The sequence below is a fragment of the Homo sapiens genome, chromosome 16, assembly GCF_000001405.40.
Source record: "Homo sapiens chromosome 16, GRCh38.p14 Primary Assembly".
Classification (NCBI taxonomy): domain Eukaryota; kingdom Metazoa; phylum Chordata; class Mammalia; order Primates; family Hominidae; genus Homo; species Homo sapiens.
This window is the reverse complement of record NC_000016.10, coordinates 25,378,588-25,450,676: the sequence shown is the minus strand read 5'-3', so window position 1 is coordinate 25,450,676 and position 72,089 is coordinate 25,378,588. Positions and strand designations below refer to the sequence as shown.

Here is a 72,089-nt window from a genome sequence, read left to right as displayed (position 1 = left end):
AACTAACACAGGAACAGAAAACCATACACCACAAGTTCTCACTCACAAGCGGGAGTTGAACGATGAAAACACATGGACACAGGGAGGGGAACATCACATACTGGGGCCTGTCAGGGGGTGGAGGGCTAGGGGAGGGATAAAATTAGAAGAAATACCTAATGTAGATGACAGGTTGATGGGTGCAGCAAACCACCATGGCACGCGTATACCTATGTAACAAACCTGCACATTCGGCACATGTATCCCAGAACTTAAAGTATAATAAAAAAAAAAAAAAAATGAAGTCAGTATCTCAATGAGATATTTACATTCCCATCTTCATTGCTACATTATTCACAATAGCCAAGATATAGAAAAAACCTCCATGCCCATTATCGAATAAGAAAATGCAGTAAGTATATATATGTAATATATGTAGTGGAATATTATTCACAGAAAGACAAATACTGCGTGATCTCAGTTATAGGTGGAATCTAAAAAAGTCAAACTCATAAAAGCAGAGATTAGAATGGTGGTTGCCAGGGGCTAAGGAGTTGGGGAAATGGGGAAGTGCTTGTCAAAGAGTACAAAGTTTCAATTATGCAGAAAAGTCCTGAGAATCGAATGTACAGTATGGTTACCATAGTTAATAATACTGTATTGCACACTTAAATTATGCTGACAAAGTAGATCTTAAGTGTTCTCAACACAGGGGGAAAAAAGACAACTATGTGAGGTGATGAATATGTTAACTAGATTGAGTGTGTTCATCATTTCACAATGAATATGTACATCAAAACGTCATGTTGCACACCTTAAATATATATAATTTCTATTTGTCAATTATGCTTCAAAATGCATGAGAAAAAAATTTTTGAGTTGGCTCAACTCCTAAGCCTGAACATTCTCTTAATACTACTCTCTTCAACTGCTTTGGCTTGTTTTCTTTTCCTGAATCCAGCCATATCTGATTTAATGAGAATGAGATAATTAACTGTATGTGTAAAATTTGGCTGTATAGTTATGGTGCTATTGTAGTGTGTTTGTTAAAATAAAAGTTTTTGGCTGGGCACAGTGGCTCATGCCTATAATCCCAGCACTTTGGGAGGCTGAGGCAGGCAAATCACTTGAGTTCTGGAGTTTGAGACCAGCCTGGTCAACATGGTGAGATCCTGTCTCTACTAAAAATACAAAAATTAGCCGGGCATGGTGGTGCACGCCTATAATGTCAGCTGCTCAGTAGACTGAGGAATGAGAATCACTTGAGCCTAGGAGGTGGAGGTTGCAGTGAGTTGAGATTGTGCCACTGCACTCCAGTCTGGGTGACAACGTGAGAACCTGTCTCAAAAAAGAAAAAATAAAATAAAAGGTTTTAAGTCTAAAAACACCGGGGCCTGTTGTGGGGTGGAGGGAGCGGGGAGGGATAGCATTAGGAGATATACCTAATGTTAAAGGATGAGTTGATGGGTGCAGCACACCAACATGGCACATGTATACATATGTAACTAAGCTGCACGTTGTGCACATGTACCCTAAAACTTAAAGTATAATACAAAAAAAAAACTAAAATAAAATACATTTACCCTATCTTGTAGTATCTCACTTTTATGCTGAATCTTTTATTTCTAACTTTCTCACAGCCAGATTCTTCTTCACTAAATTCTTATTATGCTATTTTGAATTTCATGTTTCATAAAATGCAAGCACTTTTACATTTTGGATGAACAAAATAGAAACTTTCTAAAACTGACTTGTTTCTTTCAGTAGGTTTATAATACTCTCTTTTACTTCTTGTTTATTTTACATCACATATTCATATGTATATTCATATTTCTTACATATCTTCCCTTTTTCTGAGCTTTGTATGGTGAATAGAATGGTTTTGTCACCAAACATGGTGAATCTATTGTTTTTGGATTCCATATCTTTCCATTTGGATGCTTTCAAAATATGCCTGTCAAATCATGTGCTAGAAGGCTGATAGCAATAGTTGAACCCTTTCTCAGTTACTAGGGTTTTTTCTTATATTTACAGGTCCTTTGAATTTTTTCCTTCACCCTTGATGTTGAGTAATTTCACTAGAATGTGTGTTAATTATTTGGTATCAATGTTTCCTAGTTCATGTTGTTTCCTTCCAGTTTGCAAATAAAGAGTCCCTTTTATTCAGGAAAGTTCTTTTCTATGATTTTTTTTTCATTCCATTTGTTCTGTTAGATTTTCCAGGGCTGCCAATTATACATGTATTGCCACTCCTTTGCCCTCCAATCCTTTCTAACTCTTTGTTCTTTCTATTTATTTTTTTTACTTTCCAAACCCTATATTCTATATTCTTAATTATATTTTCAGCAATGCTAACTCTTGTCAATACTTCCATCATGACTTTCATATATTTTATGTTGTTTTATTTTTTCCTCCACATTTCTTAAGTTCTACTAAGTCATTTTTCTACTCTTAATGTCTTCTTTGAGCCATTTTATCTTACTTGATTTTCTCTTTCATTTCTTTGATTTTGTAGAGAAGTGTTTGTATCATTTTTCCCAGAAATGCTACATGAACTTTCTAGGCTATAGTCTACATTTGCCTTTTAGTTTATTTTCTAAATTTTATTTATCTTGGAATAGGAGTCATTTCTTCAGAGAAGCTGTAAGCTAAAAGATACTGTGTATGACAAGCTGGGCAAGTGAGCAGGGAGAGCTGACCACTCAGAATTGGGGATTCTGTCTCAGAACACTTTCCTCTCCACTGTGCTATTTAGTCTCCTCTCCCTGCTGTTAGCATTTTTATCCTTCTTTAGGTGGTGGCTTTGCATATGTCTGTTGAGGGAGGTCATCCTATCTATTTTGCAATGAAGTACTCTTTCTTCCATACTTTTATCTTAAGGTCCAGTGTTTATTTTTCTTCTGCCCCTGTCCATCTCTCCTCTCTCCTCTCTTCTGTACCAATATCTTGCTTCTTGGTAATATTATATGCCTGCACAGTTTCTAAATCACCCCCCACCAATGAGTGGCATTTGAATGAACTCATGGATGGTTCTGCAGCCCACTCATGTTCCCAGTCTTTACAGACACATCACGTGGTGCTTACATTTGGAAAACCCTGCATGCTGACTGAGATGTGTAGAGACACATCTTCTCTAGAAGGAATGTCTTTATTTGGTCATGTGTAACTATCTTTAGCAGATATTCTTCATGGGTTATACGTTAGAGGTGCAAATCTTTTATAGCTTTATTGAATACAGAGTTGTGTTTATTGCTTTTTTATTTTTGCTTTCAGTCAATTTCAAGAAAGAGAGTGGGTAAAAACAATTTTAGTTCATAAAAGATTTTGGAGAATCTACATTTGTATTTTAGAAAGATCATATTGGCTTCAGCAAGAAACATCATAGAAGACCAGTTTGGGGAAAGGATGTATGAGACTGGAGGTTGCTCAAGCCTGGAAACAGACAGGAAGACCATTAAGAAAACTAATATATTTATGCAAAAGAGAGATGATGAGGTCTAGGAAAGGTCAAGGGCTGAAAGATAAGAAAAGGGGAGAAAGAAGACCTAAGTCTTTGGAGTCATCCGTCCACTGATGACACTTGATGACAAGTTTCTAGCTCAATTTATGTGACAAAATTGGATGGAGACAAGCAGGAAAGAGAAGTGGGCTAAAACTGAATCTTGAGAATTCTGCACTTAGGAATGGAAAGCCAAAGATTCTCCTATAAAAGGCAATGAGAGGTAGATACTGAAAATGTAAGAGGAAAATAATGCAATAGTGCGAGGGCAAAGAGTGTTTCCAAACGGGAGATGGTCAGTGGTGCCCAGTGATTCCAGGAATTGGTGCAAGATAAGGTCTTAAAGATTGACATTGGATTTAATGGCATGAACATCATTGGTAACTGTTATGAGAGTAGTATCAATAACAGTGAAAAGGGAAACCTGATATCAGGGGATTGAGGTGTGAACAGAACATTTCAAAGTATAGTTAAAGAATACAGGAAACTCTTAAAGAAGTTTGACTATAAACACGGAGGTAAATATAGAAATAGAATGTAGAATCAGCTCAAGGAAAACCTCTCGTATAATGATATGCCATATATCATAGCTTTAGGATGCCCCAATAGCAATAATAAATCATATTTCTACAGAAATTTAGTTCAGATGGGCTTTTGCATACCTAAGCTCATTTCAAATTCACCTCACTAAATTATCTCAACTTTATTCATGAGGAAACTAAGGCTCAGAGAGATAACAAAAAAACAATTCTCTAAAGAATAAAATAAGAAAATTAGTACTTTTTTTTGAGACAGGGTCTCACTCTGTTGGCCAATGGTGAATGCAGTGGTGCAATCTCAGCTCACTGCAACCTCTGCCTCCTGGGCTCAAATGATCTTCCCACCTCAACCTTCCAAGTAGCTGGGACTACAGGTGCATGCCACCACACCTGGCTAATTTTTGTGTTTCTTGAAGAGGCGGCGGGGGGGTCTCATTATGTTGCCCAGGCTGGTCTCGAACTCCTGAGCTCAAGGGATATGCCTGCCTCCGCCTCCCAAAATGCTGATATTACAGATGTGAGCTACCATACCTGGCCAGTACATCATTTTGACCCCAGCTTGAGCACAACCCCGTCATTCAAATCCTGGGTCAAGGCCGGTGCCATGACTCATGCCTGTAATCCTAGAACTTTAGGAGGCCGAGATGGAAGGATTGCTAGAGTTCAGGAGTTCTAGACCAGCCTGGTCAAAATAGCAAGACCCATATCTCTGAAAACAAACAAACCAACAAAAATCCTAGGTCAAAGTCAGTTTCCACATCCTTAGCGCAAAATAGAGTCAATATTTCACCTGAGCCCAAAGTTACCATGCAAATTGTTAGATTGAAATGCATACTTTCATTTCCAATGGAATAAAACTGCAGAGTCCAGTTCGCTTTCTATTAACTCCTCCAGAGCATGTTCCCTGCCCAGGTATTTCCATGCAAGGATGACACTAGTTAATTGCCTGAATTAAATATTTTACAGCTTAAAAGGGTTTGCTAGACTACATGATTTATAAATATTCATTCTGCAGGCAAGAGGAAGCAAGGGAAATTTGGTTTCTGGTGACTGCCTTTGTAGCAAACTATTCAATAGTAACACTCAGAGATAGCCTCAGTATCTAGGTAAAGTGTTTTTGGAGCCTCAAATCCCTTATAGGAAAACAATTTCTCCAAATGCACAACCGTTTTTGCTGAGCCACTAAATACTTCTGTTTGCCCATGACAGGGACAGCCTTAAGGTGATATGATAGATGCCAAGCAAATAATCAATCGATACACTGGCTTAAGTCTCCGTCTATCAGTTTGGCATTGTGTGGACTAATTAGATGATAAAAGGTGATGAATGTGTATTAAACTCAGCCTCCCCCTGAAAGCTCCCAGGGGTCCTTTCCCATTTTCTAGCTGACCTTTTAGCGCTCAGCTTTATTGTATGTGAATGCAATTAAATCAATTTGTAAGATATTTGCATTAGTGTGGCTTGTTCAGAATTCAATTATTCAGTGTCTGTTTACTGCCCTTCGGAGGCTTGTGCACTGGCTCGTGTTCAAGTAGTGGATAAAGGCAGAAAGGGGTGATCTGGTCAGGATTGAAGCCCATGAATACCTTCCTTCCAAGGTATTTCTGAGAACCAACTTACCCAGATCCCTCTCCTCCCAGGTCTCAGGAGGGATAAGAATGAACTTTCAACATGGCTGAGCTTTCATCCTGGCTCTGCCACTTACTGGAATAATAGACTTGAATAAGTCATTTAACCTGTGTGAGCCTTCGTTTCCTTATGCCAAAGAGTTGCTTGGCTTTGAGTTCCCTCCAAAATAGATGCTGAGAGTAGGATTCGAGTGCAAGTGTTTATTGGGGAGGTGATAGTAGCAAGTGATAGTAAGACAGTGAGGCAGCAAGAAAGGGATGGGAGAAGCAAATATGAGATGCATTCGGGAGCAGATTACTGTCGTGGGCAACTGGTGTTCATTCCCTCTGGGGACCTCTGGGAGATGGAGTAGAACATTCACCAGAGCTGTCCCACCCAAGAAGCAAGGAGCTTAGGCATTTCTCCACCAACTGCCATTCATTACTGGTCCAGGGGTGTTCACTTTATGGCACTTCAGGTTGGCCACAACACTGGCTGAGTGTCCTTCTGATGCCAGAGAATACCTCCAAATAGAGTAGCTGGCCGCTTTCAGTAAAAAGCCCTGTGCATGCAGCAACATGGCACAGCACAATGGCATCCACTACAGGGGATGGGCTTCATTGTAATGTCAAAGAGCAATAGTACATGTAAAGTCCTTAGTACTATTACTGGCACAGCATAAGTCCATCTATCAGTAATAGTTGAGAAAATCATTTCTGGGAATATACAAATCTAGGAAAGTAGCTTTCCTCAGCATGGGAATCCAACTGTGATCCCAAGTATTTGGCAAAAGGAAGGCCACCGTACTCTATGCCTTATTGAGCAGTGCAGAAGGTGAAATCGTGGAAGGCTTTATGGAGGAGGTGACATTTGAACTGGATTTTTAAGGATGGGTAGGAGTTCACTGGGTGCACAATGGGAGTGCAGACATTCCTAGCAGAAGGGATGGCACATGTTCTGATATAAAGACATGACGTAGAATATGCTTTGTGACCTACTTATAGTTTAGAATGGTTGAAGCGTAGGATGAGGGGAAACTTTATGTCATGATGCCAGAATTCAATTCATAAGAGAATTTTTACATAATTCATGAGCATTATAGTATTAATATTATCTTATAAGCAACAGGGAACCATTGGATCTACTAATGCAAAGTTTTTAATAACACATTTTGATGACACACGAAGGAAATCATTTATAATAGAAATCAGTGGATTAATAACCATAAGTTCAAAAGATCTGCTATACAGGAATGAGAGAAAATATAATGTTTTATATGAAAAGTGCTTCAAGGTTTTCATTGAGCCAGCATGTTACATGACTTCAAAGAAACAAATAAGTTAATTCAAACTTAGTTAGGTTGCATTAATATAAACAGAGCAGTGTCCAGATAAGGGACGAATAGAATCACACTTGATCTGTACTATCTGAGCAGCTCAGAAAGCAGTTGTCCAATTTTAAATGACATATCTTTTCAAAGGGACACAGGTACACTGGAACAAGCCCAGGGAAGAAGAAGCAGAATGTCAGAGTCCAAAAATCATGTAAGATGTAGATGACTGAAGAGCAGAGAGCAGGTACGCTGCAGAGAGTAGACTCGTAGAACACACCTGAGCTGGCTTCTATTGTGAGGAAGAGATGAGATTGAGTCTATGTGGTTCCAGAGGCTCCCAGTGAAGCATGTTTCAAGTCAGTGGAACTAATCAAAGCCATTCAACAATAAAATAGTCAGCCCTGGAGGAAGTTCTCTATTCTTTGGAGTAACTGGTAATAAACGAGAATACCTCTCCAAGAGGCTTAGATGAGATGCTAGCTTTTAGAAAGGAACTAACCTCTAAAGTCCCTTTCAACTAAGATTCTATGATTCTATGACAATGATTCTCTCCAGGTATCCCGCTAGGAGACACACCACAAAAGGGGGCATTTTACAGGGCATACCACAAAGATGCCATTTCTAGTGGTCAAGGAACAAAAAGCAACATCTCTGTGTGGTCAGTTGCAAATGATTGGAACAAGGGGAATACGAAAAGAAAAAGTCAGTGGTTTCCTTTTGTCGTTGTCTAAGAAAAATAATAGGCATCAAATATCTCCTGTGTTCTGGGCGCCATATTTAATAGCATTAGCAATAGAAGAAGATGGAGAAAGAGATAGAGAAGGAGAAAGAGAAGGAGAAGGGAAAGGAGAAGGAGAAGGGGTAGGAGAAGGAGGAGAAAGAGAAATCACAGTAGTAGTAGCTACAATTTATTATTTATGTGCTACTGAATGTTCTCATGGAACTGTTATAAAAACTTTTTAACTTCATTGCTTTACCAGATGAATTCTTTCTGCTATAAACAATATTACATGATCATTACTGTAGACAGGGTTCAGATAAAACACCCTTTGGAGAAAGAAGCAACCTCTCACTTAGGATCTGGGCTAAAAAATTGGTCTTCCCTTTGGACAACATAAGATACTTTCTATGAAACGTCATAATGCACCCCTCTGGAAACAATGATTCAGGTCAGTGCTGTTGAGTCTTTGTGCTTACTAATGTGTAGGCTTTTAAGCATCGTTTCAGCCCCACCTGTTAGAACATCCTGTCCCCTTTTATCTCAGACCTTTGTAGTCCTCATTTTTGTCGATTGTGTTGCAAGATCACTGAACCTCCTTGACACTGAGATTTTCCCATTCCGGATACCCCCCTCCCTCCCACCAAGTGGATACATCTAGGGCCTGTCCCACCCCCACCCCCAACTGGGCCATCTCTCTGAAATGCTGACGTGTCTATAGATACCACATCTGTCTGCGGAGGATCAGAAACTCCCCAACACACCCCTTTTACAAAGGGATCTACGTTGTCACACACTGACTGCAGCAGTTCTGATATAAGCTTCTGTGTGGAGTCCCCATCCACACATATCCAACAATGACTCCGGCATGCTCACTGATGTCTGGGTATTGGCCATTCCACAATTGGAGAGGAGCTAAATAGCAAATATGTCTCCATCAAGGTTCTTTTGTTGTCTCAAAACAAAAGAGAGAAATGAAAATGCTACCGGGGAAAGGCTGGAAATTGAAGGTGAGAGAGTGCAGCCACGCCTCCCAATAAGAGACTGAAACTAGGAGTGGGAAAGTGGTCAGAAATCCTGCAGGATGCCTCTCTCTCTTCCTGTCTCCCTACTCCTTCCCCTCGGTCCCTTCCTTTTTTCTCTTTCCCAGCCTCCCTCCTTCTCTCCCTTTGTCACTCCCTTTTTGGGGCCAGATGGCCTTTTGTCTCTTCCATGTGTCCACTTTATTTCGTCTCCCAGATTGGCTTTTGCTAACTTGGAGAGCAAACAGTCAAATATGGCTGCCCCATATCTCCCAAATTTGCATATTCTTGTTTCAAAATAACCAGCAGGAAATAAATCATAACTCTAAATCCAGTTCCAAGTTCCTAGGAGAAAGAATATCACTGGTCCATTTAATATCACTGCGCTATTTAGGGTCAAGTGTTCAGCCCTGGTTCAATAAGTCATGGCACAGAAGCAAAATTGCATGGTTCCAACATGGCTTTCTGATCCCATCCCTGTGGGATGGAGGCAGAAGTTCTCAAAGAAGGGACATATTGGGTGGGGTGGGCTTTACCCCTCTAACTTTATACCCTGATCACAGATAATTTTAGAAAATTCCCTTCCACTTTGGTCGATCTGAGATCTCTTTAATAGATTGACATGCCTTATTCTAATCCCCTCTACCAGGCAATGCACGTAGGAAAACATACCCCATGAATTAAGTTATTGGTATCAAATACCTCCCTAACAGCAGATTTCCATGCAACTGGGATGTATAAAGAGGGAGAAAGATTAGGAGAATTCAGGGGGAAAAAGCTAAGGGATCACACTATTGTAATCTCAAAAATTAGGCTGATGGCTTAGTTCAACTAAAGATTATGAACTCTAGTGAGTTAGTTTCCATCAAGAGATAGCAAATCAGTGGAAGGCCCAAGACGTATACACACACACACACACACACACACACACACACAAGCTTTAAAGGAGGCAAGATAGAAAATATACATACTTTACAATGAGATATTAAATTTCAAACCTTTCAAGTGTGCTAGAATCCTCAAAAATACAGAAGGAACCTAACATAAAAACTTTAAGTATGCATCTTCCTTCAGGCAGGTGAATATTGAATTTATGTCCTCTAAGAATAACAGTTTTTTTTTTGTTTGTTTGTTTGTTTTTTCACAGAGAGAGAGGTTGAAATCTTTATTACATAGGTTTGGAAAATGCCCAGGCATACGGCTGCTTGTAAGTAGAGAGAAAAAATACTGAAGCAGTTAGAATAGTATTCCAAATCAGACAAGTCTAGGTGCCAACCCCACAATTGAATTGTACCAACTTTTTTAACCTCAATTTTCATCATTTATGAAATGGGAGTAATAATGCAATGCTTACCTCTAAAGTATTATTGTAGACATTAAGTGAGATTATGAGTATAAAGTATTTAGAACTGTCTGGCATAGTTAGCTTCCACCTTAAAAAACTAACAAAAGACTGGGCACTGTGGCTCACACCTGCAATCCCAGTATTTTGGGAGCTGAGGTGGGTGGATCACAAGGTCAGGAGTTCAAAACCGCCTGACCAATATGGTGAAACCCTGTCTCAACTAAAAATACAAAAATTAGCTGGGCATGGTGGCACCCACCTATAATCCCAGCTACTCAGGAGGCTGAAGCAGGAGAATCACTTGAACCCAGGAGGCAGAGGTTGCAGTGAGCTGAGACTGCACCACTGCACTCCAGCCTGGGTGACAGAGTAAGATTAAAAAAAACAAAAAGCTAACAAAAAAAGCAAATTACATTCAAAGTAAGTAGCATAAGAAAGAAACTCATAAAAATCAAAATGAAAATTAATGAAATAGAAAACTGAAAAATAGAAAAAAATTCAATGGAACCAAAACCTTGTTCTTTTGAAAAGATTGATAAAATTGATAAACCTCTAGTTAGACAAAAGAGAAAAGATGCAAATAAATATCAGGAACGAAAGAGGTAAAATTACTAACGAGACTACAGATATTTAAAAAATAATTATGGAAACAGTATGAATAAATTTATGCCAATTGATCTGACAATTTAGATGAAATAGACAAATTTCTTGATAAAACAAACTACTAAAGCTTACTTAAGAATAAATAGACAATTTTAATAGCCCTAAATCTATGAACGAAAGTGTAATTATAGTTAGAAACTTTGCCACCAAAACAACAAAAAAAAAAAACACAAAAACAAATGCTAGGCCTAAATGTCTTTAATAGTGAATACTATCAAAAATTTAAGAAAAATAATAGTAAGCCTACACAAACTCTTCTAGAATATTAAAGAGGAGAACATACTTCACAATTGACTCCATGAGGCCAACGTCATCTTAACAGCAAAACCAGGCAAACGCATAAGAAAAATCAATAGACCAATACCTCTCATGAACATAGATGCAAAAATTCTTAAGAAAATTTCAGTACATTTAATTCAAAAATATATAATTAAGATAGTACATCATGACCAAATGAGGTTTTCCCAGGAGTGCAAGATTGATTCAACATTCAAAAATCAATCTATGTTAAAAAAAAAGAAAGAAAAATGAAAGAAAAAAACTAAACTAAAAAGGAAAGAAAAATTATGATCTCAGTAGACAGTGAAAAGGCACTTACAAAATCCAACATCCATTCCTGATTTAAGAAAACAAAATTTAGCAAACTAGGAATAGAATGGAGCTTCCTTAGCCTGATTAAAAGCATTACAAAAATCTACAGCTAACATGATACATAATGGTTAAAGATGGAATGTTTTACCTCTAAGATCATGGCAAAGCAAAAATATTCACTGTCACCACTTCCATTCAGTATTAAAATGGAAGTTCTAGACAGTACTGTAAGGCAAAGAAAAACAACAAAGGGCATTGAGATTGGAAACAAAAAATTTAAACTGCCTTTCTTCACAAATGACATGATTGTCTATGTAGAAAATCTGACAGAATCGGCCGGGCACAGTGGCTCACGGCTGTAATCCCAGCACTTTGGGAGGCCGAGGCATGCGGACCACGAGGTTAGGAGATTGAGACTAACCTGGCTAACACGGTGAAACCCGGTCTCTATTTAAAAATTAGCCGGGCGTGGTGGCTGGCACCTGTAGCCCCAGCTACTCGGGAGGCATTGGCAGGAGAATGGTGTGAACCCGGGAGGTGGAGCTTGCAGTAAGCCAAGATCACGCCACTGCACTCCAGCCTGGACGACAAGTGAGAATCCGTCTCAAAAAAAAAGAAAAGAAAGAAAAAGAAAAAGAAAATCTGACAGAATCTACAGAAAAGCGAACTAGAACTAATAAGTGTGCTTGGCAAAGTTGCTGTGTGTAAGACCAACAACAAAAATCATGTGTATTTTGATATACCAGCAATGAACAATTGGACTTTTATAGCATTTATAATACCATAAAGAAATGAAATTCTTAAGTCTGAAAAATATGTGGAAGATCTGTACACAGAAAACTACAAAACTTTGTTAAGAGAAATTAAAGAAAAGAAATGGCGAGACATATAGTGTTTGTGGGTTGAAAAATTCAGTATCTTTAAGATGTAAATTCACCCCAAATTTATCTGTAGATTTAACGCAATCCCATTCAAAATCCCAGCAGGATTTTTATGTAGAAATTGACAAACTGATTCTGTAATTCATATGGAAATGGAAAGGACTTCAAATAACCAGAATAACATGGAAAAAAGTCACTAAAGGACTATCTAATTTCAAGACTTCTTATAAAGCCATAATAATTAAGATAGTATGGTATTGGCATAATAAACCAATGGAACAGAATGGTGAGTCCAGAGATAGATCTGCACATTTTAGCAACTGATTTTCAACGAGGTTACAAGAGCAACTGGGGGGAAAAAGGACAGTCTTTTCAATGAATGCTGCTGAACTGGATATTCATATGCAAAAGCTAATATTAATAAAATAAAATGAATTTTGTTTCATGCCTTGAACCCCAGAAATAAAGCCAAGTAGCTACAACCAAGTTATCTTCAACAAAGCAGACAAAAACATACGCTGGGGAAAGGATACCCTATTCAATGAATGGTGCTAGGAAAACTGGATAGCCACGTGCAGAAGACTGAAACTGGATCCTCATCTCTTACCATATACAAAAATTAACTCAAGATAGGTTCAAGACTTAAATGGAAGCCCTAAAACCATGAAAATCTTAGAAGAAAATGCAGGAAAAAACTCTTCTGAACATTGACCCAGGGCAAAGAATTTATGACAAAGACCCTAAAAGCAAATGCAAAAAATAAATAAATAAGTGGGATTTAATTAAACTAAAAAGCTTGTGCACAGCAAAAGAAACAATCAACAGCGTAAGTAGACAATCTGCAGAATGAGAGAAAATATTCTCAAACTATATATCTGACAAAGGACTAATATCCAGAATCTACAAGGAACTCGAGCAAATCAGCAAGAAAAAAAAGCAAATAATCCCATTAAAAAGTGAGTAAATGGTATGAACAGATATTCCTCAGAAGAAGATATGCAAATGACCAAGAAACATGAAGAAACGCTCAACATCACTGATCACCAGGGAAATGCAAATTAAAACATCAAATCATACATTTTATGTAGTTTATTTATTATAGGTCAATTATTCCTCAATAAACATATTAAAAATAATATGTTGATTATAGAAAAATATATAGAGATATATGCATGCATGTTAAAAGAAATGAGACTGGAAGCATCCATGTCAACCTGTTAACAATGGTTACCTCTGGGGATGGGATGCACTCAGAGATGAAGGGATTTGAATGAAGACTCACATTATATGTACATCGGTCTCACTTAAGTCTTTTACCAAAAGAATGTGTTCATGAATTTCTTGTGTAGTTTTATCATTAACAACTGAAAAAATATATAGCCAAAGGTAGCAGCAAATTGCACCTACCACTGCTAAGAAAAACCTTTCTGGCTTCGGGTCAAAAGATAAATGAAAGCATAAGCAGCTGTCACCTCCAATTACTTTTTGGTGAAAACAAACATACGAGAGCTCAGATGCAAATCTTTCCCTTTAGAAAGATGGTGAAGGTGAAGAGTGTTTGTTTGTTTTGAGACAGAGTCTCAGCTCTGTTGCCCAGGCTGGAGTGCAGTGGTGTGATCTCAGCTCACTGCAACCTCAGCCTCCTGGGTTCAAGTGGTTCTCCTGCCTCAGCCTCTCAAGTAGCTGGGATTACAGGCATGCACCACCGTGCCCGTCTAATTTTTGTATTTTTAGTGGAGACTGGGTTTCACCATGTTGCCAGGCTGGTCTCGAACTCCTGACCTCAGGTGATACATGCACCTCGGCCTCCCAAAGTGCTGGGATTACATTTGTGAGCCACCACGCCTGGCCAAAGAGTTAATTTTATAAAGTGTCTCTGAGTTCCATGTTCCATAAAGATACAACGTCATTCATGGAGTGCTCATAAGCATGCATCCTTATTCCTCATATCAGGGGACAGGGTACAGAAAAGCATCCCATGATAAAAGTGGACCATGTGGAAAGGAGGAGGGAAAGGGTGAAAAGAAAAAGAAGAGGTAAAGGAAGAGGAGGAAGAAAAAGAGGAGGCAGTGATGAGGAGGAAGAGGATGGTGATGATTATGACAACAGCAGTGAAGGTGATGAAGCAGAAATAGTAAGAGAAGTAGATTATGTTGATTGGGGATGATGATGGAGGTAGTGGTGATGTATCAATTTTACATATCTTTTGCTATCAATCGTGGGTTAGCCTCTGATATCACAGAGCACTGAAGCAATAAACAAGGGACTTTAAAAGTTCATGAGTTTTTGGCAGGAAGCTCAAAAGCCTGGACACTTGAACTCAGCTAAAGACAACACAAAAAGTCCCTTCCAAAGTGGGTATTAATTCTGCAGATAGAACCCATTGCAGCCTGAGCCTGCTACGACCCCAAAAGACCACAAGCTATCACTCCAGCCTCCTTGTACCACAAGGTGCTCTCATTTGCAACAATGTAGTATTCCCTAAAACTTGTCTTTGTTAATCACATACCTCATGTATTACTCAGAACTATTTATTCAAAGCTATAGGTACTAATATACTAATGTGTTTTATCCAGTCTTCTCAGGTCACGAATTATAATTATTACACCTAACACATATGGTACATCTAACTAATAATTATTATAACTAAAAACACCAATAATGGTTATAACTAACACATAGTAGCTGGGCAGGGTGGCTCACGCCTGTAATCCCAGAACCTTGGGAGGCCAAGGCAGGAGGGTCACTTGAGCTCAGGAGTTCAAAACTAGCCTGGGCAATATGGCAAAACCCCGTCTCTACTAAAAATACAAAAAATTAGCTGGGTGTAGTGGCACGTGCCTGTAGTCCCAGCTATTCAGGTGGGGCTGAGGCGGAGGATCACTTGAGCCTGGGAGGTCGGGGCTGCAGTGAGCTATGATCACACACCTGCACTCCAGCCTGGGTGACAGAATGAGACCCTGTCTCAAAGAAAAAAAAAATGATTATAACTAATATATAGTGAAGATTGACGGGGCACTATCTCATTTAATCCACATAACCTATAAGGTAGTTACTGTTACTACCCTCATTTTACAGATTATGAAAATAAAGCTTTGAGAAGTTACACAATGCTACACAGCTAGAAAGTGGCATCGTCGGGATTTGAATCAAGTGTGTCTCTACATGGACCCAAAGGAAAAGTTGGTTTAGGCAGGACAGACTCAAAGGTGAAAAGACAGATTCTGTAAGTCAGGCATGCGAGCTGGGGGTAGGGGGGCAAGTGCAGTGGAGTCAGCTAAGGCCCAAAATTGTGGCAGACATGGTCCTGAGCATTACAGAGCATGAGGGCAAAGGGAGTTTTTCCCTCCCACCTTGAAGGTTGGAGTCTTTAAGTCTGTTGAAATAAAGTGGCAAAAGACATCCACAGGAGAAAAATCATACAGATTTATTAATGTGCACAGGAGCATCACAGGAAGTAAGTACCCAATAATCCAATGAGGTTAGAAGGTTGTATACCCTTCTTCATAGGGGAGAGGAAAGTAGGGGATGTAGGCAATTTTAGATGGGTAGTAAATTATTTTTAAAGAGTAAAATGGGCCCCAAGAACAGACAATAGTTTATAAATTTTCATTGGAAAGTTAATGGTAAAAACAGACAATAGCTTACGACAAAGCCTGCCTAGGTGTGATGACATTCCTCAGTCTTTCTTCCTGTGATATGAGTTTAACCTTCCCTGGTTAATAAAATTGCAGGAAAGACATCAAAAGCAATTGTCTTCTTCTATGGAAGACCTGGTCTCTAGGTAGATGAGAGAACTTTAGAGAACAACCTCATCCACCCTTTTGCTGAACCCCAAGTGTCTTTACAATCAGCGAACCAAGGTGCCATATTTGGGGGTGATATTCACTAGGCTCCTTCAGTAGACAGCTCGGGGGGCAAGAATGAGTGGACACTGAGCCAATGAGATAAGATTTTATTCAACATTTCATGGGCAAAGCTGACCTCAAAGTATGAACAAAAATAAGCCGACAAGACATAAGTGAAAATATTGATTGGATCAGAAGATAGGAGGAACAAGATAACAAGGGGCTAGGATGGTAATTAGTTGTGGTGAGAGAAGGAATTGTGGGCGAGGTAGGGTAGCATTTTGATAAAAGCCTGAGATCCTGGCAACTAGCCCCACAGCTCATATAAGCAAGCCCAGGGAGGCTGCCCTAATCTACCTAATCTATGGAGACAGCTGTGAATCGCTGTTTTGAAATGGAATGCAAAGCTGGGCACAGTAGCTCACTCCTGTATCCCAACACTTTTGGAGGCCAAGGCAGGCAGATCACTTGAGGTCAGGAGATTGAGACCTGCCTGGCCAGCATGGTGAAACCCCATCTCTACTAAAAATACAAAAGTTAGCTGGCCTTGGGGCAGGTGCCTGTAATCCCAGCGGAGGCTGAGGCAGGAGAATCACTGAAACCTGGGAGGTGGAGGTCGCAGTGAGCAGAGATCGTACCACTGCACTCCAGCCCCAGCGACAGAGACTCTGTCAAAAAAGAAAGAAAGAAAGAAAGAAAGAATGAAAGGAAGAAAGAAAGGAAGGAAGGAAGGAAGGAAGGAAGGAAGGAAGGAAGGAAGGAAGGAAGGAAGGCAGGCAGGCAGGCAGGCAGGAAGGAAGGAAGGACGGAAGGGAAGGAAGGAAGGGACAGACAGACATGGAATGCAATCCGTACAGATAAACAAGTCCACCCAGAAAGGTCACAAGGGCAAGGGATAAGTAACAATGAACATGGAATTTTGCCCATCCTTATGAACACCTGAATTCTATCCACTGATCCCTTTAGGGTCCATGAGCCCCAAGCGGAGATTCCATCTAAACCCCTGCTTTAGATGCGGGCACTGCAGAGCCACTCCAAGTCATTTGTTCCAAGACCATGTGTTAAAATAAGCCTATTTGTTGAGTGGCATGAGGTTAAAGTTAGTGTCTTATTTATGTTTGTGTCACTGGTACCCAACTAGCACATAGCATATGGTAGGAGCACAGTGAACATAGCAGGGATATACATGCAGTGTTCGAGATGCTGGCAGGGTGTGAACAGGGTACCAGAACGTGGGCTTTATGTAGGATTAGAGTTAGAAGCATTAGCAGCTGAAAAATGGCAGGAAAATGATGAAATCTGCATGATGGAAAAAGGGGGTCAGAGATCTAAAGTCTAGATGAATGCAGAAAACAGAGCACTCAGGAATAAGCTTCTGCTCACCACTCCTGGAGAAGTGTGACATACATGCAAACTTCTGCACATCTGGGACTGAAGAAGTAGATCTTTCACCTTAAAATTACCCACTGATATCCACTGGGAGAGAGAACTCTCTCTGATTTGATGCTCAGCAAGAGTGACTCTCATCTCCAGGATTGCTGGTGGGAGGTCAAGTCTTCCTCCCCAGGATGCTGCACTTGGATGGACTTGAAAGAGTTCTGTTTGTTCCAAGTAAGTTCTCTCCATGCACCTGAAGTCACTGTGCCATAGCCTTCATGCAAATTATGCATATAAGCAAAGAGATTTCCCACAAAGGGTGTTGTTTCCCTTTCAGAGGCAGAAAGCACATTCTTTCCACACTCTGGTGGCCCCGGGCCCAGAAGGCACACTTCTTCACAGCGCCTTCCAACCGTGTGGGGAGCACTGAAGTGGTAATTACCTTAGAAAGTGGTTTTTCCCAGTATTCGGCTGCAGAAAAATAACACGCCGCCTCTCTTTCCGTGCATCTCATGGAATTACGTAAATAGACCCAAAGCAAACCAGTCTAAATGATTATAAGATGGATTTCTAAGTGGTACCTGTTACCAGGCACAAATACTAAAAAACATCCTGCTCTTTCTCAGCCACCAAGATGAAATAATAGAGTTTTTAGTAAAGGATTCTCTCTAGTGGATAATTCCTTCTGGGTTATCCGGCTTTGGTGACTTGATAGAGACAACAGTCTCACCCGAGTATACAGGAGAGATGTCTTCCTGGAACTCTGGCCACATTTCATGAAACTAGATGAGGAAGAAACTAGATAGGGAGAATGTAAAAGTGACTCAACAAATGGAAGAAAGGTTCTCAAACTTTAGCACACATAAACTCACCTGGAAGGGTGTTCAAATACAGATTTCTGCACCCAGCTCTCAATGACTCCTAGGGCCCAGGAATTTTCAAGTTCCCAGCTGATTCTGATACTGGCGGTCCGTAGACCACTCTTACTGTGTGGCTTTTGAGGATTGCCCCTCCCTGACATTTACCGGGACTGTCAAACTAGGGTGCCTGCCTACTCTACTAGAAGGGTGGGCCATGAGCCAAGCTGTTCAATCAGCAAACCCTATCCCACAAAACCCAAATTCCTCCAATAGTGGGCTTGAGGTCAATCAGAGCCCACGTAGATGTTGGCAAAGAGACACTCTTTCCTTCTTTCCAAGGTCCTTGGTGCTAAGGACTATGTAATTCTGAAGCTACAAGTGCCTTTCTTTGTAGCCCATTGAAAGGAGACTAACACAGAACCATATAGAGAAAAGGAAAGAAGGAAGGAGAAAGGGAAGGAATGAGAAAGATCTGACAATTTTGTCCAAAGAAACCCCTGGAGCCAGTCACACCTAAACACTAGTAGACCCAGAACTTTGCTGGTGAGTCAAGAAATTCACCACCCTGCTCCCCACCTTTTTTAAATCTGAAACATTTTGAGTTGGTGTTTCTGCTTAGAACAGACAGATTCCTTACTGATACGCTTTCCTTTCAGCGTCTATAAAAACATCATTAACTTGAGATTTCCGACAAGGACATCAGCACTGGGTGAAAAGACGCACACATATCCTGACTCAAGGGCCTGTAATTCTATCCGTGACGTGGTTCTCCAAGTCCAGCTTTGTTCATCCCAGCTCAGATTCCACATTTGTCAGGCCCATGCTCCTTAGCCTTTGAGTTTCAGAATGGCTCTCCTAAAAGGAACACTCCTATTTGTCCAGGTTGCGATCTCATATTCACTCTGGGCCAGACCAACTACACAACTCCTTAATTCTTCAGTTGGCCGGGAGTGAGGTTCCAGGATGCCACAGCCCTGGGCAATGAAGACAACAAGTTCATCTTGAATAGATGGATCTGATTCACCTGACCTTAGGAGGAATACACTGAATTATTTTTCATGCTAGAGCATATTCCCAGGTAAAATACTTCTAATGTTACCTACACCTGCCAACCCTAGAACCAACTTCCAACATCAAAATAGGAGGGACACCATGTTTCTGATACCCCAGGTCAGTGTTTTCTGGAAAGTTCCATCTGCTGCCTGTTATTACTTATGCTGAATATATTGCTAACCCTGCTGTTGCTCTCCAAACTGTAGCCCCTTAGTCTCAGCCCCTCTCTCGGACTCCTTTAGTGTAATTTCTCTGTATCTTACTCCGAAAATACTGTAACATCATCATCAGTGTTCCTTCACCTTCTCAAACTCCTTCCATCCTGTTCTTGCCTCTCTGCCCCGGTCAACTTCTTTTTTTTTTTAATTTATTTTATTTAAAGAAAAGATCTCACTCTGTCACCCAAGCTAGAGTACAATGGAGCAATCACTGTTCACTGCAACCTCCAACTCCTGGGCTCCAGCAATCCTCCCACCTCCGCTTCCCAAGGAGCTGAGACTACAGGTGTACATCACAATGCCAAGCTCATTGTTCAGTTTTTTTTTTTTTTTTTAGAGACAGGGTCTTGCTATGTTGCCCAGTGTGTGCTCTCTGAAGACAAACTCCCAGGGTTCAGTACCAGCTGTACTTCTTATTTATTACTGAATCTCTTTGGGATTCAGTTTCTTCATCTGTAGAATAGAGATAATGCTAATCATCATGATATTTTATGCAGATTTTTGTGTGCTTGAAATGACAATCTAAATAAAACATTCAACACAGTTCTAGGCACATAAGAAGCATTCCGTACATGTTAGCCACTACTGTGGTATAGGAATATCAGAAAAATCTCACTTCCCTAATCAACTAGCCAAAAAGCAATGTCCAATTATCTATTTTATTTTATTTATTTATTTTTTAAGAGAAAGGATCTCACTCTGTCACCCAAGCTAGAGTACAGTGGCACAATCATGGCTCACTGTAGCCTCAAACTCCTGGGCTCAGGCAATTCTCCTGCTTCAGCCTCCCAGATTGCTGGGACTACAGGCACACACCACCATGCCTGGCTAATATTTTAAGTTTTTAAAATTTTTTATAGAGACAGGGTCTCACTATGTTGCCCAGACTGGTCTGGAACTCCTGGCTTTAAGTGATTTTCCTGTCTTGGCCTACCAAAGTGCTGGGATTAGAGGCATCTGCCACTGTGCCTAGCCTGTTCAATTATCAAACTTCACAAACTGTTGTCATCTTTAATTTAACATCAGAGTGTTGAAATTTTATCTTGTTCATTCTTTCAACTAAGATATGTAACTTCATTCCTGATACATTGCAGGTACTTCATAAATGTGTTAAATGAATGAATCAATAATAATAACAATCATTTAATGAGAACTTATTCTGTGCAAAGCACTTTACATATTTTATGTAATCATCAAAACAAAACTGCAAAGCTGGTGTCACTTTCCCTTTTGAAAGGTGAGGAAAATTAAGGATCAGAGAAGTTGAGTAACTTGCCCAAATGCAAACAGCTAGCAAATGGACAAACTTTTCCCACAGCCTCAGATTTTTCCAACTTCTTTTTGACTCATGAACCTCTCTCATAAATAAATATGCTATTGTAGGCCCGGGTGTGGTGACTCATGCCTGTAATCCCAGAACTTTGGGAGGCTGAGGAAGGTGGATCATTTGAGGTCAGGAGTTCGAGACCAGCCTGGCCAATGTGGTGAGACCCCCGCCTCTATTAAAAATACAAAAAGAAATTCACCAGGCATACTGTCACATGCCTGTAGTCCCAGCTACTCAGGAGGCTGAGGCAGGAGAATCACTTGAACCCAGGAGATGGAGGTTGCAGTGAGCTGAGATCATACCATGGCACTCCAGCCTGGGCAACAGAGTGAGACTCCATCTCAAAAAATAAATAAATAAATAAACTATTGTAGGCCTTTAGGAATTTTTGGATCATTTCAGCATTGACAAAGAAGCGACTTTTAATAGAAGGTTCTATTATAGCACTATATTATCAAATAGTATGCTGTAAAGATCATGTTACAATCTTTATAATATTAAGACAAATTTTGACTTGTCCCCATTTAACATGTGATGTAAAGCTGGCAGATTTAGTTTAAATTATTTATGAAAGAAAAATGTTTGAGTTTATTTCAGGAAGGAATTTTACTATGTTGCAAGACATTTAAAAAAGACAAAAGCTCCTTTTATGAACCGATGTTTGGAGTTCTAAATTTTGTGCTGATTTTTTGTAACACATAATTGTTCTAAATGATAAGATGCAAGAAAACGTTCCAGATGACATTTGCAAGCACTTTTCTACAAATAACACATTGCAGGTGTGGATAGCCATTATTCTTAATAAATGAAAAGCCAAATTGGATATAATTGTCACTATATTTTCTATTTTTAACATTAGCGTTGAAGGATATTTCAGCATACCTTATAAGACTTTTTATCAGATAAATGCAACTTTCAAATCTGGTGAAGGTCAGTCTGAAGTAAATGTGCAGGTTGATTATCATATTTTTGTTCCTCATTAACTTGCTGCATTTCAATAGCACTGTTCTGTATACTTCCTGTTGTCAAATCTGGGTCTTATAGGTGTACACTAAATAATCTATGACTGTGATGAAAACAGCCAAACTGTCTCAAAGTGACCCCAGAAGTTCATGCTGGATTGCCTTGGACAAAGAGATAACTAAGACCAGACACCTACCTACTCTAGGTGAGAACGAAGGGCCATGCCACAAGACCAACAGCGTCTTCCCCAACCTTGGCAGAAAGGACTTATGACTTGGAGTCCCCAGGGTCTCCAAGTGCTGAGGGCTGGTATTGCCAGACAAACTCCTGTCAACAGCTGGAGCAACTTGTGTTCTGTTTATTCCCCCACTCACATGTCTGCCTACAGAAAGAGCAAGCAATAAGGGAATGGGTCCCTCCACTAGAATGTAAAGTCACATGGCATGTCTAGGACTTTCTGGCTCCATACCCTCTGCACAAGTCTTTTAAACTGGAAACAAAGTGTGCTTATTTTGCCATAAAATTAAAAGTGCCTCAGTTAAGCTTAGTCCCCAAAGATCTTCTGCAAAAGTCTGAAGTGGTGGGAAGAAGAAGAAACAACAGAACAAGACTTGGAGTTGTTCATGCATCTAAGACTTAGGTTTGGGCCAATGCAATAAGACATGAAACATGTTTGCAGACCTAAATATTAGAAAGGAAGTGACAAAATTATGATTATTTGTAAATTATTTATTTGCATACCTATGAAGTCTAAAGAACATTATAATTGATTTTTAAATGAACCAAAAGGATAGATGCAGGGTAAATATATAAAAATAAATCATATCCCCACTCACCACTTAAAAAGTATATATAAGGAAAAGAGAAATTCTATTCCCAACATAATTGAACCACAGCAAAAAAAAAAAAGTTAATAAATTTTACCCCCCCAAAAAATGCTACTTATAAAACTATATTTCTTGTTATGTGTGTAAATAACCCTTATTAAATGTAGCTACAAATTATACCCCTGGATAAGAAAGCTAAAAATATTATAAAATGTAAATTTATAACAAAGTAAAGTGTAGAGACAATTTAATTATTATTCTTACAGCTCTCATAACAAAGGATACTCTCATTATCCTTGTTTTTCAGGGGATAAAACTGATGCTAAGAGATATTAAGTAAGTTGCCTAGAACAGTTAGTAGTAAAGGTTGGATTAAGTCAGACACCAGAGCATGTATATTTAAGAACTCTGCCATATTGCCTTCCAAATCCATGTCACATCCCCATGAAATGTCTTTCTTGGTACAGAATTTCATAAAAACTTTTAATCTTGGACAATATAAAAAAAAAGAAATGTAATGGGAGATCAACAACTACTTCCACCAGATGACTGAAATCTATTAGAGGCCCTCAATAATTAAAATAGCAGAGTACTAGCCAGGCACGGTGGCTCACGCCTGTAATCCCAGCACTTTGGGAGACCAAGGCAGGTGGATCACGAGGTCAAGAGATCAATATCATCCTGGCCAACATGGTGAAACTCTGTCTCTACTAAAAATACAAAAATTAGCCGGGCATGGCGGTGCACACGTGTAGTCCCAGCTACTCAGGAGGCTGAGGGAGGAGAATCGCTTGAACCCAGGAGGCAGAGGTTGCAGTGAGCCGAGATCTTGCCACTGCACTCCAGCCTGGCAACAGAGTGAGACTCCACCTCAAAAAAAAAAAGTAGCATAGTAGTAGAGCATGAATGGAAGAGAGGCCCAATGATTGCCAAGATCTAGCTGACAGTCAGGGTGGTGGTGGCCAAACTGCACCATGGGGGGTGGTGGGGCATCCAGATTGACAGAGCAAAACCCATAGGAGGAACTCATTATGCAGATGGCCTGGCAGGGGAACCAAATTATGGTAAGGCCAAAGACAGTGGGCAGAAAAAGGTAGGCAGGAGAATTCAGCTCCTTGCCTCTGATGATACTGAATGAAAAGCTCATTTTGTCTGAAATGTCTTGGTCACAGGAATGGCTGAAGCAGCAGGAGCTAAAGCCAGTGGGATCCAGTGAGTGGGCTGGGTTGAAAGGGAAGATGAATATTCTGAGATCCACAAAAGAGTGGGAAAACGGGAATATGCTTGCCTGGAATGCAATACAAGCCAAAGAGGAGCCTTCTATGGGGAAGCTTTCTTTTGTCTCTGGTTGTCTATGTCCCTAAAGGGAAACAGCTTCATTTCCAATCACTACAATAAACTGAGATCCACCACGGCTTATCACAGGGTGAAAAGGAGGGATCATATTTCAACTTTGGGCTTTCTCTTCAAATAAGGTTAATAAACAGTCTTGGAAAGAAGCATATGGTGGAAAGGAAAATGTTTATGTTAAATTTTAAACTTGTTTCTTTGTGCTGGATATCTTCCCATTCTCCTGTAAATTCTCTCTCCCCTTCTCCACCCAGTCAGGACTGCTAAAGGCTAAGCTGTGTAGATGTCATACCAGACCCCGAGACCAAGGCTGGGGCTAGGGTAGGGAGAGTGAGGCATTGAGGGTGGAACATTTAAGAAGGCTGTCATTCTCAGGGCTGTGCAAGTGCTCCATGCCCAGTCCTGACAGTGAAGGCCTCCTTAATTGTTGATCCCCAGATGTGTCACTCACCGTATCCTTATTGGTTCTATCAGTGGGGACTTCCTTCTGGTAGGAAGTCAGAGACAGGGTCAACTATGAAGTCAGGTTGATGTAGGGCAGGCAAGCCCCAAAACTGGAGCTTAGCCTGGGAAGATTCTTGGCTTTACTCAGGAAAGAATTCAAGAGCCAGCCAGTGGTAGAAGAAGACAGTTGTATGAAGGCAGCAGTGTTACAGCTCCGTTGACTGCTCCTGCAGAGCAGGGCTCCCCCATCCTAGACAGTGTGTGGAGAGCAGCAGCTCAGGGGCAGGTCTCCAGCCATATTAATACCCATTTTTAATTACATGCAAATTAAGAGATGGGTTATTTCAAAATTTCTAGAAACAGGGTGCCATGGAAAGGGGCAATAACTTTCAGGTGTTGCCACGGCAATGATAAACTGTCATGGCACTGGTGGGCGTATCTTATGGAGAGGTGGTGGTGGTGCCTCTTCCCTGTTTCAGCCAGTCTTAGTTCTGGTCCAGGGTTGAGTTCTGCCTCCTACCTTAAGGTTATTTGTTTCCCTGGTTGGCTGCAGCTCCTGACACATCAGTGCTGCACCCAATGCCCTTGCCATACAAAGCTCTTACTTTAACTTGTCCCTTAGAGCCTGGAGGTGGTAACTGTTGTCTGCTACTAACCTAGATAATTACACTGTCTTCTGTGGTTCTTCTACACCCAAACATCTGTAAATAAGCCCTTTGTAAATAAACTTTCTTTGAATAATCTTCTTCTGAGTATGCCATCTTCTTTCCATAGAGACCCTGATAAATATATGTCCCTCATCCAGGCTCTGCCATTTGTAGAGTACTATGAATTAATATTTTATGAGCCCTGTAATTATCTTGTGAATAACCCAACTATATTGCATCACACATTTTTACATTAAATGCATTAATTATGTATATGGGCACATTTCTTTTTAAATACCACATTTTTGGGGCATGGCTGTTTTGGCCTCAAAAAAATTAAAAGTTGTCCTGGCCTTTCCTAATGCCCATTGAGACCATGATGTCGACAAAGCAGCAGTGATGGATAATGATTTAGAAAACAGGCTTAGAATTAGATATACTTAGATGCAAATCCCAGCTCATCTTCTTCCTTGCTGTGTGACTTTGGACAAGTTGCTTGCTCCAGTGGGTGTAGAGACTGCAGCTGTTGACTTTTTTTTTTTTTTTTTTTTTTTTTGGTCCTTCTAAAATTGGACTTTCCTTCTGAAAATATTTCCCATGCCAGGCCGGGCACGGTGGCTCACATCTGTAATCCCAGCACTTTGGGAGGCCGAGGCAGACAGATCACGAGGTCAGGAGATCAAGACCATCCTCGCCAACACAGTGAAACCCCGTCTCTATTAAAAATACAAAAAATTAGCCAGGCGTGGTGGCGGGCACCTGTAGTCCCAGCTATTTGGGGGACTGAGGCAGGAGAATTCCTTGAACCCTACAGGCGGAGGTTGCAGTGAGCGGAGATCATGCCACTGCACTCCAGACTGGGCAACAGAGTGAGACTCCATCTCAAAAAAAAAAAAATTTCCCATGCCAGTTTCCAGGCTCAACTCCTATTTGTGATGTGACCCCAATTGAGACACCAAGTCTTGTCTCTTTAAACTGAAGCTCTCAGCTCCTGGGAAAAATCACACAGATCTTCAGCTTCCATATTCGTTAGCTCACACCTTTCCTTGCCAACTGACAGCAAATTGTATGCACCTGAAGGGAGCAGAGTTGGAGACCGACTCCAAAGGGGCAAGATGTCTAAAACAACAAAACGTGAGTTATTTTTGCAATGTTTCTTTTTCAGGCCCTCCCACTCCCTGTAATATCTGGCTGAGGTGTGAATGGCTGACTCCAGCAGGTATCAGGAACAGATGGAACCAGCTAATTATGTCTCTTACATGTGAGTAGAGATAAAGCTGTTAATTGCTAATTGTACACTTCTCCCATTTCCCACCCCAGGGCGCTGGGGCAGAGACCACGTCCTAAACCCAACTCAAATGTGGGCTGTGCTCTTGGCTGAAGAAAAGCATGGAAAGCAGTTGGGGACCTGCATCCCCAAGACTGTCAGCCCTTCTCCAGGGCTAGCAACAAGCAGAGTGTAGCAGTGAGAAGATGCTCTTGGCAGGCTCCAGATAGCTGTGCCCTCAGCCCAGGAGGACTCAGCCAATGAAGACTCAGCTAATGAAAGCTCAGCATGGAGGTGGCAAAGGGCTGCAGCCCCACCAGTAAGTGATATCTGGTAATTGTTTCCAGTGTGCTCCAGGGTCAACTTAGTTCCCCAGAACCCACGTGATCCTGAGATCTCTAGGCTTCTATGCAGCTCCTGACTGGACACTGAAAAGCACTATAATGTGGAATCTTCCTCCATCTTCCAAGCCTTAAGATCATGTCTTGTGATGGTCACAGGATTTTAAGCTAATCAGCATCTCTTTTAGGAAAATATCCCTACCCCATTCCCAGTAGATGTGAGTTGACTGTGGTAGTATGTGCCTGTAGTCCCAGCTACTCGGGATCCTGAGGCAGGAGAATTGCTTGAGCCCAGGAGGTGGAGGTTGCAGTGAGCCAAGATCACACCACTGCATTCCAGCCTGGGCAAGAGAGTGAGACTCCGTCTCAAAAAAAAAGCAGACTTACTTAGATACCAACAGGCATAATCAGAGAGATGGCCCGATCATATACTGCAATGTAACAGAATATTCCATTCCCATGGCCACAGTAATTGGTTTAGGGAAGGTCAGGTGACACTAATTTGGCCAATCTGAGGCACTCCCAAGACAAGTTAAAATTCTTTCCAGGCTGGAGTCTGATGGCGCCATCATAGCTCATTGCAGCCCAGATCTCCTGGGCTCAAGTGATCCAAGCAGCTAGGACTACAGAGGCATGCCACCACACTGGCTAATTTCTTACTTTTTTGTAAAGACAGGATGTCACTATGTTGCCCAGGCTGGTCTAGAACTCCTAGCCTCAAGCGATCCTCCTGCCTTGACCTCCCAAAGCTCTGGGATTACAGGCATGAGCCACCATGCTCGATCTGAAATTCTTGGGAAGGAAGCATTCTTCTTTTTTTTTTTTTTTTTTGCGACAGAGTGTTGCTCTGTTGCCCAGGCTGAAGTGCAGAGGCATGATTTAGGCTCACCGCAACCTCCACCTTTTGGGTTCAAGCAATTCTCATGCCTCAGCCTCCTGAGTAGCTGGGATAACAGGTACACACCACCATTCCCAGCTATTTTTTGTATTTTAAGTAGAAACAGGGTTTCGCCATGTTGGCCAGGCTTGTCTCCAGCTCCTGGCCTCAAGCAATCCTCCCGCCTTAGCTTCCCAAAGTGCTGGGATTACAGGCATGAGCCACCATGCCCAGACTAAAATTCCTGGGAAAGATACATTATTTGGAATTGCTACACTAGGGATATTGTAAGCTACCAGTGGTCCCTACCTTTCTTTTTTCACAGGTATAGCATATGCTGTTGGTGCCCTGTGCCATATCCCCTTGGCTCACCTGAGCTTACCTACAGCTTTGATAGACAGTTTCCAGCCTCAAGCATTTGCATCTTTCCTCTCTGCCTGAAGGCTTTTGCTAGTACCCAGGACCCTTCTCTGCCACCTACAAGTAGGGGAGAGCTGATGCCCTCAGGTGATCTTCAGCCAGTGGGAAATGGAAAACCATAAATAAATTCCCTAGCATCCTTGCCCTTGGCTGAGACAATCCTGAGTATTCTCAACGTAGTCTCTAACAAGATCCCAGTGTGACCTGCCCATGGGGCCACCTGCTCCTCAGTACACTTTTTACTGGTTTTTCTCCCATCTGTCTTATCCTCTCCATTTCTTCACTTGTGCTTCCTGAGATCACCTCCTGTGTTAGTTTGGTCCTTCTGTTGAGATTAGACATGTGGGAAGTTTACTGGAGAAATACCTGTGAAGGCAAAAGGAGAGGGAGCTGGAGAAGGCGGGGAGAAGCTCAGACTCCAATACGGGACTCACACTGCAGCAGAGAGAGGGAAGGAGGGATAATTGGGCAGGAAGAGACATAGACTGCAGCCTAATTCGAAGACAAGTTTGGCCAGGCCAGTGAGGGGTTCTCAAAGACACCTGTCAGAGGAGAACCACATCTTGTAGGCATGAGCCTCCCTTAGTGGCCTCACTGTGCTGTCATTAGCTGGGTACAGCCTGAGGGAAGTATGGCTTTGGTGTAAATGTGGTGTCCCAGAAGAGTAAGAGCAGGGCTATTAGTCAATCATGCCTCCTGCCACAGAACATCTGAGTGGTTCATTTTCACGACCACCATATCTCCCAAATAAAGTACTGTACCACAGGGTCTGCTTTTGGTGGTGATGGTGGTGGTCAGGGAACCCAAACTGAGATGATGAAAATCCCTGAAAATGAACCATATGTAAAAGAAAGCAAAGCCAAAGGCCATCGTTTGAGTACCTGGATCCAACCATTCCTGATGTCAGTAACCCACTGAATGTTACAGCTAAATAAGCCAATACAATTTCCTCTTGTTGTTTTTTGTTTGTTTGTTGTTCTTATTGTTGCTATATAATCTAGCTAGAGATGGATTTCTGTCAATGAGAGCCAAAAGAGTCCAGACTAACACAGACATCATAGCTATCCATTTTTACTAGTGTTGGCCTGAAATTCATTTTGCTTGCCTTGGAATTGTTAAGCCAACCATGGTGAAAACTGACTTCCCTTAGCCTTTGTTATAACCATCTTTGACCCTCTTCCTTCTCCCTGCCCAGAACAGCCAGTATGTCATCCAGATGGAACTCTTCAAATATGGTGGAACACATGTTTATCCATCCATGGCTGTACCCCTGACTCTAGATCACTGTTTCTCATGATTTATAAAATAAGTGCACAGGTGTTTTGTGGAATGCTGACATGAGCACATAGGTCCTCTCTGAGCCATATCAGGCAGCCAAGGAAAGGAATCAAGATGCCTGGAGACCAACATGACTGAGGACAGCAAGGCAGGGCGATGCAGCCCAGCCTCAGTGACTGGTTCTAGAAATACAGAAAAATGGGCCAGGTGTGGTGGCTCATGCCTATAATCCCAGCACTTTGGGAGGCCGAGGCAGGCAGATCACCTGAGGTCAGGAATTTGTGACCAGCCTGGCCAACATGGCAAAACCCCATGTCTACTAAAAATACAAAAATTAGCTGGGCGTGGTAATGTGTGCCTGTAGTCCCAGTTACTTGGGAGGCTGAGGCAGGAGAATCGCTTGAACCAAGGAGGTGGAGGTTGCAGTGAGCCGAGATTGCACCACTGCATTCCAGCCTGGGCAAGAGAGTGAGACTCCATCTCAAAAAAAAAAAAAAAAAAAAAGAAATACAGATAAATTGGCAGACTTACTTAGAGACCAACAGGCATAATCACCCCAGAATCAGCGTAATCCTGAGGTCTCTAGGTACCAACTTGTGTGCAGCTCCTGATGGGACACTGAAAAGTGCTGTCATCTGGAATCTTCCTCCATCTTCCAAGTCTTAAGACCATGTCTTGTGATGGTCACAGAATTTTAAGCTAATCAGTATCTCTTTTAGGGAAACATCCCTGCCCCATTCCCAGTAGATGTGAGTTTCAGAAACATCAACTCTAAAAAAGGGGAGTTTCTTTACTAAGGATTTTACACAGTGGTTAACAAAGGACATAACACAAGTGCCCCTTCTTTCTTCTTTTGTGTGTAACTTCCACACAGAAGCTGTCTCATTGGGTTAATATTACCCAAAAACAAACCCCATTTAACAGAGAACTCAATAATAATAAGGCTGCTCTCAGTAAATGGGTTCAGACTGCAAGAGGACCAGAAATGGAAAAAGGATAATTTTTTCTTTAGCTTGATGTGCACAAATACCATATGGCTATGAGGAATGAGTACATTCCTCCTAAATGCCCAGCCAGAATGGGAAGACAGAAGCCACATGCACGTTGTACACAATGTCATTCTGCCTTGAGACATGTGCTTTCAAGTTTATGTCTGTCTTGGGAAAATAAGGATCACTTATTTTGAGCTGTAGTGATTAATTTTTGTGTCCAAATAAGTATTTGTTTGTCCTTTTGTACAGAACTCTTTGCCTCCAGGCGCTGTGGTGGTGAAGAACTGAAATACACAAACCTTGGGGCTTCCCCTTGTCCCTGAAACTGCAGAAGATGCTGGCTCGGGAGAGCCCAGGTGAGAAAGCTGCTGCAGGAGCCAGAAACTTTGGCAAAGACTCTTTCTTTGCAAGTAAGAAAGCTAGTTGGGAAAGAGGACCAACTGTTCCTTCTAAATTCCCAGGGAGTGGAGGGTACGTGAGGCCCTGTGATTCATTGGCCAGGAGTATCTGCTCCAGCTGCCAGGCCAGAGTGATCAATCCAAAAGTGCTTCTGAAAATGAGGCCAGACCCACATTAATGAAGCCTGATTGCCTCAGAATTATTGTCGGATTAATTAGCAGCTTTGCCAGTAGCCCATGTGTTCAGGGTCAGTAACAATTTATGGTGAGTCACATTTAAGTAATTTCATTCAATTTAACCAGCATTTGCTGCACCTACTAAGCACAGAGTTTTAGGCAAACCTAATGTAAGAACAGGGTCTGAACTGGACTTCCAATGCCAAGGATTCTAGGCCTAGATCTGCCGTATACAAGTCATTTACCAGTAGGAAAAAAATCACTTTGTCTTTCTGGCCTCAGTTTCCCCATTTGTAAAAAAAAAAAAAAAAAGGTGGGATGGAATTGACTCAATAGTTGGTCAGTTTTCTCCAATATCAGTGAGGTAGGAGGTGGAGCTCTACTCCAGAGACAGGGCTTGGACACCAGATCAGATTGAGGAGTAGCTAAAAATGGGCCAGGGTGAAAGCAGCTTTAAATCAGACACACCCACCAGTGTGTCATGTCAATTTACTGTTGGCATGGCAACACCTAGGAATTACTGCCCTTTTCCATGGCAATGACCCAATGACTCAAAAGTTAGTACCCTTTCCCTAGAAATTTCTGCATAAACTGCCTCTTAATCTTCATGCAATTAAAAGTGGGTATAAATATGACTGCAAAACTGTCCTGAGCTACTACTCTCTGCCTATGAGGCAGCCCTGCTCTGCAGGAGCAGTCACGGAGCTATAACACTGCCTCTTCAATACAGCTGTTTTCTTCTACCTCTGGCTTGCCCTTGGATTCCTTCCTGTGCAAAGCCAAGAACCCTCACAGGCTCCATGTTGGGGCTTGCTTTTTGAGAGCCTGAAATGTAAAATTAGATAAGACACATACATACAAAAGGAAAATTCATTAATTCCATGAATGTGTTTATCCACAAATATTTACTGATCAGTTCCTACTAGGTTCCAGACACTATACAAAATAATGTAAGATAAGCTTACCTTCAAACACATACAGTCTACTGGGGAAGACCATGAACAAATGCACAGTTGGAGCATAGGCACAGAGCAGGGAGCTTTTGAATTAGAGGGAGGGTAGCAAAGTTGTGCCAGAGGAAGTAACATCGTACTGAGAAATAAAAAAGAGATGAAAGGCATCTCATCAAAGAGTATAGAATTTAATAAGACATAGAGTCATGATAAAAGTATGTTGGGGGAATGAAGGTGTATTCTGTGAGAATAATAACGAATGTGGCAGGAAAACTGCATGAGAGCTAGGTTATAGGAGAACATTTTGTTTGGAATTAAATTCTGGAAGCCAAGTGAATCTACTGAAGGAATATGACATGACATGGTCAGATTTTGATTCTACGGTAGTCTAGAAGCAGAGAGGAAGATAAATTGTTGAGGGAAGATGTTAAAGACAAAGAAGCCCATCAGGAGGCTTCTACAATTATCTAGACAAGGGATGGTGCTGATCTCACCTAAGACAGTAAAGCTAGAGAGAATAAAGGTGATACAAGCAATGTTTCAATAGCGGATATTGTAATTCTTGGTGACTGATTAAATATGGGAGATCCATAGTGTTGAGTGTCCATATCAACTGCTAGATTTCATTTCTGGGTGTCTTGGGGAAAGGGGTGCCATTTACTAAATAGAGAATGTGCCAGGAGGAAGTGGTTTGGAAGAAGAGCCATGAAAAGAGGCCCAGCTCTCTCATGCTGTGTCTGAGTCACATAAGCTGATTGATATCCTAAGGCATAGGCCCAGTAAAGAAGCTGGAGATGTGAAAATCATCAGCATAGGTGAGAACCTGAACCATGAATGGAATGGATATTGCCAGGAAGACTGGAAAGACTGAGACCAAAGTAGTATTGAACAGAGCCTTGGGGGGTCTAAAGAACAGTCTAGGAAGAACAAGGAAGAACATGGAAGAGGGTTGGACAGAGAAGTAGGAAGCAATCCATACTAACTATATAATTATGGTTAGTATATTGGAGTATATCCCAGCATAGAGAGGATGAATGGATAGAGAGATAGGGAGATGGAGAGATAGAATTGATAGCTATATGGATGGAAGGATGGATGGAGAGGTAGGTGGATGGATGGCTGGCTGGCTGGATGGATGGATGGATGGATGGATGGATTAGATAGATGATATATATATATATAGATAGATAGATAGATAGATAGATAGATAGATAGATAGATAGATAGATAGATAGATGTGATAGATACATGGATGGAAAGATGGATGAATTGGTAGATGATAGATAGATAGATAGATAGATAGACAGACAGATAGAATTGATAAGTAGATAGATGGAAGATGAATGGATAGGTGGATGGATAGAAAAAGATTATAAGAATTTAAGGGGTGAGCAATCAGGGGGTTAGATACCCCAGAAATGTCAAAAAGATAAGGATGGAAAACTGTCCATAGGATTTGGCTCCATGAAGTTCACTGCTGATCTCATCAAGAACAATCTCTGTGGAGTCAGGGAAGTCAGATTGCAGGGCATTCAACAAGCCCTTATTGCGAGAAATGTGGCAAGAAGTGTAGACTACTCTTTCAAGCAGCAAAAAGGGAAAATAGAGAAAATATAGGATGCTATCTCAGGAAGGTTAGGAAAGTTAGGGTTTTTTTCCACTATGGCAGAAACTTGAGCATGGTTTTAGATTTAGAAGAAAGAGCCAATAGAAGATACATTGAAGATAAAGGAGAGATGATCATTGACAAGAGGGTCTGGGATCCAAAACCCAGATTGCAGGATCCTTGTTATACAAGAGGAGTTACATTGCTTTCTCTGAAACAGAAAGGAAGAAAGAAAATTTAGACACAAATCATCTTAAAGGCATTAGCAGAAGAATGAGGTTAGTCTCTCCAACCCAAGAGATCTTGGTTTCCTTAGGGAAAAATCAGAAAATGGTAGACAGTGTGAAGCATGAGGTAAACTGTTGAAGTGGCCACTAGTGAGAATAGGAGCCCGAATTGCCAAGGGACAAGGACATGGATTCCTGGGAATTATGGAGGCTCCCACTGGGGTTTAAACCATGAACATAGTAAAGCTACTGCCCTCATGAAGGAATGGAGAACTCCAATGGTTGAGTCAACCAAGGATAAATAGGAACAGACATTTCCACCATTATCTTGGATTCTACCTCTGCTCTTTCCGCAATCCACCAAGCCCCGTAAACTTGCCAGAAGTTACATTGTGTCTGCAGTTATAATGTTTAAAACATGCTCTCACTTGACCCCAGGATTCTCATTAGCTGGGTTACCCTCTCCAACCTCATCAGCAGACAAGAAGCTTGGCAAAAACAAATTAAACTTTTAAAATTACCCAAGTAAAATATACTTTTGTAAAAAAAAATGCATCTAAACAAAATAGTACAAGTAAAATCACCCATAATCTGAATAATCAGATAATTATAATTAGTATGTTGGAGTATATCCTGGCATAGAGAAGATAGATAGATAGATATAGATAGAAAGATAGATAGATAGATATAATTGACAGATCGATGGGTAGATACATGGATGGATGGATGGATGGATGGATTGATGGAGATAGATACATAGATAGATAGATATCATTGATGGATGGATAGATGATAGATAAAATTGATAAATAGATGGATGGAAAGATAAGTGGATACGTAGATTGGTGGATGGATGAATAGAAAGATAACTTAGAAATAATTGATAGATGAATGGAAGGATGGATGGATGGATGGATGGATATAGATAGATAATTGATGGATGGATGGATGGATGGATATAGATAGATAATTGATGGATGGATGGATAGATAGATATAATTGATGGATAGAAAGATGATTGAATAGATAGGCAGATGGATGAATAGATGGATATATAGAAAGTGAAAGCACAAATGATGAAGCAAATGTGGCAAAATTTAATAGATGAATCTGAATAAAGAATATACAGGTGTCTTTGCACAATTTTTGTAATTTTTCTATATGACTAAAATAAATAAAAATTTTTAAATACTGAAAAAAGTGTGTTGCTTTCAATCTGTGAAATGAGCATGATACAAACTTTAGAAACCATTGTTCTATCTTGTAGAAAGTCTTTATTTTGGCATGTGAATGGCACTTTTCCTTGACATCTCACTGATACAGATTTTCTCCTACTTTTTAAATTTTTTTTGGCCATTTCAATTATATGAGCTCTTTTTAATTGTAAGTGAGGCCTGCCAGTTAGTAAAATTTGGTTTCTTTTCTAAGGATATGGATCATATGAAGACTTTCATTCCAAGAATGTCTTGACCTACTGTTGGCTTCTTGCCACAGATGAACAGAAAGACTTCCCTCTCCCCATTTTAAAGTATGCCTGGAGCAGTGGTTCACATCCATAATCGCAACACCTGGGAGGCTGAAGCAGGAGGATTGCTTGAGTCCAGGAGCTCAAGATCAGCCTGGGGAAACATAGCAAGACCCCATCTCTACAGAAAAAAAAATTAGCCAGGCGTGGTGGCACGCACCTTTAGTCTCAGGTACTCAGGAGGCTGAGGTGGGAGGATATTTTGAGCCCATGAGTTTGTGGCTACTGTGAGCTATGATCATGCCACTTTACTCCAACCCTAGCCTAGGTGACAGAGCAAAACCCTATCTCTAAAAGCAAAGTAAAAATGAAAATAAAAAGTATGTACCACTAATAGGCCATTGATTAAGGAATAAATATTTTTGCCCAGCAGTACTTATTCTGAAACCTGTGAATGATCAAGCATTTCCTGGTGGTTTAAGTATGAAGCTCTGCCAGCCTCCCCAAGTATTCCATGACAACTCATCTTTCAAGACGCCTTTTTTTGTCCGTTTCCCCAAAGTGATTTGGCAGAATCTGCAGTCATTTTGGAATGTCAAAATGCATTATTTGGATAGAAAATAAAACTATCTAGTTAGTGAACATTGTTTTCCCACACATTACTTTGGATGGACAAAGAGAGGTAAGGTCTTCCTTCTTGCCCTCCATTCATTCATCTATTTATTGAAACAAATACTTATTACGTGCCTGCACTGTGAAAAAGATTGTGCTGGGCACACAGGATACAAAGAGGCATGGTAATCTCCACCTTTGATGAACACAGGCTGGCAGATCAGTTTCCCACGAATGAGTGACAGGTGCACTGCAAGTTGAATCTCCTTAGCCATCAGGGCAGCCAGGAAGGTCTTGACTCGGGACAAGCCCCTCAGCTTGGTTATCTCAAACACAAGCAGTCTCATTCATTTATCCCAATGTGCTACACAAATTGTATCATTTTTCATGTACACTGTGACACAAAAAAGAACAGAAAACACTGGAGGAACCAGATCATTAGAAAAATAATAGGCCAGGCACAGTGGCTCACACCTGTGATCCCAGAACCTTGGGAGGCCAAGTTGGGAGGATCGTTTGAGCCCAAGAGTTCAAGACCAGCCTGGGCAACATAGTGAGACCCCGTCACTACAAAAAAAAATTTAAATGTTATTTTAAAAAAGCAAAAATATTCAATAAAAATTGAAAAAATAATGACAACTTTTATGAGTGGTTACAACATCATTGTTTCTGTTCTAAGCACATTGCACGTATTACCTCATTTTCTCCTCATAACAACCCTATGAGGCATGCAACATTATTCTGATTTTGCAGATAAGGAAGCTGAGTCAAACAAAGCTTAAGTAACTTACCCAAGTTTGCACAGCTAGTAAATGACAGCCAGGATTTAAAGCCAGACTTTCTGGTTCCAGACATGTGCTTTTAATCACTGCATTATAATGCTTCTTGAAGATATAATCACAATGCATCATGATAAATTCTGTAACATACATATTCCTAAAGTGCTATGTGTGTACAGAGGAAAGAGTGATCATTTCTTCCTGGGAGAAGTGAGGGAGACTTTACCATAAACAACCTAAGTACTGGCTGATAGGATACAATCCTGAACAATATGTACTTAAATTCAAAGCAATATTTTGGAACACAAAGAAGTAAAAGCATTTTCTTCTTTTTTTTTTCTTTTTTTTTGAGATGGAGTCTCGCTCTGTCACCCAGGCTGGAGTGCAGTGGCACCATCTCGGCTCACTGCAAGTTCCGCCTCCTGGATTTGCGCCATTCTCCTGCCTCAGCCTCCCAAGTAGCTGGGACTACAGGTGCCCGCCACCACGCCCGGCTAATTTTTTGTATTTTTAGTAGAGACAGGGTTTCACCATGTTAGCCAGAATGGTATCGATCTCCTGACCTTGTGATCCTCCACCTTGGCCTCCCAAAGTGCTGGGATTGCAGGCGTGAGCCAGTAAAAGCATTTTTTCTAATTAATGATCATTATGGCCTAATTGTAACCATAAATAAGAGTAAGTGACATATAAATAACAGCATGTCCATAAAGATCTTGGGCTTTCAAGCCAGGCCCTACCAAATCAGGATTTCAAGCCAAGCCTTTCTTAAATAAAGGCCTGTGGTCCTGGTATTCAAATTGTATGCTTGTTTCAGTCTTTCATTTTGTGTATGTGTGTTGCTGACCTTTCCATGTGACATTTAGTCTGCCATTGATTTTTAGGTTCCTAGGACACAGGTTGATTGATTTTGCATTGGCTGATTTTCAAGAACTTACCAGAAATTTTGGTCAGGACTTGGCAAATTGAAAGTGTAAGGAACATTATGCCCCAACTTCTTATTGAACTAGCCTGATCTTCACAGTCATAATAATTTCTCAAAACACATATTGGAATAAGGTACTCATTTGCTTAAATACCTCCAGTAGTGTCATGTAATTTGCAGGGAAAAGTTTGAGCTCAATTTTTTAGTTCAGTGTGAAAAGACTTTCCTAATATGAACACCGATTATCTTCCCAGTTTCATTTACCAACCTTTTCTCTGACAAATCCTAGTTTTCAGGCATACCACATTCTCATCCCTCTCCCTGTATTATATGCTATATTCTTGTAAGTTCCTATAACCATATATTATGTATTCTACTTTTGAGTGTCTTTCTCCTATATATACAGGCAGCTAACACCTATCTCCTATGCATACATCAATACAAAGTTCCAAAGGCACCTCCTCAAAGAAGTCTTCCATGAGCCCCTTCACTCAGTCTTCAGTAAGTTTCTATTAAATTTTTCTCTATGAATCCTTCCACAGTATTTCTATCTCTATATTTTTATCTGTATATCTATATCTGAATATTTATCTCTGTGTGTGTGCATATATGTCTGGGTATATATATATATATATATATCTTAGTACAGTGTCTGAGAAAGCGTTAATGTTTGTTGAATTAACACTTCTAAGAAAGTAGAAACACAGCAGGAAAAAAAGAAAATATTACTCAAATAAAAAAGGGGCTTGAGAACTGAGCATTTGGGGGGAAATAAAAACATAAACTAAGATTGAATATCACCTGAAAGTTCACAGGGAGCTGCCCAGTTGAAAGAGGTTGTGGAGGGCAGAGAGGGGAAGACTCATTTTACCTTAGTACAAGCCTCGGAAGAAGGAAAATTGCTTGGATGTTGGGGAGAAGGTGCAATTCTACTAACAAAGTGAAAGAAATTTGGCTTTGAAACAAGAGATCCAGAGTGCAAAAAAGAGTTAAAATATTTATAAGGATAAAAGCAAATGTTACATTATACACTAACCAACGGGCCATGCAGTCTTTGAGTAAATCTCTGGAGTGAAGCTTTTGAAGTTCTCTCTGAAGAGATGGAGGGTGTGCAGCTATAAGTTGATGCACAATCTCTCTCCCCAACAAAACTGAAAACCTTCCTCTATCATTGTTCATATTTGTCCTTGCTGTCTCCAGGAAAGCCTTTTTCTGCTGTGCTTAAAAAAAAATAAAGAAAGAAAGAACCGAAAGAAATAAGAAAGAGAAATCCTATTTAACCAACTTTCAGAGGTTATCTCCTGATAATTGAGCTTGGAACGAGGCAAGCTGCCTCCTCTTTGCCAAGGTCATGGGTGACTATTGGCTGGATATCAGGCAAGGGGGCAGGAGTGCAATGCAAGGTAAGTGGCTTTCCTCAATCATGGCTGCTTCCGAACCATTTTAAAGAGGACTGCTTTCCTCGTGGAATGCTTAATAATCTTCAGAGCCAAAGGGATGACAGCTAAGATTACAAACTCAAAAAAGAATCTAAGAAAAACCAGCCTGCCCTAGCCCTAGCGATTCTGTAGCCATTAATTGTACAGACACCACCTGGGGAAGGTTGATACTTGATATAACTAAAAGAGAAAAGCAGGTACTAAAGCCATTTTTTTGCAGGGCTAGAGACATGTAAATTAGGCAGATCTGGGGTCGAATTACAAAAGAACCAGCCCAATGATCCTGTGCCTTCCATACAGCCTAGCCCTCATCCCCCATTCACAGATGGGTTAGCATGAAAAGAAGGAACGTAATATTCTTTCAACGGTTACAATATTCCAAGGACTTTTACATGTTTTATTTTGCTTCATTCTCACAATAACCCTATCAGATGGACATGATTATCTTCAGTTTCTAGTTGAAAAAATTGGTCTCAGAAAAGTGAACCTGCTCAATGTCATGTGACAAGGAAAGAGAGGGTGTGGATTTGAACACAGGCCTCCTCATTTAAGAAATATTTCTTATCTCTCTGTATTATACTATCTAGATCCTGTGTTAGATAATGGAGACACAAAAGCAAAAAGATAGCATTTTAAAGCTACAGGGAACATAACAGTCCAGAAGAGAAACAGGCACACAGAGAATTACATTACGATGTAGTATACTGAGTTAAAATTGAGGTCAGTACCTAAGTACGGAGGGCGGGCCTGACTTCCAAGGGTGGGATCCAGAAATGGTGCCAAAATAAGATATCTCCACCTTGCCATTAAGTTCTAACCTAACTCTTGGATCTTTCAATCAAGTATATGCAAATACAGAAGAAAATGAGCACCAGTTAACATGTATTGAGCACTTGCCATGAGCAGACCCAGATGCAAAGGACCTGAGACACAAACAAATCTGGGGCATTACTGAAATCCACCCACTGCCCGGATAATTACAGGACCTTTATAAGGAGTATATACTTTAATGCATGGGGGAAAAAAGTTAATCATAGCTCCTGGTACATAGTAAAGACTCAATAAATGTAATTTGTCATGCTGTTTTTGTTGGAGGGTGAGAAACATTGCTCCGATTTCCATAAATGAGAGAGGGTTTCTGTTTCACTTTACAAATGTAAACAGTTTGAGGAAAATGATTTCCTTCTCTTTCAACACCCCTTGCTCACTCCTTCCTTTGGAAGGAGAAGTGTTCTTTGTTTGGTTGCTTGTTGTTGTTTTTTGGCTTTTTATTTTTATTTTTATTTTTGAGACAGGGTCTTACTCCATCACCCAGGCTGAAATGCAGTGACATGATCTTGTCTCACTGCAATTTCCACCTCCCGGGTCAAGCGATTCTCCACCTCAGTCTCCCAGATAGCTGGGACTACAAGTGCACACCCCTACACCCAGCTAATTTTTTCAATTTTTTTTAGGGATGGGGTTTTGCCATGTTGCCCAGGCTGGTCTCAAACTCCTGGGCTCAAGTGATCCACCTGCCTTGGCCTCCCAAAGTGCTAAGATTACAGACATGAGCCACCATGCCTGGCCAGGAGAAGTTGTTTATCTGGTTGGTGCTTCTCATTTCTCTAATGCAGGAGTTTTCAATGTCATGATCCGAAAAGGGAGATTATAATCCCTGCTTTTCTCATAGGTTTGTTGAAATAATTTATGAAAGCACATTGTGTCAGTCATGACACAAAGTGAAGTGTTACTCCATTAAGCAGCATGGCATAATAATTCCTACGAACAAGATGAGCGCTTCCTACATACAAGAACTTTAATGCACCATTTTATATTATCCTCCTGATCATCCTGGCTAAAATGTGTCTCCCTTTTACATAGGAAGTGATTGAGCTCCAGAGGTATTGAGCAACTCATTCAAGGTCACACAGGTGGCAAATGGCTGAGCCAAGCTTCAAATCAATTTTGCACCACCCGCAAATATTTGACAGTATCTGGAGACATTTTGGGTTATTCTAACCGGCATGGTGCTGATGCTACTGCCGTCTAATGGGTGTAGGCTAGGGATGCTGCTAAACATCCTCCAGTTCCCAAGACAGCCCCCACACAGTGAAGAATTACTCAGCCTAAGATGTCGATAGTGCAGAGTTTGAGAAGCTCTTCTCTAATGAGTATTAAATATGCTGCCTAGTATAATGGTTAAGCTAGGCGACTCCTGAGCTACATTGCTCAACTCCACTTACCAACTGTGTAACTCTGGGCAAGTCATTTAACACCCCCCTGCTTCAGGTTCCTCATCTGTAAAATAGGGTTAACTGTCGTTTCCACCTCCTAGGATTTTTGTGAAGGTGAAATAAGTGACTGCATGTAAAGTATTTAAAACAGGGCTTGGCATTTAGCAAAAGCTCAATAAATGTTTGCCATTGATGTATTAGAAAGTCATGCACATTGTAAGCCCACTCTCCAGCCCATCCTCTGCGTAAATCTTCCCAGTCCTGCTCATACATTATGCTCCTGGTGATTAAGAGCTCTGAAGCCAGACTGCATGGGTTTCCTGGTCTGAATCCTGACTGTTAGTTCAGCAGCTCAGGCGGTGGGATTCGAAGTGATCAAGATCATCTGAGATGCATTTGCTCACTTAATACTTAAAACAAACCTAGGAAACTGGTACCACTATTTCACTGATGAGGCTTTGGAGGATTCGTTCGCTTGCCCAAAGTTCCAGCCACTAAGTAGAGAGTCTCAAGGTACTGCCAGGGCTGGATGCAGTGGTTCAGGCTTGCAATCCCAGCACTTTGAGAGGCCGCAGAGGGAGAATCGCTTAAGGCTAGACGTTTAAGATCAAGGTGCTGCCACCTGTCAGTGCCATCACAAATGGATTTAGAGACTCAACCCCTACCCTTCCATCTGTGGAGAGAGGGCATTTGCAGGCAGAAGGTTAATGCCGGCTCTGCCACTATGTAGTGGCCAGACACTGAGAAAGTAGCAATCTCTCTGAGCTGCCATATATATATAAAAAGATTTCAACTTTGTTGATTGTTGATATCAAATAATATTTAAAAACACATAATATAAGGGAGATTTAGGACCTCTTTCAGGCAACAGAGTTTGCCTTAGAATGCCTTAGAAAATCCATATGTGAAGCTCGACCTAGTGGCTTTGAACAATGTACAAATAGCCTTTTAGCAATCCTTGAAATTCCTCCATTTCTAGTATGACCTAGCCCAGTTTGGGGGATTTATGGAGCAGGGTTGATGGCCAGGTATGTATCTGCAAAATGCCGTATGGACACTCATGGAACCATCCCAGCCATTCAACTGTCTCTGGGTCATAGCACACAAATGTGAGAGGAGAGGAGAGGAGAGGTCATTTAATAGAGCTATTGTACTCTCAGCTTCACTGGTTCAATAACTTTCTCAGCATGCTCAAGAAACTAATATTCCCCAGCTAGCTCACTGCCCTGAACTTTTTCAGAAGCTCTGACCTCTGAGCTGTTTCTTGGAGACTGCAGGTGAACCTCACTTATTCCTACCGTTTTCCCTTGGAGCCTCTAAATTCTCCTTGGCCTCTATCACTCTGCCAATGTAGATGAAGTACCGCTCCCAAAGTAAGAAATCCTAGGCGCGAATGGGCCCTGGTGGGGTGACTCTGGAGAAATTACTAAAATTATATGAGCAATGGTTTCCTCATTTGTAAAATGGGAAACTAATAATATCAATGTCAAGGGCTAATTTGAGAATAAAATTGACTTAGTTCATATTAAAGTGCTTTCGAATGTGTGTAATGTAGAATGTGCTATTATTTCTTATCTAGGTATTGCCTTTGGTATCATTTGTTAAATCTCTCTGATGTAACAAGGACTGATGAAGGATTTACACACAGTATCTCATCTGGTCCTCACAAATAATTCTAGGACATAGGACTTGTTATTGGCCCCATTTGGGGAGTAAGCAAACAGGCTTAAAGTGGTTAAATAATTTCCCTAAGCCTGTAAGTGGCAGAACCAGTACTTGGACCTGGGCCTATCGTAGAACAAGTCCATGCTCTTACACTATGATAATCTCTGGTCTTCTCCAAAACACAGAAGAGGTGGGACAAGGTGGCTCATGCCTATAATCTCCGCACTTTGGAAGGCCAAGGCAGGCGATCACTTGAGTCCCGGAGTTTGAGACCAGCCTGGGCCACATGGTGAAACCCTATGTCTACAAAACATACAAAAATTAGCTGGGTGTGGTGGCACACACCTGTGGTCCCAGCTACTCAGGAGGGTGAGGTGGGAGGATCATCTGAGCCTGGGGAACTCGAGGCTCTAGCAAGCTGTCATCGTGCCACTGGACTCCAGCCTGGGCAACAGGGTAAGACCCTGTCTCAAAACACAAACAACAAAAACAGAGAAGAAGCTAAGAAACTAGGAGGGAACCAAAATTATTAGTACTGAGATGATTGTTTTTTCTATTGGGCTTTAGAGAAAATGATATATGGTGAGACAGAGCTATAAAGTATGGTCCAATAAATTGCAAAACCCTTTTTAACCCTCACAACAACCCTATGAGGTAAATATTTGATCCCCTCTTGACAGATTGGAAAATCGAGGCTTAGGGACCTAAGAGATATGCCTCCAAATCACAGAACTAGTAAATAAAGGTACCAAGACTTGCACCTAAGTATTCTGGGACCAACTCCTGCCATCTTTCCACCATTCCAGTATGGATTTGACACTTGGCTCAGCCATTTATGAGCCACGTGACCTGGGATGAGTTACTCAACCTCTCAAAGGCTCAATTACCACATAGGTTAAAAAAAAAAGACATATTTTAACCAAGATGATCAGCAAGATAAAATAATGCAAGTTAAGTTCTTGAACACAGCAAGCACTCAACAAATGATAGCGAGAATTATCATACCATGCTGCCTTACTGTACTAACATCTCACTTTTGTATCATGATTAATGATTTACACATTGTGTTTAAATACATTATTTCGGTAAACCTATAAGGCAAGAATTATGGACCCCTGTTTTAGGTTATGACATTGAGATGTTAGAGAAAAATAACACTTACTCAAAATCACACAAGTAGTAAGTAAAGGTTTGGGGATGCAACCCAGTCTTTTGGTTTCAAATGAAGAATAATTTCTATTGCACTGTGTCGGGCATTGAACACATTATACACTACCTTTTCATTCATTCATTCATTCATTGTTCCAACATCTACAAAGTTATCCCTCAGATTCAAAAGTGGAAGTTGAGTTCAATTTTCTTCTCACTCAGGGGTCACCCTCCCAGTTAAAAAATCAAGTTACTAATGAGTGACTGAAAAGACCTCCCTAAGAGGCAATACTACCATTTGTTAATGTAATAGGTATTTATTGAGCACCTACTGTATGCAGATAAATATGCTACATGTTGGGAAAACAGCAGACACGTCTCTTTTTCCTCTCTGCCTCTAAGATGTCCAGGGAAGCACCAGAATGCAAAGCATTATTAAATGTGCTTATGATACAGGTGCTGTGAAGAGAAAATGAGAGTCACTAACACAGGAACAGAAAACCAAATGCTTCCTGTTCTCACTTATAAGTGGGAGCTAAATGATGAGAACTCATGAACACAAAGAAGTGAACAACAGACTTAAGGGTGGAGGTTGGGAGGAGGGAGAGGAGCAGGAAAAATAACTGTTGAGTACTAGGCTTAATATCTGGGTGCTGAAATAATCTGTACAACAAACCCCCATGAAACAAGTTTACCTGTACAACAAACCTGCACAGTATCCTCAAACCTAAAATAAAGCTTAAAAAAAAGAAGTCACCAACTCACCCTGGAGAGGTCAAGAAACATCTATGGAAAATGACGTTTGAGTTGAGATTAGAATGATAAGTACATTTTATCTTTGAACAATACTGATCTGAACTGCAAGGGGCCACTTATGTGCAAATTTTTTTCAATAAAAGTGGCACTGAGTGTGCCTGCCTCTCCTGGCTCCCTTTCTGCCTCCTCCACCTCTTCCCCTTCCGCCTCCCCGAGACAGCAAAACCAACCCCTCCACTTCCTCCTCCTCCTCAGCCTACTAATAATTAAATTTTATTGTGGAGAAGGGATCTTGCTGTGTTGCTTAGGCTGGTCTTGAACTCATGGCCTCAAGCAATCCTCCTCCCTTGGCCTCCCAAAACCCTGGGATTACAGGCATGAGCCACTATGCCCAGCCTATCACACATCTTTGTTTCTCTGAATGTTACTTTCGAGGAAGTTCTTAAACCTGAAGATGATGAGAATGGAAAACTTTATGATGATCCACTTCCACTTAATAAATAGCAAATATATTTTCTCTTCCTTGTGATTTTCTTAATAACATTTTCTTTCCCCTAGCTTACTTTATTGTAAGAATACAGTATGCAATGCATATAACATAAAAAAACAGGTGTTAATTGATGGTTTATGTTATTAGTAAGGGTTCCCATCAATAGTAGCCTATTAGTAGTTAAAGTTTTGCAGAGCCGAAAGTTATGTGCAGATTTTTTTATTGCATGGGGGTTGGCACCTCTAACCCCTGCATTGTTCGAGGGTTAACTGCAGATGTTAACCAGATAGTAGCTGTTCAGACAGAGGAAAGCATGGAGAGAGAATGGTGCATGGAATAAATAGAATCACTGTGAAGCTGAACTACATAAAGGGCAAAAGAAGAAAGTCAGGCCTGAGAAGAAAAGACAAGGGTACTTCAGATTTGCTTTATAAGCCATGCCAAACAGTTTCAACTTTATCTGAAATCCCCTAGGGAATCATAGAGATTTTTTTTTTTTAGACAGAGTTTCACTCTTGTCACCCAGGCTGGAGTGCAATGTCACGATCTTGGCTTACTGCAACCTCTGCCTCCAAGGTTCAAGCGATTCTCCTGTCTCAGCCTCCCGAGTAGCTGGGATCACAGGCACCTGCCACTACACCTGGTTAATTTTTGTATTTTTAGTAGAGACAAGGTTGGCCATGTTGGCCAGGCTAGTCTCAAACTCCTGACCTCAGGTGATCCGCCCACCTCGGCCTCTCAAAGTGCTGGGATTACTGGTGTGAGCCACTGCACCCAGCCCATAGAGAGATTTTGAAGAGTTAATCAAATCAGGTTATTAGTTGGCTCACTGATAATTGAGAAACATCATGTGGCAGGCCTGAGGATGGAGACACTGGATCAAGGGAAAGACTAGAAACAGTTAAGACCAATTGTGGTGTTATTTGCGACAATCCTGGTAAGAGCAGCGAGGATGGACGGGGGAAAGGATGGATTCCTGAGATACGTAGGACAAAGCCTTAACAATCATGGGCAAACTGATCGTTAAACTGGTCACATTCTGCATCTCTACTGCTGACCTAATACCTGCACTGAGCAAATCAGTAGAGCTCAGCCCTGCCGGATCTGACCTGGAATTTGGAGAGCCACCAGAGAGGAGCACTAAGGGTCAACTCTCCAGATCCTGCAACAAGATGAGTTTGACTGTCAAGCATCTTTCCCACCAACACAGTGTCAAGTCTCCTAGCAAAGGGGCTGGCACAAAAGTGTATGATGGGGAGCAAGGTCTCTACACAGGGATGACAGTTGATGCATTAGCACTGTTGCAGAAACAGGACCAGCGATGGCCCACAGAAAACTCCTGGAGTCTGAAAGTGACTAAATTGGACTCCTGACAGCTTTAAACTCAGAGGCAGAGCCTGCATCTCAAACAGAAGAGGGAGAATTGTCTAAATGCTTCAATTCTTGTAATTGAAGCAATTGCACATCATTTTACATGCCAGCTCCCTGACAGGATAACCAGTTTGAGCTGAGTGTGGGAATTCAATTATGGATCTTCTGTCTGCATCTTTGAAAGAAAACAACCCAACTGGCCTGTCAAATATCCAGCATGTTTGCCTGTTGGAAATTGCTATCTCCTCCTGACACAGAAAATGTCTGTGCAGAAGAGAAACCTATTATATTTCAGAAAGCTAGCATAACCCTATTACAAAACCTGACAAAGAAAACTACAGACCAATTTTATCTATGAATATAAATGCAAAATCCCTAAATAAAATATAAGCATATGCAATGTGGCAGTATAACACAAAGCTTTTCCATTAAAAATCGGAAACAAAATAAGGATACCCACAATGACCTAATTATTTTAAATTGCTTTGAAATGTCTGGCCAATGCAATAAGACAAGAAATATAAATAAATAAAGGGTATAATTATTGAAAAGCAAGTGGTAACATCTCTCATTATTCGCATACGTGATTATCCACCTGGAAAATCTAAGCAAATAAACTGAAAAAGTTCTTAACCCCCGTAAGAGTTCCCTGGTTACTTTCCTAAGAACTTAACCTAAAGTAACTTTCAGAGAGTATCAAAGATTTATGATAGGCTGGGCACAGTGGCTCACGCCTGTAATCCCAAGGTTTTGGGAGTCCAAGGGAGGAGGATTGCTTGAGGCCATGAGTTCAAGACCAGCCTGAGCAACACAACAGGCTCCCTTCTCCACAATAAAATTTAATTATTAGCTGCACATGGTAGCATTTGCTGTAGTCCCAGCTATTCAGGAGGCCGAAGTGGGAGGATCTCTTGAGCCCAGAAAGCAGAGGCTGCAATGAGGTATGTTTGAACCACTGCACTCCAGTCTGTGAAACAGAGCAAGACTCTGTGTCTTAAAAAAAAAAAAAAAAAAAAAAAAAAAAAAAAAAAAAAGTGATAGAAGGATTCTCATCCCAGAATTATTTTTATTAGTGAAAAAAACAAAAATAATCTAAACATCTAACAATGAGGATGTGATTAAACATGTTACTTTAGATCCAAGTGACAAAATATGCAGGCATTAAGACATATTTTTAAAAATATTTGATAACTTGGACAAATGCTCGCATACTATCAGAATAAGAGCAAAATACAAACCTAAATACAGTATGATTTCTCTTTTGTAAAATAATCAAATAAAACAAATCAATGCTTATTTGCATAGAAAGCATACTGTGAGGAATATAAAAATGGTAATGTAGTTATCATTGGGTGGGGGCTTTTAACTTTTATAGAATTATAATACACATGAATTAGTTTTACAAATTACGCTACGACTATACTGTGAAATGTATAGGATTAGGCCAGATATCGAAGATACTTGCCAATCTGCTTCTACATAAATATATGACGATTTTCTATGAAAATCAGACACTCCAAAACACAAAAGGGCCTGTGATAGTATTATCCCTTGAAGACCTGGGCTGCCACACAATGCTAACAACTAGCTTCACTCAGAATTTGGCGGGAGCTGGCCTTCCTGGACAAGACCCTAACCTTCAACCTTATCAGCAGACAAAGCCCTTTTTCTTTTCTGGGTCCAGTTAGAGTCTAATTTGTCACCCAACTCCTTTTTTGCCACACTCCTATCTCCACTGGGCCCCTCTGGCCAATCCTTATAAAAGCCACATGTGTGACCCCACCTGAGATGAGCTTCCCAGGTGAGCTCAGCCTCCAGGGTCACTCTATCAGAAACCACTTGAACTCCTAGCTCAGGATCTTCCCCCGGGATATCGACGATAGGGTCCTGGATTTACATGGGTTCTCCTTTAATAGATTTCTTGCCTGAATTTCCCTTTCTGATGAACCAAAGCAGACCCAAACTGGATGCCAACCTAACAGACCAATACAAAATGTTATGTCCGGAGGAGCTAAACTCAGACAGAATACTTTACCTACTGAAGGTGGCTTGGAGTGAGAAGACCCTGGGTGTTTATGAAGGCCAGTAAATTTAGAGAGAACTGGAAGTCAATACAGAGATACCAGGTGTGAATGCCCCACCCACAGAGCTAGAGCAAACCTACAAACCACAGATAAAGTCAAGGATAGGAAAGAGTCAGAGACTATGCAGAAAAGCCTGGACACAGCTGCAAAATCTTTGGGATAGCCCAGACTCAGTTTCAGTGATTTGCTGTACACATGTTATGATAGGTTAAAGCAAGGACGTAGGAACACAAGCTCAAATGCCCATAGAATGCAGGCAGTAATCTAAAAGAGTGAAGTGGGCCAGCTGGAGACCACGTGCCTCACGCAAAGGGGGACAGCCACTACTGAACCCTAACTAATTGTTGCCATGCAGAAACAAGGCTAGGAATCCAAATTTGTGTGTGAAGTTTCCCATTTTAAAATGTTGCCAACTGTTTTGAACATTATACAAGCCAAACAAAATACATTTGCAAGCTGCATTTTATCCCTGGAAAGAAATTCATGACTTCTAACTAACACAAAGTCTAAAAGGGGTGGGAAATTGATTCCAATAAGATTGACCCATCCCCAACTTTCCCTAAGAGGCTTCCCTTGCAGGAGTGTGAGAAAGGAGATGTTATGCTTTCACCTACTCCAGAATGTGACCCATCCTACCCCAGGGTCAAGGCAACGGGAAAACAGTCACCCACTGACTCTGAGCCTCATGCATTTCTTCTATGTGTTGGGGCCTGGTCAGTTCTCAAGGTTTGAATATGCATGCCCTCTGGAAACCAGGACCCTATAGTTGAAGTCCTAGAGGAGGATCCTGAGTCAGGAGTTTAAGTGGATTTTTATAGAGTGATGCTGGAGGATAAGCTCAACTGGGAAACTCATTTCAGGTGGAGTCACACATATGAGAAACTCAGAGGCACAACAGTAATGACTGCAGAAATCCAAATGTCATCACCACATCTAACAAGGTCCTATCCATTGAGAGCTAACCTGCTGGATGAGCTCTGATTGACCATTGTCTAATAATATGTGTCTCCAGAGTATAAACAAGTCCAAGTCAGAGAGGTAGATGGGTGGAAGACTTCCCTGAGAACTATGGGGTTTGTCAGCTTTTAAAATTCCCTACCAAATCCAGCTATCCCAATGCACATTGCTCAGTGTGTGCTCCATGATTTATCTCAGAGCCCTTCTGATACTTTCTTGGGATCTTGAGAAGTATAAAGCATGTATCTGTATGCTGTTGGCATTGGTACATATCAATGTAGGGAAAAAAATGCATATTTCACCTGAAAGCATTTCCAGATAGAAGAAACATGAGGCAGGATATTACTAATAAATAAATAAATAAATTTCCCAATAATTGAAGGACTTGAGTTTTTTAGAATTACCCTCTTAGGACCCATCACCATGAATGAAGACCCATACCAAAGCAGGTTTTGATGGTATTTCAGAATAATGAATAAAAAAGGCCAGGTATGGTGGCTCATGACTGTAATCCCAGCACTTTGGAATGCCGAGGTGGGCGATCACTTGAGGTCAGCAGTAAGACCGGCCTGGCCAACATGATGAAACCCCGTCTCCACCAGGTGCTGTGGCTCATGCCTGTAATCCTAGCACTTTGGAAGGCTGAGTTGGGTGGGGATTGCCTGAGTTCAAGAGTTTGAGACCAGCCTGGGCAACATGGTGAAACCCCATCTCTACTAAAATACAAAACGTTAGCTGGGCGTGGTGATGGGTGCCTGTAATCCCAGCTACTCGGGAGGCTGAGGCAGGAGAATTGCTTGAACCAGGGAGGCAGAGGTTGCAGTGAGCTGAAATCACACCACTGCACTCCAGCCTGGGCAACAGAGTGAGACTCTGTCAAAAAAAAAAAAAAAAGTCTGAGGATAAATAATTTCCAACTCCAAGTTTCTAGCCAAACTAGAAAGTTATTTGTGAGAGCATAATAAAGTCAGTTGTAGATATTCAGGGTCACAAAACACTTAGCTTCCCCTCACATTATCGCAGAAGCCACTAAAGGTAATAACAAGGAAAACAAAGACATAAAGCCCAGGAAACACATGATCAAAAGAACAGGGCAAGAAAGTTTGCAGGGTGAAGTTCCAGGATAACATCTGTATAGATGGCCCAAGGAGTGACACTCAAAACTGGAGCAGGAGATGGAGAATTCCTGGGGACACACACATGCACACACACACACATGAATCTGAAAACTCATCTAACACAGTTGATGACACTGAGTTTTGAGAGTTTTATTGGATAATTTGGGAATCAATACATATATAGAAAAATAAGCCAACCAACAAAAAAAGAGGCAATTATTAACTCCTGGAAAAATAAAAAGAAAGGAGCTATGGTCATAGGACACCTTATGGTTCATCTGAGAACAGTATTTTCATAATCATAATAATGTAAAACTATTTAACTTAAAATTGTGATATAACTGTATTGAGAGACTGACGGAAGAGGAAGAAGAATGCAATGGGGTGGGGATTGGAGTAATATTAAAAAAGCTAATTCTCATGTCCCATAGTAGGAGGTCAAAGAACTTTTTTAATTAGAAATTTATTTAAATCAAGAAATGGCAAAATAAGTATATGATTTACAAATATGAGGATAAATATCAGAAAAGCTGAGTGTTGAAAATGGTTGCCTCTTGGGAACTGGATTCAAAGGTCAGGTAGAGGTGGTCAGTGACTGCTGATCTTTGTTAAAATGTTTGCAGGATTGCACAATTAAATTATTTACAGGAATTACATTGATTTTAAAAAAATTAAAAAGAGATTTATATATATATATATATATATATATATATATATATGCTTTCTTACTTTGTGATTCTCTATTACCTGAAATGATCTGCACTGGTGGCACATATACTGTGATTTATTCCAATACTTGAGAAAACCCCTGAAGCCCTAGGTTTTATCATTACCTTCCTGCCCTTCTGTAATATAAATTTTTCTGTCACTGACATGCTCACCAAAATAATCAGCTTTTTTCCATCCCAGGCTACCACTACCTAAGTAGCTGCCACATTAACCTAGGTGAGAATTATGAAAACCTAGTCTAGGGTAGTAGAAGAAGGAATGGAGATGCAGGAATAAATACCGAGATATTGAAAGGGTTCAGTAGGCAGCTGATGAGATGCAGCTTGGGTCAACAGGGTGAGGGAAAGGCATTGAATATAATAGTAAGGCTTTGATCTTCATTGACATGAAGAAAGAAAGAAAACAAAAGGAGAGATACACTTGGAATAAATGATTTTGTGTTGGGATGTTGAATTTTAGTTTCAGTGGACAACCAATTTAGACATGTTACACTATTAAACATACACTTTGTCCATGATCACTGGAATCCCAGGACAGCATAACTCAGACAGAGAACTCATGGCAACAGAATCTTAGAAGATTATATTGGCCACGGTGGGCCCCATAACACAGAAGACAGATAAAATCCTGGAGCAAACCTGCACCAGAGGAAAGCTATCAAAAATACTTCATTACTGCCAAAATCACAGCAACTTCCAAAGCTCCCTTCCCAAAACAGCACAGTGTCCACCTGATGACAGAATAGTGGAAGTGGTGCAGAGACAGTGTGCAAACTTTGACCTTTGTCATAAGAGTGTTTATGTCACTCATAGCATTCCAAAAGGCCATTAACCAGATTTCATGATGTCCTATGGCAAATCTCACAGGTTCTAAATTCTTGATTTTATATACTGGATTAGAGGAAGCTGATTGTATTAGCCCATTTTCACACTGCTGATAAAGACATAGCCAAGATTGGGTAATTTATAAAGGAAAGAGATTTAATGGACTCACAGTTCCACATGGCTGGAGGCCTCACAATCATGGTAGAAGAGCAAAGGACATCTTATATGGCAGCAGGCAACAGAGAGCTTGTGCAGGGAAACTCCCCCTTATAAAACCATTAGATCTCATGACACGTATTCACTTTCACCAGAACAGCATGGGAAAGACCCACTCCCATGACTCAGTTACCTCCCACCAGGGCCCTCCCATGACACATAGGAATTGTGGGAACTACAATTCAAGATGAGATTTGGGTGGGGACACAGCCAAACCATATCACTGATATTTCTCCATCTTTTGTACTTTGGTATATGATCTTCCTCAGCCTATTCTTTAAACATTGATGTCCTCTTCTCCTTTTCTCCTTGGGCAATTTTATCTATTTTATCCCCATATATAAGGTAAGAAAATCAAGGAAATGAAAACGATTCAGACCCTTGGATCAGCTTCTCTCTCAGATGCAGGAAGACAGGAAGAAGGAGAGTACCATAATCATACATTGGTAGTTTAATGTACAATGAGTCTATCCACCAGCAAAGACCTAAACTTTGACCAATCACATTACTGTCCCTCCTACATCTGGAAAACTTACAGAATGTTCTCTAAGGGAGGAACACTCAGGGAGAAATGTGAAATAGAATCAGCTAAAAAAGATGACTAGAAGACTTATTTAGCTTAAAAACACTACATCAAGGGATGTGGTATACAACTGAGGTAGCGGCCGGGTGCAGTAGCTCACACCTGTAATCTCAGCACTTTGGGAGGCCAAGGCAGGAAGATTGCTTGAGCCCAGGAGCTCGAGACCAGCCTAGACAACATAGTGAGACAAAAAATTAAAAAATAAAAAATTTGCCAGGTATGGCGGTGCACACCTGTAGTTCCAGCTACTCAGGAGGCTGAAGTGGGAGGATCACTTGAGCCTGGGAGTGAGCCAAAATTGCACCACTGCACTCTAGCCTGGGCAACAGAGTGAGACCCTGTCTCAAAAAAAAAAAAAAAAAAAAAAAAGAAAGAAAGAAAAAAGAAAAGAAAAGAAAAAGAAAAAAAGAACTACAGCAGAGATTGCCAGTTGCCAAAAATTGTCTATTTTTCCCTCCTTCACTAACAATGAAATCTGATTTTATTTGAGGTAGCAGTGCATTTATAAAAAACTACTCTGCCCCACCTTCCTTGAGGCTACATGTGGCCATATGATTATGTTCTAGTCAATGAAATGTAGATGGAAATGTTGGGTTGAGCTTCCAAGAAAGCTTTGTAAAAGAAGTTACTTCAGCTGAGACATCTGCCTCCTTTCCCTTCCTTTCTTCCTCCATCTTCCTGCCTCAAATACAGGCATGACGATTAGAGACCCAGCAGGCATCTTTGACCATGAAGTGGCCTTGATGCTAAAAGCCAATGGCTTATATTACCAGAAAGATACAAGGAGCTGGGTCAATCATGAAGTTGACTTTATAGACTTGAGAGGCTTCCTCCAGACTTTGTTTTACATTGAAGAGAAATAAACTTCTCTTTTTTTTTTTTTTTGAAACCATCATTCTCAGCAAACTATTGCAAGGACAAAAAACCAAATACCGCATGTTCTCACTCATAGGTGGGAAATGAACAATGAGAACACTTGGACACAGGAAGGGGAACATCACACACCGGGGCCTGTTGTGGGGTGGGGGTAGGGGGGAGGGATAGCATTAGGAGATATACCTAATGTTAAATGATGAGTTAATGGGTGCAGCACACCAACATGGCACATGTATACATATGTAACAAACCTGCACGTTGTACACATGTACCCTAGAACTTAAAGTATAATAAAAAATATATATATATATATATACAAACTTCTCTTTTTAAATCAGTTTTAATTTTAGTTTCCTAATACAGGCAACCGAACTCAGTCCTACTAAGTGATGCAGAAATTATTCAGTCGGTGCAAAAGTAATTGCAGTTTTTGACATGACTTTTTATAAAGTGTATGTTTAATTCAGCTATAAATGTCCCCAAAGTGATTGTAATCCTTTAAGGAATGTATTTCCAAATAAATCTTCCTGGAAGAGTGTAACCAAAGTCTACTGCTAAAAGAAACTATCACTGAAATATTTACTGTATGAACAGTCTCTTCTATGAATACTAAGTTTGCTGGGAAAGGTGACTGGAGTAGTGAAAAAGACTGAGGCAAGTAAAGTAAAGGGGAAACTTTTCTTCAGATGGGTAAAAGAGAAGAAATAATGCTTTTGACACTGTAGGGAGGAGGAAATGCTGTTTTCTATGTAAGCAGTGGCTCTTCTATTTTTCTTTTTCCTGAAAGGTTTGATTGCGTGGTCTCTGAAAAGAGGTTAAGAAGGAAAGACAGATAGTGAAAATGTGAAGGAAAATCTCAAGTGCGCTCAAGGCTGAGATACAGCTGAGGGGAAAGAAAAAAACCTGGAAAGGGGGTTATTTGGAGGCTTTGGTGACAATCTTGCCTGTTTGATGGAAATCTGAGTTAGTCCTGGAGGTCTGGATACCAAGTTAGGATTCACAGTGAATTATAAGGTTGGCTCCTCTACCAGATCTACCCTGCTACTCAGATCAAATGAGCATAGCCCACTATCACCACCTGATGGAAGCATACCTAAATTACAGGAGCAAAGCTGGTGGAAAGTCTTAATACACAGAGAACATTCCTTTTCCATTTTCTTAAACTTCTCTCAATTACTGTTCTGCCATTACCTATCCAGATAATAATATTCTTTATGTTTAAAGTTATGTTTATTGTGGTTACATTTATGACATGATTACAGCTTGCAAAGAGCTTTTGAATACATGTTCTTATCCAATTAGCATGGCATATCTATAAAGTTATTGGGAAAGATTAGAAAACTAAGGCTCAGAAAGATTAAATGATGAACTAAAATGCTCTTTAAAAAGGAGACCTCTTAGGCCAGATGCAGTGGCTCACTCCTGTAATCCCAGCACTTTGGGAGGCTGAGGCAGGTGTATTACTTTAGGTCAGGAGTTCAAGACCAGCCTGGTCAACATGGCAAAACCTGTCTCTACTAAAAATACAAAAATTAGCTGGGGGTGGTGGCATGTGCCTGAGTCACAGCTACTCAGGAGGCTGGGGCAGGAGAATTGCTTGAACCTAGGTGGCGGAGGTTGCAGTGAGCCAAGATCACACCACTGCACTCCAGCCTGGGTGAAAGAGCAAGACTCCATCTCAAAAAAAAAGAAAAAAAAAAGACGGAGGGAGACATCTTATATTCTTAAGTTTCTTGACATAATTTAGTGTTCATTTCCACTAATCCATGCTGACTTTAGAATAAATGTAGAGGGTTTTCATTTTATGTTTCATTGGTCAGGAATCAGTTTTTCTCTGAAGTGTTTCATAGGGATGAATCAAGAGAGGGACTAAACCCTATTCGACATGACTCTCTTTGGACATTAGTAATAATGAAGTATAGGCGTCATTAGTGACAAGTTAGTGTTGTCTGAGAAGTGAAAGTAATATTTCTGCCCACTGTCACTGACTGAATCTCCTCTGCTGGGCCAATTTCACAGTACTGAGTAAATCCTCAGACTGCCATCCTTTTCTTTAGCCATTTAACTTACAAGATTATTATTTTTATAAAAATGAGAAATGCCTTTCTGTCACTGCTCACAAAGAAACTACTGAAATTTCTGCTCATTTCAAAATAATTTGTCTACTTCTTTAACTTTCATCCAAGTCAATTGTGTTGTGAATCCTGGCAGCTGAAAGTGAAGCTCAGAAGGACTGACCATCAAGAATTAGATTCAGAGCAAGTTATGAAGCATTTTCATGTGGTTTATATAATTTGATCCAATAATCCAGCATTGCAGCCACTGGCATTATTTTTAGCTTGTATCTAAGAAAACTGATACTGTGAGACTTAAATATCTTACTCAAAACAGAAAGTGGTGGAGCTATGAAGTAAATGCAGGATTTTTTTAAACTCCAAACTTCAAGCTTTTTCCGCAACACCACACTGAATTAAAATTTCTACCTGGTCTCTGTATAAAATAAGGGTTAGAGCCAGCAGATTAGCCACAATGGAGAAGATGTGGAATAATTTTTACTTTTGAGTTGCCCATCGTGATGGTTAATTTTATGTTTCAACTTGACTGGGCTAAGTGATGCCCAGATATTGTTTTTGGTGTGTTTTGGGAGGAAATTCACATTTTAATCAGTAGACTGAGTAAAAAAAAAAAAAAAAAAATCCATCATCAGTGTGGAAGGACCTAAATAGAACAAAAAGTCAGAGGAAGGGCAAATTCTCTCTGTCTTCAAGTGGGGACATTCATCTCCTGCTCTTGGATACTGGAGTTTCTGGATCTCAGGCCTTCGGATTTGGACTGAATTACATCACTGGCTTTCTCCTGAGTCTCCAGCTTGCAGATGGCACATCATGGAACTTCTCATCCTTCATAATCACACGAGCCAGATCCCATAATAAGTATCTTCTTATACATTTATATCTATCTACATCTATATATATAAAAATATGTATATCTTATTGGTTCTGCTTCCTTGCTGAACCTTGACTAATACACTCATGTTATACAAACTATTTCAAAGACTTATAAAAGAAATCCGTAAAGCTTAGAATCACCATGAAATAAATTAGATTACTATTCTTACTATAAAAAGAGCTTTTTAAAGTCATTTTTTAAAAATCCTAATTCTAAAATGAAAAAAAGCAAAGATCGTGAATAGGCAATTGATATAAGAAAAAATGTAAATAAGTACAAATATTAAGTGATACTAATAATTAAAGACATTTTAGGGACATATAATCATCTTTCACTTCTAGACCCAAAGTACTAATTGAGTAATTGATTCTCCAGAAAATTAGTAATGACCAAGGTCTGTTAAACTGGCAAATATTCAGTATAGGAAGGTGTAAAACTCTCTCATAAACTATCTGTAGCAGTATAAATTGGCTCAATCATTCTGGAAATGTGAGATATTCCAGAAATATGGAGTAATATGGGCAAAAGAGTACAAAATGTTCATACTAAAGACTTCTGGATTAAAATCAGCAGCCCAATCTAAACTTCTCAGTAAAATTTGAAAACTCACAATATACTCCATAAACTAGGATTGATACAAGTTAATGTCATTGTAAGGAAAAATTGGCCAATAAGTATGAGAGACACAAATCAGGATTAAAAATTACAGCTGATAGGCTAAATGTTCTAAGCTGGCACCAAGAGCCTCTAAGCCTTAATTGACAATTAGATGAGGGAGTTTCAAAGGAAAGGCAAGACTGCTGGCATGCACAGAAGAGAAGGCACTGAGTTAGCTATAATATGCTGCTAAGAAAGGGTTATATCTAAAGATTACTTATATTTGCTCTGAGGATTCTATTAACAAATATACAAATATTAAAATGGATGGAGATGAAAGTCCATTTTTAGCAGAGTCATATTTACTTTACAACCATATAATTATGAATCGTATTCTGGCTAGCTTGTTTAAAAGCAGTTCCTCTGAGACATAATAATTTCAAAGGTGCTACCATCTTTTAAATGTAACCCCTAAATCCTGAGGATATACACAGGTGTGTCTTAGGAAATGTTTATTTTTGCAATGGTGATTACCTGAAAACAAGTTTATTTACTCAGAAGTTGTGAAATACATGCCAGCATTATAACAAGTAACCCTCTCCCTATAATCTCATTTACATCAAGACTCATTGTGTTTACTTTCTCCCAATAGACTTATTTTCAAAGATGAAGAAATTCTAGCAGATTTTTCTTTCTCTTTCTTTCTTTTTTCTTTCTTTCCTTCTTTCTTCCTTCCTTCCTTTCTTCCTTTCTTTTCTTTTCCTTTCCTTTCTTTTTTTTTTTTTGAGATGGAGTCTCGCTCTGTCGCAGAGGCTGAAGTGCAGTGGCACAATCTCAGCTCATTGCAGCCTCCATCTCCCAGGTTCAAGCAATTCTTGTGTCTCAGCTTCCTGAGTAGCTGTGACCACAGGCGTGCACCACCACGCCTGGCTAAGTTTTGTATTTTTAGTAGAAACAGGGTTTCACCATGTTGCCCAGGCTGGTCTTTAACTCCTGACCTTAAGTGATCTGCCCCCCTCAGCCTCCCAAAGTGCTAGGATTACAGGTGTGAGCCACCATGCCCAGCCGGATTTGTTTCTTGAAAAGCCAGATACATTGAAGTTTTTTTCATACATAATAAGGGATATGGGCGCTTCCTGAAAAAGATTTACTGCAGTTATCAGAAGAAATTTTGGAAAATGCTCAGCAACTTGAAAGTAGCCAAGAAGGCAAGTCTGAGGCTGTTTAAACACCTCAGTATAACCAGGCATGCAAGGGGTAGGCCACCAAAACACAAGAAGCCCACCAATCTTGAAAACATACAGATAAAAGTCAGTCACACACTTTATTTCACACATGGCATTGATACCTAACCTCAAACAACTGTATTATAACCAAGGTAAGCTTCAACTACCTTAGGAGAAAAACTGGTGACAAAAGAAACAAAGTCCTGTTCCAGTGTGAAACTTACTTTGGGGTATCCCAGTTACTCCTCACCAAAATACCTCACATATACAGGGTTACAGTGGAAAGTCCCTTATAAATATATGACACTACTCACTACCTTAACCACAATTTATTGGTTCATATCTGCTATGGTTTGAATGTGTGTCCTCAACAAAACTCATGTTGGCATTTAATGGCCATTGTGACAGTGCTGAAAGGAGGGAACTTTAAGAGGTGATTAGGATGAATGAAGAGGCCATATGGATTTATGCCATTACTGTAGGAGTGAGTTAGTTGTCATAGGAGTAGGCTGTTGATAAAAGGATAAGTTCAGCCCCCATTTGCTCTCTGTCTCATGCATTCTCTTGTCTTCCCACCATGTTATAACACAGCAAGAAGGTCTCCACCAGACATAGTCCCTGATCATGAACTTCCCAGCCTCCAGAACTATAGGCCAAATAATCTCTTTTCTTTATAAGCTACCCAGTCTGTGGTGTTCTGTGATAGCAACTAAAAATGGACTAAGACAACATCTGAGTACTTTACCCAGGAAGCATCAATCAGATTCTTTCTTTCTGGAAATTGGAAGTAAGACTAAGACTCCCCTCCATGATGACTGCTTTCTGAATAAAGAGTTATTGGCAGTGATTATTTGCATTATATACTAGTTACCCATTGATGTGTAAAATATTAGCACAAAACTCAGTGGATTAAAGAGTAAGCATGTTTTCTCACAGTTTCTAGGTAGTTTCTAGTACTCAAGAATTCCACAGGGGATGAGCTGTATTGTTCTAGCTCACAGTCTCAGATGAGTTTTCAGTCAGGATGCCAGCTGGGCCCAGAGTCTTCTGAAAGTTGATTGAGGCTGAGCAATCCAGTTCCAAGATTACTCATTCACTGCTGGCAGGAGGCCTCAGTTCCTCACCACATAAACCTTTCCACAGGAGTGCTTGAGTCTCCTCATAACATGGCTTCCTCCAGAACAAAAGATCCAAGAAAGAGAGCAGGGAAGGGGCCACTATACTACAGAAGCATATACACAGAGAGAAACAGAAGTGAGTAAATGAGAAAGAGGTCTGCCTGGGTTTCCTGACTGAAGTCCATTACTAAAGACCCCTCTGTACCCCTGCCCTTGATGGTTTCTTAACTAAGAAAATAAATTTTCTTACTTAAGCTATCTTGAGTTGCCTTTAGTTACATTATAACCAATAAAATCTTAATCATTATAAGGATTACTTTGATGTAAAAATGTGATTCTTCTGATTATTCTGCTTCAGCCACCTTGCTCACTGATCTAAACACCAAGGTACTGGATCTTTATATTGGATACCCTAGAGTTGGTGTCCCTCCTCCAGATGATCTCACCTACCAAAAACATCAAAATAAAATAACCACAAGTACCCCATTATTGCTCCTTCCAAACCTGCCCCTCCCCTTTCTCAATACTGCTTAGTGATATAAGAAGACAGAGAACATAAAACAAGAAATAGGAATCAAAAATTCTCTCAAGCGTATATGGTCTGGGTAGTGATTGTACAGAATTTCTGACAAGGGAGCCTCCCTGAAAGTTTGAATTCAAATTCAAGAAAAGGTGACCTGTGCTACTAAAGCCAATTTTTAAAAATCAATGTTTAATGAATGACCTTAGTCATGTGCTAAAAATGTTCCTCTTCACTTATCCTCAACTGCCTGGGCAACACGTCTTGAACTGTATTCCTGAAGGCATAAGGAAGTCTCCAAAATTCAACCAAAAAGATTATGGGGAGGGATGGCATTATGTTAATGATGTAAAGAGTAAACCCTCTCCAAGTTACTTGCCTGTCAGGAGTCTATGGGTTCTGTGATGACTGATGGAGAAAATTAGAGTTTAAGGCTTTGCCAGTGTTTGTACTGTCCAAGGCAAAGAAATATTTATGGTAGATGTAGTGGTTTTGTCCACTGAAAACGTTTGGTTTAAAATGGAACAGGAGAGATGAAGAGCAGCATCACTAATGAGCAGCAGGAGATGACCTTAAAGCAGAAACCTTCACTGGCCCTGCGCTCACCTGTAAGCTCCAGAAACATGGCAAAGAAGAGGAGGACTCTGGCCTCTTGGACATCAGAGGAGGAAATGGCAGCAGAAACTGCAGCTCTGTGGGTCTACTTTCAGTGACACAGGTCCTGAATTCCAGCAGAAGGGCTAATGTCAGTCAGTTTGAAGAGCCCCACAAAGGAACTGAATCAGCATGAAAATGCAGTTTCTTCATCTCCTCATCCTGCGACTTCACCCTGCATTCTTCAACCAATGATCCACCTGCCAACCTCAGCCTACTCCAAACTCCTTAAAATCCCAGGTCCCACACTCCTCAGAGAGGTGGATTTGAGATTTCCTCCTGTCTCCTCATTCAACATCCTTATGACTAAACTTCTTTCTCTGCTGCAAAAATTAATAAACAACCCAGTACTTTGGGAGGCCAAGGCAGGTGGATCATCTGAGGTCAGGAGTTCGAGACAAGCCTGACCAATATGGGGAAACCCCGTCTCTACTAAAAATAGAAAAATTAGCTGGGCGTGGTGGCGGGCACCTGTAGTCCCAGCTACTTGGGAGGCTGAGGCAGGAGAATTGCTTGAACCTGGGAGGCAGAGGTTGCAGTGAGCCGAGATCACACCATTGCACTCCAGCCTGGGTGACAGAGCGAGAATCCATCTCAAAAAAAAAATAAATAAATAAATAAGTAAGTAAGTAAAATAGAACAGAATAAAACATCTCCCATACCCTTCCAAAGTGATTGAGAAATATTTTTCTAAGGAGAAGGAAAAAGAACTAGTATTTTTAGATATTATGCAGTGTAGCTGGCATTACGCTAAGTACTTGTATAATCCCTACAAACTTATAAAGTATAGACTTATAGTGGACACTGGGAAATGCTGTCAAGATCCCCTCTTCAAAACCAATGCACTCTAACTGCTGGGAATAGAGGCTGTTAGAAGCCCACAGCTGTACCTCTCACTAAAAACTGCCCTCAGTTATATGGAATGACATCATCCAAGGTCATACACCCTCGGCATGGTATATGGCCACAGATTGATTAATGTAAAGGTTCAAAGGCTCAGCCCTTCTCTCCCAATTTGAGACAACTTGAAGGGTTATCCCAACTCTGAAGTCCCTATCCAAGTTCCAGAGATCTCAGTTACAGCCACATTGCAGGTCAGTTTATCCCTTCTACAATTCTCACTTTCTTACAAGTATGTCTCCCCAGTAAGACTCTGCTTGCAAGTCTCAGTTTATTTCTAAAAATCCACTTTAAAGTTGTACTATTATCTCTATTATTCAGATGATAAACGCTTCAGAGAATTTTACCAAAGGTCTGCAGTCACACAGCTGATGGTAATTCCAAAGTTACATGGTTCCCAAATTGAGTCTCCTCCAATCATCCATTCCACATCTTTTCCCATTTTCCAGGTGCCTTAATTACTGGAAGGGTGTCCTAAGGATTAGACCTGAGACTTCTTGTCACTGCAGTGGTTTATCTTCCCTCCTTGTAATAGTGCAAATTTGGTTTGTAAATTAGACTCAGTGTGTCTAGACAATGTGAGTCTGTCCCTAAAGAGATCCCATTTCTAAGGGAATGGATAAAATAGTTTCAGACACTTTGAGTCAGTCTTGCCTGAGAATCTGCCTGTCATCACTGTAGCTACCCTGGTCTTTTATATCATCTGCTTGGTCCACAATGATAAATGTTTTATAGCTTTCCAACAGGACCAAAGCAGACTTCTGACTATGTTCTCCATAGCAATAAGCTCTCTCTGGGTACTTCAGGTAGACTAACTTGGAGGAGCATATTTAAAGAACAGGGGCCAGGCATGGTGGCTTAGACCTGCAATCTTAGCACTTTAGGAGGCTGAGATGGGAGGATCGCTTGAGCCCAAGAGTTCAAGACCAGCCTGGGCAACACAGCGAAACCCTGTCTCTACAAAAATCAAAAAATTAGCTGGGTATGGTGGCACATGCCTGTAGTCCCAGCTACTCAGGAGGCTGAGATGGGAGGATTGCTTGAGCCCGGGAGGTGGAAGGTGTAGTGAGCCATGATCATGCCACCACACTCACAGAGTGGGACGCTGTCTCAAAAAAATTTTTTTTTAGGAAGAAGAGGGTGAGATTATTTAGAGAAATGTGCAGCTCCAAATTCTGTGAGTCCAGCCCATCAAGGCTGTGGGCAAGGGGGATCAGGATGAGTGGCACCTGGGGAGCCCTAGACATGGAGAGTTGTATCTCCGGGCTTTGAATTTCAAATGCAGCAACCAGCAAAGTGATTTATTAGACTGACCTCATGGATCTATATCAGATACATCTCAACTTCACATAAGGATCAACAATCCCAGAAATTGCCTTAATATTGGAAAAAATATATATATATATATATCCTTTTTATGGCTGCCTTTGAGAACCTCATACAACGAATGACTCTGAAAAATAGTAATTTTTCTGTATAGAAGATGAAAAGAGATTCTTTGATTTGTTTATCTCCATTTTAAAATTGTTTGATTCTTTTCATTTATTTTTCTTTTTAAATTACAAAAACAATAATATTGATGATAAATTTTTGGACAATATGGAAGAGCATAAAATAATAAGTAAATTCCCATTTAATCCTCTCCCAAATCCACCCTTCTGAGATGTTATGGTCTGGGGTATGTTCTTTCAGACTTTTCTCAATGTCTTGTCAAATTTACATATGTACATACATACAAACTTGGAAAAATATACTTACACACACACAAACACACATATATACAAACACATATAGTTGTAACATAAATGTTATTATGTTTTATGTTCATTGTCTTCTGTTATTCAACACAATCCAATGGATTATTGTATTATGCATCTAGTCAATGCAACTCATTGCCACTTAATTATCAGCAACTACAGTGAGAATACTGATCATAAAGCGTATTTTGAGCAGACAGTGTTTCAAGGGCTTTTCATCTATTAACACATTTACTCTTCATGCACTGTTTACAGATGAGGAAACTGAGAACCCCAGACATAGCATTAAACTTGCCCAAGGGCACACAGTCAGTAAGTGACTTAGCTAGGATTTGGGCTCAGGTAGTTTGACTTAAGAACCCTGTTCTAGATGCTGGAGAGGATGTGGAGAAATAGGAACACTTTTACACTGTTGGTGGGAGTGTAAATTCGTTCAACCATTGTAGAAGACAGTGTGGCGATTTCTCAAGGATCTAGAATCAAAAATATCATTTGACCCAGCAATCCCATTACTGGGTATATACCCAAAGGATTGTAAATCATTCTACTATAAAGATATGCACACATATGTTTATTGCAGCACTTTTCACAATAGCAAAGACTTGGAACCAACCCAAATGTGCATCAATGATAGACTGAATAAAGAAAATGTGACACATATACACCATGGAATACTATGCAGCCATAAAAAAGGATGAGTTCATGTCCTTTGCAGGGACATGGATGAAGCTGGAAACCATCATTCTCAGCAAACTAATACAGGAACAGAAAACCAAACACCTCATGTTCTCACTCATAAGTGGGAGTTGAACAATGAGAACACATGGACACAGGGAGGGGAACATCACACACCGGGGCCTGTTGGCGGGTGGGGGGCTAGGGGAGGGATAGCATTTGGAGAAATATCTAATGTAGATGACGGGTTAATGCGTGCAGCAAACCACCATGGCACTTGCATACCTATGTAACAAACCTGCACGCTCTGCACATGTATGCCAGAACTTAAAGTATAATTTAAAAAAAACCTGTTCTGATAGTATGGGGAACATCTCTCTAATCAATCACAACAGGAAATTGGGAGAAGATGCCCTGGACACTCCCAAGGTAACAGAGTGACCCATTGCAAGGTCTATCACCAAATCCTGAGGTTCCCAAATGTCTATTTCAGAGGCTCTGAAGACTGAGTGCATACAGGTTTCCCCTATGTAGAGTTGCCACCGCCACATACTCCAGGAGGAATGGTCCATGAAGCTTAATCTCAGAAATAAAATCTGAACCTAAAACATAACTACCATTCAACCCAGCAATCTCATTGCCAGGTATGTATCCAAAAGAAAATAAATTGTTCTACCAAAAAGACACATGCACTCATATGGTCATTTCCGCACTATTCACAATACTAGAGACATGGAATCAACCTAGGTGCCCATCAACAGTGGATTCAATAAGGAAAATATGCACATATACTCCATGGAATACAATACAGCCATAAAAAAGAATGAAATCACATCCTTTGCAGCAACGTGGATGCAGCTGGGGGCCATTATCCTGTGCAAATTAACACAGGAACAGAAAACCAAATCCCACTTAGAAGAAGGAGGTAAACATTGAGTACTTACAGACATAAAGATGACAACAATAGACGCTGGGGACTACTAAAGTGGGGAAGCAGTGAGGGGCAAGCATTGAAAAACTAACTGGTGGGTACTATGCTCACTACCTGGGTAACGGGATCATTCATACTCCCAACCTCAGCATCATGCAATATACCTAGGTAACAAACCTGCACATGTACCCACTGAATCTAAAATAAAAGTTGAAAACATTTTTTTAAAAAAGAAATAAAATCTTAGTAAAGGATCCCAGTGTCTTCATTTATTGTAGCCTCTAAAGACCAGCACACAACACTGGATTTTATTTTGGATTTTATTATGATTCAGAGGAAACACGAAGCATAAGTTTTAAAATTAAGAACACAGTAGGCATTTAACAAAAGGTAGATGGGTGATGGATGATGGATGCACAGGTGAACAAACGAACATGCAGAAAAAACAAAGGAGAGCCATGAAAGCTGCCTTGAGCCCTAGAAATGAACCTGTATTAATCTGTTCTCACACTGCTGTAAAGAACTACCTGAGACTGGGTAATTTATAAAGAAAAGAGGTTTAATTGACTCACAGTTCCACGGGCTTAACATGAAGCATGGCTGAGAGGCCTCAGGAAACTTACAGTCATGGCGGAAGGTGAAGGGGAAACAAGCACCTTCTTCATGTGGTGGCAGGAGAGAAAGTGTGAGGGAGGAAGTGTCATACACTTTCAAACCATCAGATCTTGTGAGAACTCACTCACTATCACGAGAACAGCATGGGAAATTCCACCCCCACAATCCAATCACCTCCCACTAGGTCCCTCCCCCAACATTGGGAATTACAATTCAACATGAGATTTGGGTGGGAACATATTGCCAAACCATACCAGAGCCCAAGTCTTAACCCTTGAATCACAGCTTGTCCCTGGCTCCAGGTGCAGAATGTTCCTGTAGTTCCAGCAACACTCATATTGAGACGGAGTCTCATTCTTGTCGCCCAGGCTAGAGTGCAGTGGCACAATCTTGACTCACTGCAACCTCCACCTCTGGGTTCAAGCAATTCTCCCGCCTCTGCCTCCCAAGTAGCTGGGATTACAGGCACCTGAAACCAGGCTCAGCTAATTTTTGTATTTTTAGTAGAGACGGGGTTTCATCATGTTGGCCAGGCTGGTCTTGAACTCCTGACCTCAGTTGATCCACCCGCCTCAGTCTCCCGAAGTGCTGGGATTACAGGCGTGAGCCACCATGCCTGGCCAACACTCGTATTTTTCTGATTTGGAGATTTAATGGGTACTTCACAGACCCCACTGAACCCTGAAGGTCACTTCTTTGCCACTTTTCCACCAACCAGTTCTCTCTTGGACTTTTCTTGCCTTCTTTCTTACTAGCCTTCCTTCTGATTTTCTCTGACTTCTTTAATTTTCCTTTATTAATTTTATCTGGCTCTCTTGCTCTAATTAAAAATGTAGTATTTGCTCAATATAACCAGTGAAATAATGCAAAGATATACAAAGAAACACTTCTTAATGCTTCCCCTTCCATTCCAGCCTTCCTGAGATAACCAATATTAACAGCCTAGAGAGTGTTTTTCCACTTCTTTCTTATACTCATGGAAACATACACAAACACATAATCATACATAGAAAGGATTTTTGGTTGGTTTCACAAAAATAAGATCATGGTATCCACCTTGTTTTACAACTTTTTTCATCCTAAATTATCAGGAGACCCCGCCCAGTCAATCGGTATAGATATAACTCATTTTTGATGTCGTTAAACATGTTTTATACTTATTACACAGCAAAATCAACCTTTTGGGAGTGTATAGTTCTATGAATTTCAGCAATGTCTGCATTCACGTGATCACCACCACAATAAACATGTACATTTCCACCACCCCAAAAAGTTCCTTCACATCCAGTAGTCACACCCTCCTTCCATCCCTAAGCCCCAACAACCACTAATCTGTTCTTCAACATTATAGTTTTGTCATTTCAAGAATGTCACATCGGCCAGGCATGGTGGCTCACGCCTGTAATCCCAGCACTTTGGGAGACTGAGACTTTGGGAGACAACAAATAAATCAGCCAAGTATAGTGGCACATGCCTGTGATCCCAGCTACTTGGGAGGCTGAGGCAAGAGGATGGCTTGAGCTCTGGAGTTTGAGGCTGCAGTGAGCTATGATTATACCACTGCACTCTAGCCTGGGCAGCAGAGTGAAGCCCTTTCTCTAAAAAATTAAAAAAAAATAATTTTGTGGCTGAGAGAAAGGCTAGCATTTCTGTTGGCGATAATAGTATCTGTCTCTCAGGGGTCTTGTTAGGATCTTCAAAGACAGATCTGTCAGCAGCACTTTGGGAGACTGAGGCAGGTGGATCACCTGAGGTCAGGAGTTCAAGACCAGCCTGACCAATATGGTGAAACCCCATCTCTACTAAAAATACAAAAATTAGCTGGGTGTGGTGGCATGTGCCTGTAATTCCAGCTACTTGGGAGGCTGAGGCAGGAGAATCACTTGAACCCGGGAGACGGAGATTGCAATGAGTCGAGATCATGTCACTGCACTCTAGCCTGGGTGACAGAGTGAGACTCCATCTTAAAAAAAAAAAAGAACGTCACATCAATGAAATCACACAATATTTGAAATTGGCTTCTGTTGTCCCACATAATGCATTTGAGATTCCTCTAAGTCGTGTGTACCAATAGTTCACTCAGTTTTGCTGAGTAGTATTTCATAAAAGGGATGTACCACAGTTTATTTTTACTTACTGTTTTTAATGACTGCACTACATTCCATATGTGGACCCACGTATTCAATCAGTCTTGTACTGATGAACATTCAGGCTAGTTTCCAATTTTTCCACAAAGAAACAACGTTGAACATTATATTCTAACAGAGAGATGCTCTAATTTATATAACCCGATTTTTTTTTTTTTTTTGACATGGAGTTCCACTCTTGTTGCCCAGGCTGGAGTGCAATGGCGTGATCTCACCGCAACATTTGCCTCCCAGGTTCAAGCGATTCTCCTGCCTCAGCCTCCCAAGTAGCTGGGATTACAGTCATGTGCCACCATGCCCGGCTAATTTTGTATTTTTAGTAAAGATGGGGTTTCTCCATGTTGGTCAGGCTGGTGTCGAACTCCCAACTTCAGGTGATCCTCCCACCTCAGCCTTCCAAAGTGCTGAGATTACAGGCATGAGCCGTCGTGCCCGGCCATAGTCTGATTATTGAATGTAAGATTGCTTGGTAACACATTTGTGTAGCTTAACACTTAAGTTTTTCCTAGTATTCCTTGTTGTCACATTTCATATTCCCACCAGCAACGTATGAAAGTATTTTCTCACATTTTTGTCACCTTGAAATAGCTTCTCTTTTTAGTTTTTTCCCAGTCTAATGGATTAAAAAAAAAGGGATCTTATTTTAGCTTTAATTTGCATGTCCTTGAGCATCCTTAGAGATAACCTTTGGCCATTTGGATATCCTCTTCAGTGAGGGGTCCACTCATTGCCTTTGCCCATTTTCCTGTCAGGTGGTTTATTTGTTTCTTCTCATGGGAGTTCTTTGCATATTGGATATATTAATAGTTGTTCTGGGCTGGCACAATGGCTTACACTTGTAATCCCAGAACTTTGGGAGGCCAAGGCAGGAGGATCACTTGAGCCCAGGAATTTCAGATCAGCCTGGGCAACATATTGACATCCCATCTCTACAAAAAATAAATTAGCCAAATATAGTGGCACATGCCTGTGATCCCAGCTACTTGGGAGGCTGAGGCAAGAGGATGGCTTGAGCTCTGGAGTTTGAGGCTGCAGTGAGCTATGATTATACCACTGCATTCTAGCCTGGGCAGCAGAGTGAAGCCCTTTCTCTAAAAAATTTAAAAAAAATAATTTTGTGGCTGAGAGAAACGCTAGCATTTCTGTTGGCAATAATAGTATCTGTCTCTCAGGGGTCTTGTTAGGATCTTCAAAGAGATATCTGTCATGATGCCTGTAGGCGATTTGGGTTTTTTTTTTCCTAACCTATTAGAAATTGAGATGATAGTAGGTGATTTTGGAATGTACTTTTCCCTTTTCTCTAATGCAAACACTGAGCCAGGCCCAAGAAAGGGCAGCTGATCTATGCTTTTCACAGGTTGAGGAAGCATGATTTGGAATCCAAAAAGCACAGAGACTTATAGGCCGATCTTCACACAGGTAAGTCCCTTAGGCATAACAATAGCTAATATTTACGTAGCACTTTGTATGCTGGGCACAGTGGCACATGCCTGTAATCCCAGCATTTTGGGTGGCTGAGGCAGGTGGATCACCTGAGGTCAGGAGTTCGAGACTAACCTGACCAACATGGTGAAACCCCGTCTCTACTAAATACAAAAAATTAGCCAGGTGTAGTGGCACATGCCTGTAATACCAGTTACTTGGGAGGCTGAAGCAGGAGAATCACTTGAACCTGGGAGGCAGAGGTTGCAGTGAACCGAGATCATGCTACTGCACTCCAGCCTGGAAGACAGAGTGAGACTCTGTCTCAAAAAAAAAAAAAAAAATACATAGCACTTCGTATATGCCAAGTACTGTGTCAACTCCTTTAATCTTCACATCAACACTACAATATAGGTACTATTATTATTCATATTTAGAGTTTGAAAAAAAAAACTGAGTCACAGAGACCAAGTAACTCACTGAGGATCATATAATCAGTAAACTGCAGTGCTGGGATTTGAACACAGACAGTCTGGCTCCAGCTTCCATGTTCTTAGCTACTATGCCATGCTATGCTATACTGTATTATACTACACCATATTACATTATATGATTATCCAAGAGCAATATCAGAGACTCATGATTAGCTCAGGGTGATAAGTAGGGTACCCTGGGGAAAGTGAGTTATCTAAAGCAAAAGCAAAGGATGAGGGCTGGGTCTTGAGCTCTTCAGCAAATGTGGGCAAAGATTATTCCATTGTCTGATTTCTTGCTGAGAGTTCAAAGCATGCCATTTTCATTTCCAGCCACATGAAAAGCCTTTTGTTTTGTTTTGTTTTGTTTTGTTTTTTCTGACAGAGTAGACCCAGGGCTATGGTTTGGGCATGTCCCCCAAAATGTATGTGTTGCAAACTTGATCCTCAATGTAGCGGTGTTGAGAGGTGGAACCTATGGGCATTGATTGGGTCATAAGAGCTCTGCCCTCATGAATAAATTACTCCATTTATGAATTGATGGATGAATGGGTTATTGAGAAAGTGGGTTAGTTGTCACAAGAGTGGGTATGTTATCAAAGCCAGTTTGTCCATCTCTGCCGAGACCAGCTCAGTCGGGGAGACCCTAACCCAGCAGTGCTAGAGGTATTAAAGACACACACACACAGAAATATAGCACGTAGAGTGGGAAATCAGGGGACTCACAGCCTTCAAAGCAGAGAGCCCCAAACAGAGATTTACCCACATATTTACTGACAGCAAGCCAGTGATAAGCATTGTTTCTATAGATTACAGGTTCACTAAAAGTATTCCTAACGGGAAATAAAGGGATGGGCTCTGGCTAGTTATCTGCAGCATGAACACGTCCTTAAGGCACAGATCACTCATGCTATTGTTTGTGGCTTAGGAATGTCTTTAAGTGGTTTTCTGCCCTGGGGTGGGCCAGGTGTTCCTTGCCCTCATTCTGGTAAACCCACAACCTTCAGCATGGGCATCATGGCCATCATGAACATGTCACAGTGCTGCAGAGATTTTGTTTATGGCCAGTTTGGGGGCCAGTTTATGGCCAGATTTGGGGGCCTATCCCCTGCACATCTCTCATGAGCCTTCTCACCATGTGATGCTCTGTCCCACCTTGGGACTCTGCAGAGAGTCTCCACCAACAAGGCCTCCACCAGAGGCAACCCCTTGACCTTGGACCTCCCAGCCTCCAAAACTGTAAGAAATACATTTCTTTTCTTTATTAATTACCTAGTCTACACTGTGGTCTATGCCTGTAGTCCCAGCACTTTGGGAGGCTGAGGTGGGCGGATTGCTTGAGCCCAGGAGTTCGAGACCAGCCTGGCCAACATGGAAAAAACCCATCTCTACAAAACAAACAAACAAACAAAAACTTAGCCAGGCATTGTGGCATGTGCCTGCGGTCCTCACTACTTGGAAGACTGAGGTGGGAGGGTCACTTGAGCCCAGGAGACAGAGGTTGCAGTGAGCCAAGATTGTGCCACTGCACTCCAGCCTGGGTAACAGTGAGATACCATTCCAAAAATAAATTAATAAATAAAATAAAATAAATTACAGGTACTCAGTTATAGCAACAGAAAATAGACTAAGACACTCAGGAAATCTGTCAGGGTGTTTTGTATGCACAACATAGAAATGAGCTCTAACCAATTTAATCAAAACAGAATTTATTGGAAAGTTTTATAGGGAAGCTCAGAGAACTGAAGGCAAAACTGAACAACCAAAAGGATGTAAATTGGTGCCACTCTGGGCATCTGGGTGGCAAGAACTAGTGACCAGTCACTCCTGGATTCCATCATGGAGGTGAACAGAAGCCAGTCATTTCCCATTCCTCATGCTATTCTTCTCAGATTTCAGAAAGAGAGTATCTGATTGGACCAGCTTGGGATTGGGTCCACCATTTAGCCAGAAGAGGAAATGGTAGTAAGAAGATGCTGCTCTGTATCTCCTTTGTACCCACAGAAATTAAAATCAAAAATTAAAAAAAAGGAAGATGCTGTTGATAAACCCTATCTTCTTGGCTCACCTGAGTTTGCATGTAATTTCAGTAGACAGCTGCAAGCACACGATGAACTTCTCATCTCAAGATCCTGAATCTCTCTCAAAATCACATCCCAAATAAACTACTTGAACTCAACGTCTTTACCTAAGATTACTTTGGTGGCAATCTAAATTAAGACAAGT

The 72,089-nt window shown here is 40.8% G+C and overlaps 1 long non-coding RNA gene across 2 annotated transcripts, besides 2 other annotated features; it reads left to right on the top strand.

The window, feature by feature from the left end:
* Positions 7,632-8,831: an enhancer, noted in NCBI's record as "P300/CBP strongly-dependent group 1 enhancer chr16:25453167-25454366 (GRCh37/hg19 assembly coordinates)". NCBI's record gives its function as "activates an origin of replication core promoter dependent on BRD2, BRD4, P300/CBP, MED14 and CDK7 cofactors, with strong dependence on P300/CBP, by STARR-seq in HCT116 cells {active_cell/tissue: HCT116}" and the evidence as "EXISTENCE:reporter gene assay evidence [ECO:0000049][PMID:35650434]".
* Positions 16,991-30,865, top strand: LINC02191 (long intergenic non-protein coding RNA 2191). 2 transcript variants are annotated; one of them, NR_184337.1, is made up of 4 exons: positions 16,991-17,637; positions 19,146-19,341; positions 26,413-26,678; positions 30,517-30,865. It is a non-coding gene; the product is annotated as a long intergenic non-protein coding RNA 2191 (long non-coding RNA). The 2 variants fall into 2 exon arrangements; NR_184338.1 differs by having other exon boundaries at positions 18,920-19,341.
* Positions 38,903-39,404: an enhancer, noted in NCBI's record as "NANOG hESC enhancer chr16:25422594-25423095 (GRCh37/hg19 assembly coordinates)". NCBI's record gives its function as "activates a minimal SCP1, AML or CMV promoter by ChIP-STARR-seq in primed H9 embryonic stem cells {active_cell/tissue: H9 hESC(primed)}" and the evidence as "EXISTENCE:reporter gene assay evidence [ECO:0000049][PMID:30033119]".